This window comes from Salvia splendens, chromosome 17, assembly GCF_004379255.2.
Source record: "Salvia splendens isolate huo1 chromosome 17, SspV2, whole genome shotgun sequence".
Lineage (NCBI taxonomy): Eukaryota > Viridiplantae > Streptophyta > Magnoliopsida > Lamiales > Lamiaceae > Salvia > Salvia splendens.
In genome coordinates, this window is record NC_056048.1 from 28134859 (window position 1) to 28204439 (window position 69581).

A 69581-nucleotide genomic window follows, 5' to 3' on the forward strand; every position below is an offset into this window, starting at 1 on the left:
GATTATGAAGTAAAAACAATAATAAAGTAGAAAGCATAAAAAGCTAAAATATGTTATAAGAATGATTCAATTATGGGCGAATGGAAAGACTTCTTGTTCGTATTCTATATTAAGTAGTACTGTAATATTTGGTCTGTAGATTAATTTTTGGGCTTAAATGGGCCATTGGAAACAAAATGGCCCAACAAAGTGGGCCGAAGAAGGCCATGTGTGGCAAAAGGTCGTGGTTAGATGGGGCCCACCACTTTCCAATAGAGTCATTATTTCAATGAAGAACAAAAATATAAATATTAAATTATAAAAAGCTACAAACAAAAAGAATATAAATACAACCATGAAATATTTAAAAAACAAAACAAAAAAGAAGGCCATAGGCAGAGAGGAAAAAGCTTCAGCTGAAGTTTCACACTTTATCTCCGTAATCATTCAGCTCAACTTTCCCAAATTTCTCTAGGGTTTTCCCCCTTTTCTCCCCCTTTCCCTATTGTCAGTGAGGAACGGCTCGTTCAGCTAGCATAGATTCCTGGCGCGTGGTTTTGGAGCCATGAATTTGCTTCATTTATGACGAGTGATCTCGGGAATTTCTGCCGATTCGGAATCTCCAGGTACTTTGGGGGAGGCGCATTTTGTATTTCGGTGGTACACACAGTTTAAGGTGTTTGTGTGTGAGTTTGCATTGATTTGGTAGTTTTAGCTGGTTGAGGTATTTGTTGTGAGTGACTGAGGTTGGGGTTTAGGGCTGGATCTTGTGTGGTGTGTTTAAGCTGCAATTTTAGTTCTTAATCTCTGATTTGAGTTTGTTTCTGTGAGGAAATGCTTCAATTTTTGTGGTTTATCTGATTTTGTTTGGGAAGTGATGATTTTTAAGGTTAATGAGTGGTGCGAGAGAATAGACTGATGAACCTTTGTTTTTTTGTAATTTTTTCCCGAGATTCTCTTGTGCTGATTTTGAAGTTGATATTTTTCGATTTTACTCGTTGAATTCGGGTTTGATTTATATATATATATATATATTTGCGATTTAGCTTTCTTATTTTGGGGTTTCATGTGACTCGGAATGTATGGTTTAAGCTTTGTTGGCTCAATTTTGGATAAGACGAATCTTGAAAGAGTATTGATGCTAGTCTTTTTTATTAACGTGAGCTATGTTTGAAGAAGTGAATTTTAGTAAAGGTGTTAATGTTTATTAAAGGGATAAAAAAATAGATTATTATGGTACATTTAAGAGCAAGGATAATTAACTGAGAAGAGTAGCAGTGGCAATTTAAAATTATCATTTCGGATGACTGATTTTGGTCCATGTCTGATTTAGTGGTTTACTGTTAAATTGTTGTTTTTCTAAAAAATTTGTGCTTTTATGTTGGTTTTTTCGGTTGAACTTATTGTTGAGATTGAACTTGTTTTGCAGATATCTGTGTACTGATTTAGCTACCTCTTATTTATAACTGTGAACAGCCCTGGAGGTTATATCACAGTTCCCCATGTCGCCTGACGGTTAGGGGGTCTTATGGATGGTATTAAAACTGCTACGCGGCTCAAGGGTAAGTGTTATCGTCGTTAGCTGCATAATTTTGTTCTTAACCATCAATTTTGCACATCCTTTACAACTGGGATAAGAATGTTATTCATGTTTGTTACCCAGTATGCTACTTTGCTTCTTATAAAGTTTTTATGATGTGAACACTTGAATAATTCAAAGTAACTGTTGTTAAAAATATTGATAGTGGGATGGCTATTGAAAATGATGTAAATTTTTTGGCTGTTTCTTGTGCATACCTTTTAAGATCCATTTGAGCCTGACACTTTGCAATTTTGAATCATTAAATAATCAACAATTTACAATGTTTTGGTTGGTCATGCCTGTTTCTTCTGGTTGCAGGCTCTTGGTGTTATTGGTTACTACAGTTTGCTGTCTGGCTGTGTAGCATTAGTGATGTGCTGGCTCTGGAGACGGCAACCCCCAGTGACATCTCTTCAGTTTCTTTGCTAGCTAGCCCACCTAAAAGTGGTATCTTTAAACCCATAGACATATCACCAGCTGTTATTCCACATTATTCCTTTCAGGGTGGTTCATTGCCTCCCATGTATCCCACCTATCCAACCACCTACGAGCCAGTATTGACTGGGCGGTGCCCTGTAAATTTTTCTGCCATTTCAAGTATTATGGAGATAACAGCATCCGACTGTATCCAGCTGTTAGCAGGAGTAGTTGCAAACATTATATGCTGCCCACAGTTCAATAGCTTGCTTCACATATTCCAGGGATTCTATAGCACCACTTCTGATCATCTAGTTTTACAAAATGCAGTCGCAGATGATTGTTTTAAAGATATTGTCAGTATATTAGCCAGCAGAGGAGCAAACAATTCAGTACCGATCATATGCTCTGCGAAATCTACTAATCTGACCGGTGGCTCCTGTCCCGTGAAGGACGTGACCACTTTTGAAAAAACAGTGAATACAAGCAAATTGTTAGACGCCTGCAGCACAATTGATCCGCTCAAAGAATGCTGCCGGTCGATTTGTCAGCCAGCTATTATGGAGGCTGCACTCAAATTATCCGGAGTTCAATCGTTCATGAATGATAATAAAGATGCATTTGGACTTTCGAATAATGTTGACATGATTAATGATTGCAAAGGAGTAGTTGTTTCATGGATTTCAAGGAAACTTCCTCATGAAAATGCAAACAAAGCATTCAGAATATTGTCTGCTTGCAAGGTCAACAAAGGTGTGTATGTTATTTATTCCCTTGTATAATTCTTGATAATATTGCTTAAAGTAACCTTATTCGGTGATGATGCATATAATCTACCTGCTTATAGACACATGAACTTGATCAAATCTTTGATTTCTCATGGGTGGTTGTGCCCTTCATATTATATTCCCGAAATCGTGAACTTATATAAGAATTCATGACGTCTTCTGCTTTTCTTGTTCCCCTTTTGTGTTCGATGGCTACTTTATGATTCATGCTTGAGTAGGTAGCTTCATTTTATCCTTAGTAAAGCTAGATTTTTGTGAAGCAAAAATGCTTAGACTTAGTAATGCATCTATATTTGGCAAAATTATAAGTCATGCTGAACCAGAGACATAATTTCTCATATATGAAAACTGAGGAAAATGCAATGAGTCGTTTCCTTCTTGTATGCAGCTTGTCCGTTGGACATGAAACAACCAACGGAGGTAATTGCTGCATGCCGCAATGTTGCTGCACCGAGTCCATCATGTTGCAGCTCAGTAAATACTTATATCGCTGGGATACAGAGGCAAATGTTGATAACGAACAAGCAAGCAATTATATGTGCAACCATGTTTGGTGCAATGCTGCAGAAGGCTGGTGTGATGACAAATGTTTATGAGCTTTGTGATGTGGACTTAAAAGATTTCAGTCTCCAGGGTGAGAATCTGAATTGTTTTCACTACGCAGTTTCTTACAATGATGTTGCTGCTGATGCTAATAAGTTTTTCTTTTATCTGTTTCTGTTCTGGTGGAGCAGCGAATGGACAGGAAGGTACTCATACCCATCTCTTCTATGCTCTGTTTTGCTGAATGTTATATCTATAATCTTTTAGCATGATCTCAGATTCCCGATTTCAAAACTCACATAAGTTTCAGTTTCTGGACCACCTTAATTTCTTTATTGATGAATATTCTTTGAACCAAACAACGATAGATTTATGGAAATGGAAGATAGCAACAAGAATAGATAAAAGAAAGGGACGAATCCCTTACCCTGAAAGGACAACGTCCTAACCTTTGCAGCAACTTGCTGGACTGCAAACCAATAACTGTGGACACTTTAAAAGTAGGGAACAAAGCCTTATTTTTAACTCCGCTAATAATGGCACTCTTGCTATAAATGAAAAAATACTACCTCCGTCTCATTCTAAGTGAATAATTTTTTCAGTGAGATTTTATTCAATGTTGTTTTCAGAGTGAGTTTCCATTTTTGTAAATGCGTCAATTAGAGTGAGATATCCCAAAAGGGAAAATGTGTCACTTCAAATATGACGATAGGAGTAAATATAAACTACTCTATTGCACATCGATATCAATATATATTGAGAACAGACTTGTTGCTTGTACAGAAACCATTTTCCAAATAATAGACAATGTAGGCCATTTCTATCATCTCTCATGACCTTGTGGTCACAAAATTTGCAGGATGTTTGCTCGGGAGCCTTCCTGCAGACATGATATATTACAACTCGTCTGGGTTCAGCTTCACTTGTGATTTACGGGACAATATTGCAGCACCATGGCCTTCATCGTCGTCCATGACATCTTTGTCACTTTGCGCTCCCGGTAACCAATTTCGAGCAGCCATTGGATCACTCCTTCTGTTTACTTAGTTTGAACGAACATTCTCTAATAAGATCTGTTCTTTTATACAGAGATGTCATTGCCTGCACTACCTACATCGAAGAATTTGGGTGAGTATTTCTCTGCACGAATAGTTTCATGCTTCGTTCCACTTTTTGAAGATTTGAATGATTACATTGTTGAACACAGGATGGCGCGGAGTTGGGGCAGATGTCTTTGTTTCGATTCTTTCAATTTTTGTGTTTGGTTCCATACTGTTATGATGTTAGCCCTTGTCTGTGAAGAGGAGTTTAGATTTGTGATGGGAGCTGCCTTGGTGTATATGTTGAGCTGTTATCATGTATAGTAATAGCTTTCTTCTCTCTTTCTTCTCATTTTTCTTTTTCCTTTTTAATGGTATCGTTTTCACTTTTGTCTTTTCTTCACTTATTCCTTATCTGTTTTGTTTACATTACGTGCTTAATTGTGTGTGTTTTTTTTTAAATCGCAATTAATTGTTTTAGCGCTACTTTGGTTGACAATTTAGGTGTTAATTCATAGTCAATTGTATAGTGATATTTTCTGTTTTGTTTGGAAAATAACTAGAATTCAAAACATTTAAGTATATGCTTGAGATTAATTACTTAATTATGAGATGCGAAAATACCAATTTTTTTAATAATTCTAGAAATTTAATCATAATATAATAAAATTTATTAGTATTATTAATTTTGTTCCAATTAAGATGAGTGGATAGTTGAATAATTTTTTCATTTTTAACAAAAAATAAAATATATATTCACGTTTGTACTCATGTCTCTTATTTATTTATTTATCTTTATTTAATCCATTTAACATAATTTGTTAATTGTTCAAATTATCCTAACTTTATAATGAACGTTTAGCCTATGATTATAGATGACGCGTTATCATCTTATTTCGCTATCATGTTTTTGTTTATTCATTCCTTGTTGGGGGTTTCGAATTTCAATATATTAATTATATCAATGTATATAATATTTTATCGAAGGAGAAAACTAATTCCATTGCCTATTCACGAAGAAGAAGAAGAAAAGAAGTTGACAAGAACTGTTGGAAAGATCGTTATTGGGTAAAAGTAAGTACTTATATAATTTTCTGCTAAACTAATTGAGAATTACTTACATTTATATGACTAATCTAATCATCTTTGTCTTATAATATGCTTTCACTTGTTTCTGTAGAATTTCTTATCAAACAAGGTTATGTTAACTCGTATCTCTTGCATGACATATAACCTGAGAATCAAGAGATAAAAATCACATGGGATCCTTGTTTCGGAGTTTTTCCCAGAAAAATGTTGCAACAGAGCTATCTTATGAATCAATTGCTCATCTTCCTTAGAAATTGATATGATGCTGGGTGATGGAAAATTACAGATAACTCCTTTATACATTCCCGTCATGGAGGATGAATAATGTGAGCCCAAAAATCATGTCTTCATTTTTATTAATTCATAATAGTTGAAAGTGACCATGGAAACCTTTTTGCAGGTACCACATACAACTTTCCTTCTCACGCACGTCTGCTTCGCAGAATCCAGCATTCTGTCGCTCACTTGCCAGAAACAACACACTGGCTGCTTAAAGCTTCCTGGATTTTAATTCTTTCATATTTCGTAGCATATCTGGAGACTGTAGCCATTTCCAATGTAAGTAAAGACGCAAAAACACACACTGGTATTTGGTGTTTATCAATATGCCTTTCATGTATTGATATTTTCTAGTATTAATCTTCTTTTGACGATGTGCAGTTTCCCTATTATGAATTTGTCGATCGAGCTGTCATGTACAAAGTTGGCTGCCTGTTTTATGCAATTTATTTCTTTGTTAGTTTGCCAATGTTTTTCAGGTAATATTTGCTCCTCTCTCTGTATGTGTGTCTAAATTTTATTATGTGGGTGAAAATTTTTGGGTGGTTGAGATGGCGTTGCTTGTGTTTGGGTGTATTTGTGCTTGTGCGCCTACTCGTTTAGGAACCAAACTTTATAATACAGAGATCTACTTTATATATCATGAACGTATATGCATCTGATGTTAATGATAATTCATGATTATAACTGAAGTTTTAAATGATCGTTGTTCAGTGCAAAACTAAGGACCTAAGTTAGAACTCGGATCTCATGTTATTTGGTTGGAATCATATGCAACACAGGATCGATGAGGAACAAAGTGTTGCTTTGCTTGGGACTTGCCAAGAGTGGCTGTTGATGCTTTAGGTGCTGCAATGCTAGTCACCATCATACTCGACTTATGGCGGATCTTCCTCAGACCAATTGTGCCTATTCCAGAATCAAAACAATGCCATCGACCAGGGCTTCCGTGGTTCCCCTAAGCGCGTAAGCCTTGTTGATTTGCTTAGCACAGACCTTCCAACTGCCCTGATTAAATTCTAATACAACTTTCATTTTATAATCTCTTGGCTTCTTTGACACATTGAGTTTAAATAGTATAGCACAAACATGTGTATACAGATGTAGATACAAATTGATCATGTGACCACTTAGCAATATGAAAACATCAATTTCTTCGACCAGTTAATATCCATCAGTAACTTACTGTTTTGTGTATGCCTGGAATACCAAAAATGCTCAAAACTACTAAAGCTCAAATTTATTGCTTGTCAACTCGTTATGGAAATTGATCATGAATAGGTCAGATTTAACTTTATGAGTGGGTCAGAAGGTTCAGTACCTTTTGAACCTTTTCATTTGAACTTTCCCACACCTTCAACACAGATAAATCTCTCAAGATGAAGTGTTACGCAGTTGCAGTTGATAAACCGGTTATCCCTCATCCAATCAATAGAGAGTCGAGTTATATAAGGAATAAATGGGAAACCATTATTAATTACTCTTTTAAATAGTAATAGGCCTAATATTATGTAACTATTCAAAATACTCATGTTTTCCATAAACTTTAATGTTGGTATATACTCCCTCGTCTCAAATAAACAGTCTTTTTTTTTTCATTTTAGTCTATCCCATAAAATTAGTCCAATTTTATTTTTGGTAAATTTTTCACTCTTTTTAGATGAGTCTCATTCTCCACTAACAATATTTCAATCATTTTTTTATTCTCTCTCCTACGTTACTGATATCACATTAAGGTATTATCAATTACACACTCTTGGCGAGTTCATGCTTAAGTTAAATGATAATCAACCAGACGATTGTGTGATTAAATATTTTAATAGAAAGATAGAGAGAAAATTTTATTTGTAAATATAAAAAATTGACATTTTAAATAAAAAAATTTAAAAAGAAAAATGATTATAAAATATTATAATCATTAAAAAAGATAAGGTATATTCAAATCCTTTTTCCATATTTTCTCCTATTTCCTTCTTGATCTCAGCCCCACGATTTTGTCATTCGACGGTTAGATTGATGCCACGTGTCATTTAATTATGCAGATTTTCAGTTGAATAATGCACACCGACTAATAATGCACCATTATAGTGTAATAATGCAGATCATCTGGACCGTTGATGAATGAGATCTAATGGTCCAGATTAAGAAGGAACTTAAATCTAAGGGGAGAAAATGAGTTTAACACTACCATATATATATATATATATATATATATATATATATATAGGGTCCTGTTAGGTTGAGATTATTTAGCTAAATTGAGAAATGAGATGCAATATCAGCCACTAATCCACAAGATTAACTAAATGTCAACAACTATCACATTATGTCAACACGGGGGTATAAGTGTCATTTTGTGTTTTAATTGGGGGAAGAAGAACTGCAGCCCCAAAATCAGTTTCCAAAACCACGACTGATCCTTGGAACTTGTGGAGTGGGTCGTCGGGGAAGAATATCTCGGAGAGGCGGAGGCGGAGCTTCTGAGAGGTGGTTCTGGACGGTGGCGGGCAGACTCTGTGAACCTCTAGCGGTGGAAATGGCGGCATTGTTTCCCCTCTTAGCCGGCTGAGTCTCCGGCTGCCCGCTCCCCGCCGCTTCGCTTCTTTCACACTTCTCTTCCTCGAGAATGCCACGTCGGAGCCCTCCGCCGCCTCGCAACTCACTGCCGCCGTCGGATCTCCGCCTCAGCTGACCCTCTCTCACCGCCACATTCAATTTCTCAGCCTCACCGTCTGCGCCGTACTCTCTATTTCTCTCTCTCTCTCTCTACCTGAATTTGATATAATTGGGGAAGATCTACTCAACTTATGATTAATTCATTTCATATTGATTGGAGATTGCTCGCTGCGTTGCTCAGCTAAACTAATTGAACTGAGTGATGAATATCTCCACATTTTGAAAAATTAGGGTTCTTAGCTTCAGTTGTTTAATGTGTATTTCGTCGGTTTTACAAATTTAGGGTGAGCTAAGATCCCTAAATTTGTAAAACCGACGAAATACACATTAAACAACTGAAGCTAAGAACCCTAATTTTTCAAAATGTGGAGATATTCATCACTCAGTTCAATTAGTTTAGCTGAGCAACGCAGCGAGCAATCTCCAATCAATATGAAATGAATTAATCATAAGTTGAGTAGATCTTCCCCAATTATATCAAATTCAGGTAGAGAGAGAGAGAGAGAAATAGAGAGTACGGCGCAGACGGTGAGGCTGAGAAATTGAATGTGGCGGTGAGAGAGGGTCAGCTGAGGCGGAGATCCGACGGCGGCAGTGAGTTGCGAGGCGGCGGAGGGCTCCGACGTGGCATTCTCGAGGAAGAGAAGTGTGAAAGAAGCGAAGCGGCGGGGAGCGGGCAGCCGGAGACTCAGCCGGCTAAGAGGGGAAACAATGCCGCCATTTCCACCGCTAGAGGTTCACAGAGTCTGCCCGCCACCGTCCAGAACCACCTCTCAGAAGCTCCGCCTCCGCCTCTCCGAGATATTCTTCCCCGACGACCCACTCCACAAGTTCCAAGGATCAGTCGTGGTTTTGGAAACTGATTTTGGGGCTGCAGTTCTTCTTCCCCCAATTAAAACACAAAATGACACTTATACCCCCGTGTTGACATAATGTGATAGTTGTTGACATTTAGTTAATCTTGTGGATTAGTGGCTGATATTGCATCTCATTTCTCAATTTAGCTAAATAATCTCAACCTAACAGGACCCTATATATATATATATATATATGAATGTATACATTAAAAAAGATAAGGGTCCCTGTTCAAACGAGTTTAATCAATTTTTAAATGAAACAAAATTTGAATAGACTCTAGTAGTATGGTCATTTGGTCGGCAAACGACAAATAAAGTTCGTATAATTTAAAACAAAGAAGAGTGAACTACATAAAAAGTTTCTACGTTTTCATTTGTTACACTGCAGACCTCTGACAAAAAAATAAATTACCATAAGACTCTGATCTTAAACATAATCACATATCATGTTTTTTCTGACTAAAATACCCTTTAGCCCTAAAAGGGCATTATGGGCATATCAAATGGAAATCTGTAGTGGCGACCTGCAAGCTGCAGTGCATATGTACTGTAATTACCTTTGACTTAGTCTTCACGGACATCTAAACCATGTCCCTTCGATTTAACTATGGTTGGAATAATATTCCCTACTTTCAAAATAACATAATTAAAAATTGTAACCAAACCTTGCTCAGAATTATTGGGTGCTTTTAACTTCGCAACAATGATTTGGACTTAAACCCACGAGATTATTAAATAATTACGTATAGTCCTATATAAATATGTATAGTCGTATAGAATAAAAATCAGTATAGGGCTCGTGTAAGTTGTGGAGTAACAAACTCAGAAATTGATTTTATTTTAATAATCTCCAAAGAAAATATTATACTACTAAAAAAATAAATAATGTAAGAAGAAAAGGGGGTTTCGACGTATTGAGTAAGTCAGAATAATCATGGGGTCAAAGTAATGGTCTACGCATTAGCATGAAAACTTGTAAACATTTGTTAGAGTTATGGCACTAAAATTTTTCAGCGTTAGCGACAAAAATATAAAAAGGAAAATCCCCAAATATACAATTTACTTATTAAAACAGAAAAAGGCATTTACCTATTACTCCATAGAGATCACTTATTTAAATTCAAGAATATGATATCTAAGTTTAGATTTTTAATATATAATCAAGATTTACTGAATTATGATTACTCAAACTTTCTGTTTTGAAATACTCCATGTACTAAAATTTCTTACGACCAAATATGAGTTGATGATATCTTGGGCCTTAAGTCCTACAATGGTTCACCCTATCAATTTAATTTCAAACACTTAAAATATAGAGGACAGTACACACAGCCTTGGGAAATATCAATTTTGATTTGACAAAAGTGCAAAGCTAATGTCTGCACAAGTGCAGTTGTGTGCAGAGTAAGCCTGCAAGAAAGGATAATATGACTGAAATGCCCCGTAAGACATTTGGGTATTTTGGTCCAAAAATTGGCTAAAAAAACATGACATGTGATTATGTTTAAGGTCAGAGTCTTATAACAATTTTTTTTTGTAAAGGGTCTGCAGTGCAATAAGAGTGTCCACAATGGGGGACAGCGGCCCGCGGCTCAGTGCGCGTCCCCCCATTGCAGAGAGCCGAGAGGCGGGGCGCAGGGCCGAGAGCCGAGGGCGGGCCGCGGATTTTAATTTATTTTTTTTTTGTAAATTTCGAAAATTCTTTATAAAATACTACACTTCCATTCCATTTTTCCAACTCCATTTTACTTCCATTTTCCTCCAATCTTTCCAATATTTCCTTCTAATTTCAATTCAACCTTGCAACTATGGATTCCGACGATGAACAATTCCAACAAGCGGTAGATCTGGAGTTCCAAAACCTTGTTGCAGCGGTGCAACGTGAAGCCGACGAGGCGGAAGATGCGGCGGCTTAGGCGGCGGCTTAGGCGGCGGCGGCGGTGGTAGTCCCTCGGCCATTCTATCATCGGCGGTATTTCGACCGTGATCATGCCGGGGCTGATCGCCGGTTGATGGAAGACTACTTCAACGAGAACGCCCGTTATCCGCCAGAGGTTTTCCGTAGGCGTTTCAGAATGTCGCAAAATCTCTTCGTCCATATAGCGACGTGTTTGGCGCAGCGGTTCAAGTGCTTCAACTTGCGATATGATGCCACCGGCCGACCCGGCTTGTCGACATACCAGAAGTGTACGATGGCAATTAGGCAGCTTGCCTATGCCGGGCCCGCTGACATGTTCGACGAATACCTACAGATGGGCGAAACGACTGCCCTACAGACGTTGAGGCAGTTTTGGAGGGGCATTAAGGATATTTTCAAAGGGGAGTATCTACGGAAGCCATCGGCCGATGATTGCCAGAGATTGATTGATATGCACGGGACTGCACATCATTTTCCAGGGATGTTGGGGAGCATCGATTGCATGCACTGGGAGTGGAGGAACTGTCCGGTGGCTTGGAAGGGGCAGTTCACTTCTGGTTTCAAAGGCAGACATCCCACGATGATTCTGGAAGCCATTATTGATTACCGATTGCGAATCTGGCATGCGTATTTTGGGGTCGCTGGATCGAACAACGACATCAACGTTCTACGATCGTCACACCTGTTCAATGACGAAAGCCGGGGTGAGGGTCCGCAAGTTAGATTCATGGCCAACGGCACTCAGTACAACATGGGGTACTATTTGGCCGATGGGATATACCCTCGCTGGCCCGTGTTTGTGAAGACGATCCGACAACCCGTTGGGCCGAAGCAAACCTACTTCGCGAAAAAACAAGAGGGTGCTAGGAAGGATGTTGAGCGAGCTTTTGGTGTACTCCAAGCGCGATGGGCCATTATACGGTGCCCGGCTCGACAATCGCACGAAAACGATGTCGCAGACATCATGACTGCATGTATCATATTGCACAATATGATAATAGATGACGAAGGAGTTGCTGCAGAGCGATGGACACCGGAAGATGGTGCTAGTTCGAGCTCGGGTATTGCCATGGAGCCCCTGCAGATGGGTGTACCACGTAGTAATGAATACTTGATCCAGCGGTACACCGATATGCGGAGCCAAATATTGCATACATCACTGCAGGCTGATATGGTTGAAGAGGTCTGGAACCATAGAAGGGGCGCCGCAGAGTGATATGGGTTTTCGGGTTGTTGTTTTTAAATTAGAAAACTTTCGTTGTATAATTTTCCTATTTTAATATAATACAACGAAGTTCTTGCTACATTTTGTTTTTAGGTTGTGAATTTTTTTATTTACAATCCAAATTATTTTATTTTAATTAAATTTATAAATATCATAAATTTAAAGTCTAATAAAATTTAATATAGTTAAATTAAAAATAACATTAAAAAAAGAGAACAAATTTATTTTTTTGAGAGGGCCCTGATTGTTTTTGTTAAATTTTGTTAATTACCATTGCAGAGGACCATAAGAGAGCCACGAATGGTGGCCTTCAAGGGCCACCATTGTGGACACTCTAAATGGAAACGTTAGCGTGTAGTTCACTGAACAAAAAAACTCGTTGGCAATATAAAATACTACTCGGATGAAATACTCCACTTAACATCTTATCCTTTTCCTAAGATCTCACTTTCTCTCACTCCACCGATTATTCATTTCCCTTCACGAACCTTAACCCTTCTCTCTGAAACTGTTATCAGCTTAAAGAATGGAGGGAGCAGCTGCCTCCGCCGTTATTGATGTTCTTGTTCAAAACCTGATCGACTACAAGAAAAAGTTCATACTTGTTCAAGGTCTCAACAAAGAAGCAGCAAAACTAACTGAGCGTATGGATGCTCTCCAGAAATTCTTGGAAAACGCCGAGATGAGTACCATTCCCAGTGATGGTGTCAAAAGATGGCTCGACATGCTTAAAGAGGTGACCATCGAAGCTGACAATGTTTTGGATGAGTTCAACTATGATCTCCTTTCCAAAGCAAACAAGCCCATCAAACCCATGAAACAAAAGGTACTATCATGCTTCTCATCATGCCCTAATATATTACGTTCCCGAAATATGGCTCTTAGAATCCGAGAAATCGATGAGAATTTGGAGTATATTTACAATAAGGGAGAGGAGCTTGTCCTCAATTACATGGTTGCCACCTATGAGCCCACTTTGCCTGATGCTACTTTAGAAACTGACCCATTCACTCTTGATCCAATTTTTATTGGAAGAGATGATGTCGTGTTAGAAATAGTTGATATTCTTACCACTTGTATGACAACTGATGAACGTGTTGTTATCCTTGCCATTGTGGGAATGGGAGGATTGGGGAAAACGACCTTGACCAAAAAAGTCTTCAGTCATCTAAAGAAAGAGGCTCACTTTGGATCATATATCTGGGTTTGTGTTTCTCAAAATTTTGATCCAAACGTTCTTTTAAGGGAAATCCTCAAAGGATTGCCTTCCTCTTCCTATTCTGAAGTTGAAACTGAGAGTAGGCAAGATATGCTGAAAAGGCTTCAAGAAGCTTTAAAAGATAAAACTTATCTCCTTATTCTTGATAATGTTTGGAATCAAGATCGTCCCAAGTGGGAAGATTTTATTAATTCCTTATTGGACGTTACTTCTATCAAGGGAAATGCTATTGTTGTTACCACTAGAATTACAGAGTTTGCTACAATTGTGAGGCCACATCATACACATGAGCTGAAAGGGCTGTTAGAAAATGATTTTTGGACAATTATTAAAGAAAAAAGCTTAGGAAAACAAGATTTTCCATCGGAATTAGAGGCTATTGGGAAAAGGATTGCAACAAGATGTCAAGGTTTGCCATTAGCTGCCAGCGTATTTGGTGGAATAATGCGCGATAAATCTGAAGAAGAATGGCTTTCAGTCGAAGAGAATTGGCTTTCACACATTGTAGATATCACAAAGATATTGAGTTTGAGCTATGATAACTTGTCTTCACTGTCACTGAAAAAGTGCTTCACATACTGTTCGATTTTTCCAAAAGGTCACAAAATAGTGAGGCAAGAGTTGATTGACCTATGGATATTAGAAGGTTTTCTTCAACATGACGAAAGAAATGACATGGAGACTGTGGGCAACAATGTATTCAATATTCTTCTACACAACTCTTTATTGGTAGTTGAAGAGAGAGATGTGTATGGAAATGTTGAAAGTTGTGTGATGCACAATCTTATGCATGATCTCGCAAGTTCTCTTTTAAGTGGAACCGATCAAGTTCGATATTTGTATCACGGAGATGGTGACGCTGATATAAATGAAAGAACAGAAGAAGCAAACAAATATGTGCGTACGTTGATCTTCCAAGGTGAAATTATTGAAACCACAGTCTTCTCGGGTTTCAAGTATTTGCAATTCCTCACTCTCGATTGTGATAAAGTTACAGAGTTACCGAGTTCCATTCGTATGTTGATATGTTTGAGGAATCTTAATATTTCAAGAACACGAATTGAAAATTTGCCAGATTGGATTTGTGAACTCGGTGGTTTGCAAAAATTGTATGCATTGACATGGTCTTTGAAGGAACTGCCAAGTACGTTTGAGTACTTGATTAGTTTACAGTATTTTTATATTCAGAGTGGTGTAAAGTTGCCTCCTAGGATTGGGAGATTAACTAATCTGCAAGCTCTCAAGTTTAGAGTGGGAGAGCTGAAAGGATACACGATTGAAGAGTTGGGGAGTTTGGACAATCTCGAACGACTGTCTATTGAGAATCTGGAAAAGGTAGCTGACACTGAGGAAGCGAAGAAAGCAAAGTTATCTAAGAAGCGAAAACTAAGCGCCTTGGAGTTAGAATGGGGTGAAAATGGGAAATGTGGAAGAAATGATGGGCCTCTCAAAAAGGAAGAAAGGAATGATGAGGCTGTGTTGGAAGGACTCAAACCTCACCAAGAGCTAAAGGTGTTAAAGATTGCAGGATTCAAAGGCGAAAGATTACCATCATGGATTGTTGAAAGGAGGCTTGACTGGCTGATCGAGATAACACTGAGTAGCTGCCAAGAATTTGATGAAATTCCGACATTGGGGGACTTGCCAAATCTCAAATTTCTTAGTTTGAGCAAATTGAGCAATGTGAGGTCTATAAATTCTTTATTCTGTTGGACTGGCAATAGCGACGAAGTCATCTTTCCATCACTTGAAAGTATGTCATTGTTAAATATGGCTGAGCTGAGCGAGAAGAGACGAACAGAATTTGCCAATGAAGTGAAGGTATTTCCTCATCTTAAATCCTTGAAGATACACCACTGCTATAGATTGGAATATCTCCCAAACTGGTTATTCCGTAAAACTCATAGTCTCTCTGAATTGGATATAAAGCATTGCCCCATGTTGAGAATATTACCAGATGGTTTACACGCTCTAGATTCTCTGGAGCAGTTGACTATAAGAGGCTGTCGAAGTCTGAGGTCCATAGCGTATCCAAGTGGTGGGAGGAGCTTTACATCCCTCCGTAGTTTGGAGATTCATGATTGCCATGAGCTGGTGGAAATGGTGGAGCCATTGGCGCCTTTGCTCAAGAAAGTGTCTATGGTGGAGCTAAAGAGCCTTCAGAATCTACCTAGGTTTCTTCGTTGCTTGGAAAAATCACAATTTCTTGAACAACTGACCGTTGTTGCTGTCCCTATATTCATGTTCAATTCTAGTGGCTATGTCTGGCCTTTTCGCAGGTTGAAAAAATTGGAGATCGATATTAGCAGGCTATGGTCAGAAGAGAATAGAGTGGCCATTAATGCGAGAGTCGACTACATATTGCTAGACTGTCACTTTTCACTTGGTGAACTAACTTTGACAGGGCTAGATATATGGAAGTGTTTGCCAAAATCAATTCAACATCTCAAGGTTCTTCATAGTTTAGAGTTGGAGGGTTTTGGAGAAGAAGCATTGCCTGAATGGTTTGGACATCTCTCATCTCTAACAAAGTTGTGCCTATCTGATTTTACAAACTTGAGGAGTCTTCCCTCAATGCAGAGACTCACCAAATTACAGGAGTTTCACATTCGCGATTGTCCAAAATTACGGATGGCCTCTGAGAGGCACCAGTTGCTGAGTCGCACCATCATCTACGTCAATGGTCACAAGCTTTAGATCTGCTGCTCAATTGTAAGTCTAATCTTCCTTTGTTTATCTACATCCTTAGTGGAGTACAAGAAAGTGAATCAGCATAAAATTTCAATCCAAAATATAAGTCGTTTCTACTTTAATAGGATTCTCATTCTTCATTAGGATTCAAAGTGCTTTTTTGGAAGTCTTTTGTAGTAGATAAATGATACACGAAAGACTAAGAAAAGAGGGAAATCTTAGCTAACTATACTTGTGGTAATAGTTGTGTTGAAAAATGTGAGTGAAGTCTTACAAAGATACTAAACTCTTATTATCTCTGTTCCAGCTTCGTTCCTTCTTGTGTTTCTATAAGAAAGCTTAGGGGACTCTGGAGGAGGATGAGGGAGGATTTGTGTTGGAGTTTGAGGTGAAGATGGAATTATTGTCCATTAACATTTCTTCAAATCCACACTGGTAAGATACAGCTTCACCAACAATTAATCTCATTTTCTTTGAATCATATTTTTCTTACAATTTATTTGAGACATCATCTCCAATTCTAGCCATGTTTTTACATATGTTTTCCTCTACTTGTTTGGACTGTAAATTGCATATTAAAATTTCCCAATAGGTTTGGAGAAGAAGATGAAGCAGAGACTTGTGTAATTTGCATACCAATATTTGACGGCTGTACTCATTTTATCCATGACTATTGCATGACAATTGTAAAATGTAATGTATTTAAGAAGTTCTGATTGCTTTTATTGTTGTTGCATTTTATGCAACAAGCTCTTATATTTTGTAGTTATGTCTTGGTCTTTTGTCTGTCTATTAGACTACGGTCACTTCACTTATATTTAGTGATGGATGCATGTGTTTGTGTTGCAAATTGCAAATAAAAAATTTCCCAACAGGTTTGGCATGTGTTTGTGTTGTGTGTACGTATTTCTTGTACCTCAAAATGGTGGCAAAAGAAGATGAAGCAGAGACTTGTTTCCAAACAATGTCGAAATTTGTATACCAAGAGATATTGACGGTTGTACTCATTTTTATCCGTGGTGTTATTGCATGAAAATTGTAAAATGTATGGTATTTAAGAAGTTCGGATTGATTTTGTTGTTGAACTTTTATGTAGTTATGGATGTGCCGGACACATCATGTCAGAGCAATTGGCGCTGCATAGCTGCTGAGTCACCTCTGGCAAGCAGGCAACAACGACTCGACAGCTACGCAGCGCAGTTCAACAAACCAGTTTTTCCATCACATCATCATCATCATCAGTAACCAATTTTGAGCAGCCATCGGATCAATCCTTCTGTTCACTCTGTTTGAACCAACATTCTCTAATAAGTAGTAACTAATAAGATCTGTTGTGTTACACTGAGATGTTGTTTCCTGCACTACCTACATCGCATACTTTGGGCAATCCTGGTGAGTATTTCTCTGCACGAATCGTTTCATATGGCTTCTTTTCGTTCTGTTTTTCGAAGATTTGAACAAGTATGTTGTCAAACACAGGGTGCCATGGTCATGGAGTTGGGGCGGATATCTTTGTTTCCATTCTTTCTATTTTTGTGTTGTTTTGGGCACATTGTTAGCCCTTTTGTGTGAAGAGGGGTTTAGATTTGTGATGGGAGCTTGTTTAATGTGTATAATAATAGCTTTGTTTCTCTATCTTATCTTGTGTTTTTCTTTTTTAAATGTCATCTTTTTGTCCTTTTTGTTACATAATGTGATAATGGTGTGCATAACTATTTTTTAAATTATCAATAATTTTTCTCTATTATAAGGTGTGGATTATAAATAGCTAGCGCGAGAATCAAGTTTAATAACATGACATGAGGCCCATATAGATACAAAAATTAGGCCCAGCCCTTATAATTCACAATTTAACTCACCCACAAAATTTTATAATTTAATTATGTAATTAACATTTATTAATCAAAATTCAGATTTTGTATTTTTTTGTATAAAATTTATTTGAACTCAAAAAGAAATTTCTTAAACTTTATGATACGTCGTACAAATTTTGAAAGAAGCAAATAAACTAGAAACAATTATTTTTCATGATTTTATAAGCAATTAACCAAAAAAGAAGCAAGACAACTAAATACGTATGTATCATTTTTTTCAAAATAAAAATAAATAATATTAAAAGTTATATATACCCTGAAGTCCATTTTTTTCTCATGACAAACACGTTTAAGAAATAAAGATGGTTTAGTTTTTATATCACCGATTAACTAATATAAGTACTTATATTTATCTTTTATTTTAATTCAACTCACCATATTATTTAATCTGATACACGACCCTGTTAACAAAATTTGACTAGTATGGTCATTTCTCATTTGCCTGCCAAACGACAATTAAATTAAAATATAAAACAAAAAAGAAGTTGCGGCAGGACCGAAAGATGAGAACATGAAAAAGAAAAGCATATGTAGAAGAATGAAAGGCTGTGAGCTCTTATCCATTTCTTTACCTAATATCTCTCTTTCTCTTAGTGCACCAATAATACATTTCCATTCCTAAACTCTAGACTAGACCTGCCCACGGTTCATGAACCGGCGGTTTCAGTTCGGAACCGCCAGTTCCGATTTTGAGAAATATGGAACCAGAACTGAACCGTGAGGCTGTTTCACGATTTCGGTTCTGCGGTTTCGTAGCGGTTTAGGTTCGGTTTCGCGGTTTCGCAGTTATTTTCCTTAATTTTTTTTTGCCATGTAGTTTGAAATTATAAAATAAATTGGAACAAGGAAATGATAGTTTAAATTGAATTAAGACGAGTAAAGTGAAAATGATATCAAATTTACAATTTACATATACAGATTACAATGTGATAAAATTTATAAACCAATTACAATGTGATATAATTTACAAACAAATTACAAAGTGATATAAATAGGGGGAAATGAGGTCCAATTTGAATTTAAAATTAGCATTTAAATATATAAATAAATAAATAAAAATAAAAGAAATGGTGTTTTGTGCAATCAATTTTGAATAGTGCAACCATCACCCACTGCCAACCAATCAATTTTGAAGACTCAACTAATCAATTTTGAAGACTACAAATTCATTAATCAATGTTAATTAGAGTATTATGCTTTATTTAAAGTAATCAATTTTTTCTAAGTTTTATTAAACAATGTTCAATAAATATTTATTAATAATGATCCATACTCCATGGACTCCATACGTAAAAAAACTATGTTAATTAATAAAATCAGAAATAGTATTATAAAGTTATTACCATAATCAATGGTCCATACTCCATAGACTCCATCTTGTAATCTAGTCTATTTTTTTTATTATCTTTTCTCTTATGTTTACCAAATTACCATCCAATTTTACCAAATAGTATTATAAAGTTATTTTTGCTACAAAATTTTGTCTCACATTATTGTTTTCACAGATATTACCAAATCCAAAAATGAAATTTACTTATAAAAGTATAAAACTCAAAAACCGGTTCATTCAACAATGTTTTATTTAATGGAGTATAGTTTTAATATAAGGATTAACTATGTTTAAATTTATCAATTGCATTGGCGGTTCGGAATCGTGAAACCGTCAGTTGACCGACGGATCGGTCCCGGTTTCGGTTCGAAAAATTTGGAACCTGAACCGAACCACGGTTCTAAAATTCACGGTTTCGGTTCTAAAACCGGCGGTTACGGTTTTGGTTTTAACCGCCGGTTCGGTAAACCTTGGGCAGCTCTACTCTAAACCTTCTCCCTGAAACAGTTATCATCAGCTGAAAGAATGGAGGGACAAGCTGCCGCCGCCGTCCTTCAAGTTGTAGTTCAAAACCTCATCGACCACTCCAAGAAAGAGTTCTCACTTGTCCGAGGCCTCGAAAAAGAAGCAAAAAAGTTAAGTGGGAGTCTGGACACGATCCAGAAATTCTTGAATGATGCAGAGAAGCGTACTATTCCCGGTGAGGGTGAGGCTGTCAAAAGCTGGCTCAAGAAGCTTGAAAACGTGGCGTTCGATGCTGACAACGTTTTGGATGAGTTCAACTATCATCACCTCTGCAAACAAATCAAGCCCATCAAACCTATGAAACATAAGGTACTCTCATGCTTCTCCTCACCATGCGTTAGCATTTCACGCTCCCGAAATATGGCTCTTAGAATCCAGGAAATCAATGAGAATTTGGAGGTCATTAACAAAGAGGCTGCCGACCTTGACCTTGACCTTGGCCTCAAAGAGATGCTTGCCACCAATGTGCCCACTTTTCCTCATGTGTCTCGTGAAACTGACTCATTCACTCTTGATCCAATTTTTATTGGAAGAGATAAGGTGATGTCAGAAATAGTTGAGATTCTTACGACTAGTATCAGATCTGATGAACGTTTAATTTCTATCCTTGCCATTGTGGGAATGGGAAGACAACTTTGACTAGGAAAGTCTTTCATCTTCTAAAACAAAACAAACTCTTTGGATCACATATTTGGGTGCATGTTTCCCAAATTTTTGATCCAATCATTCTTTTCAAGAAAATCCTCAAGGAGTTGACTTCTTCTGATCAAGTTGAAGTTGAGAGTAGGCAAGAAATTCTCAAAAAGATTCAAGAAGCTTTGAAAGATAGGCCTTATCTTCTTATTCCTGATGATGTTTGGAATGAAGTTCGTCCCACATGGGATGGTTTTATCAATTCCTTGTTGGGCATTAGTTCTGTTAAGGGAAATGTCATTGTTGTTCGATTTTTTGCATATTGTTCGATTTTTCCTAAAGGTCATAGAATCGAAAGGCATAAATTGATTGAGTATTGGATGGGAGAAGGATTTCTTGTAGTTGAAGGAAGCAATGACATGGGATCTATCGGAGACAAATTTATCAATGTTCTTCTACACAACTCTTTACTCCAAATTGCCAAAAGAGAAAATTATGGAAATGTGACAAGTTGTGTGATGCACGATCTTGTGCATGATCTTGCATCTCCTGTTTTAGCCGGTTCTCATAATGCAGATGGCATAACCCCTATTCGATACATGCTTCTCAAAAGTAATGTTCTAAAAGAAAATGCAAAATATTTGCGGACTCTATTAATGGATTATAACATCTATGTTACCATGTTCTCTGACTTCGAAAGTCTTCGTGTTTTAACTGTTGGAAGGTGTCCAATTGAGGAGTTGCCAAGTTCAATCATGAAGTTGATATTAACTTAACAAGAATTGAATATCTTCCGGATTGGATTGGTAAACTGGTTCACTTGCAAACATTAAGGGCACACAATGATTGTTTAAGAAGTACTTAACTAACTTATGTCATCTTTATATTGATTACCGTGGGATGAAGAAAGCGAAGGTGAATGTAAATATGATGAGGATGTGTTGGAAGGCCTTCAACCTCACTCAAATTTGAAGAAGACGTTAACGATTATGGGATTCCAGGGAGAAAGATTTCCATCATGGACGCAACCTCTTGTTATATGCACCCCCAGTTTGAAGGAGTTGATCATATATTATTGCCCCATATTGAAAGGATTACCAAATGGTATATGGATCAATTTGAAGGAGTTGATTATACAGGATTGTGATGATTTGGAAGATATTGGCGTACAACAATCACAAGGAAGCCTCGAAGATTATTAATTGCGATGGTTTGCAGTATTTGCCATGTGAAATGATAAGAGTTGAGAATTATTAGAGTTCTTCAATCCAAGATTGGGAAAATCTGCCAGATTCACCTAAACATCTTACTGCTCTTAAATGGTTAGATTTGGAGACTATTGGAAATGGAAAGTTACCTCTATGGTTACGTCACAAATGTCACGCCCTGCAACTATATCCAGATTAACGGAAAAAAAATTAAGTGATTATGAATATCTTCGAATTCTTGTTTGTTTTTATAGTATTTTTGTCACAATTTACACTGAAATAATACAACCGTTTTGCTGGATACTATATTCATCATGTCTAATGTTTTATAAATATTGCATCTCATTAGTCTCATCTATTGCACTGTTTGTTATACAGGGATGCCGTTGGCAGAGCTACGTATATTTATGTTATTATTATCATGCTGTTATATTTTAAGGTGTGGTGATTTTTCTTATCTTTTTTTTTTCTGGCGTTAGTTGTTCTATATGATTTTTGGTAGATGCTACACTTGGATAGGAATTTTGGATGTAAAATCTTGGTCCAGATATTATTTAGGACTCATTAGGCTTGCGATGATATTTAGGATTGTGATTATGGAGAAATAAATATACAGGTTTTTTGTGTTGTGATTGGAAATACCAAAGAAAATGTAAGAAATATAATTTTATGTTGAATTCAAATAGATATGGATGGAGGTAGTCCTTTTTAGTAGATCAACTTGCAAAACTAAGTTGCACACACTTATTCCAAAATGTTTAATTGAACGCTACTTTTCCTCTCAATGAGATTATGTATTTATGATGACAATATTTTCGTGTTTTATTTTGATTAATCATTAAACATTTCTTCAAATTCACACAAGTAAGATTGTAGAGAATGTGGATATATATTATATACAATTTGTTTGAGACATCATCTCCAATTCTAGCAGTGTCGAATTTGCATTCCATGAAAGTTTGACGGTTATACTCATTTTATCCCTGTTTTTATTGCATGAAAATCGTAAAATGTATGGTAACAAGTTTGGATTCATTTTATTGTTGTATTTTATCAAACACGATCCTAGCGTGGATGAGTATGAGCTATAGATTACAGATGTTGGATAATCTATAAAAAAAACTATATTTTGTACCTCAGTTCCTCGACCCGACTTACACGAAACTTCACCGTACGAGTGTGAAGCAACTCCAACACCTCAACACATTCAACCAGATCCGAATCACTTACCAGCAACACCCATTCCTCGTCGTCGTCAAGATACCTGAGCTGGAACTCCCCCGTCCCAAGTTCGAACCTCTTCGCCACCTCCGAATACAGTTCAAAGCACCCTGCCGACGGCTCGAACTTGAATCTCACCGTGTTTTCTCCATCAGTAGCTTTCACCGTGATTATGGCAGAATCTCTCCTCACATTTGTAGTTTCATCAAGACTACCAGAGCTTGATGAACTGACGTTCATCATCGGCACAGATTCAGAGACGTACAGCGAGTTAGTCACGTCCGACGATGCCTGCTTCTTGTTAATCTCATCACTGGAGCATGCTTTCCAGCCACTGTTCCGAGCTTGGGGAAGGAACGGATCGTGTGGATCCATTGATGGAGTCATCCAAGGCATCGTGTTCAAACTAGCCGGCCATGACGGACTCATGTCTAATACAGCCAACTTGGATCCATCGCAGTTTAATACATCTTCCATATCTACAAGACATTCTTCTTCCCTTTCCACATCAATGACTACACAGCCTGCTGTGGTTTCGACGACGACATCTGATTGTGCGGACAAACTAGTTCGACCGGTCAGCAAAAGATTTCTACCACAGTCGAGATCTACACCTGGAACAGATTCAAGCATGCCTCGTATCTTCTTCAAAGACCGATCGACCTTTTTTATTTTGCGGAAAGGCCACCGAGCGATTCCATGTTGCCTACATATCCTTTTGAGAGTTGTAGGACACACTGCAAAGATTTACGACTAAAACAATTAAGGTTTCATCAAGACATTCCGTATATGGAACGCATATTTAACAATTTCTCTACTTGTTTCGATTATGCAGCAATGATATCAATTGATACGCAAATAAAATAAACAATCACTCACCACCAAGGCTACTTGCAGCATGTTTAAGGTTTTCAGAGAAGTATTTCTGAAGAACATTCAAGCTGATGTTCTTCTCACTCGTATTTCGTTTCTTCTCCGTCTAGACAAGAAACGAAACAACGCAATTCATCACATTATCATTGAAAGGAACTCTGCAGATTAAAAACTTGATGACAGTATTTGCTTATGAAGTATTACCTGTTTAGAATATCTTTTGGTGGAGTGTAACTCGTCGTTTATAACCAGCTGCTCAGGCTTCGTTTCCTCGACTAATTCTGAAACTTTACTTAGACTAGTGCAGATCGTCTCGACATTAGCCAAGAGGCTTCTAACCAAGAGAAGCTTCTCATTATCCCCTTTTGTGTCTACCGGAAGAAAGAACTCTACGACATAGTCGTCTTCAGCGGTGTAACTACTTCTTAGCCTGATAGCAACAGCAGCACTAAGGCCTAGTTTTCGAGCGTGATGAACTAGCGGATATTCACTTACATGAAACTCCTTCACATCGGGGTAGAAAAATGGTCTGTTCGATTTGAGAGCTTTTCCAACTAGACCTTTTCCTTCTTCGAGGAAGTGATTCGTGCAAGCATGCACGAATCCCTCCATACGCTCGTCGGTCGAGTAGCAGGTTGATTCCTCGAGGAAGAGCACTTGAGCTGTCTCATTAGGGATCCATGTTAAGGCGAGTGGCAAGCGATGAGAACGACAAATGGCAAACAAGATGTCCTTGATTTCAGCCAATGCCGCCCTTTGATTACTCGAAAGACTCTGCAGAGATAAAACATAGTATTCATGAAGTGAATCGAGATTATGACATTAAACTTCGAGCAATTGATACCTGCGGAGAAAGACGTGACGATTGTCTGCTGCTTAAATCCACGGCCTATTACGAAAACAGAGGATTAAGGAGTTATCTCTATAGCTCTTAGAATATACGGTAGAATTTTAGTTGAACGAACGCAATTCTCTCAAAGGGGAACGGAACAAACCTGTAAAGCACGAGATACATATTCCATCTCAGAATCAAAATTGGATTTCTCCTCAGTAGTAACGATTTCAAGAACGGCACAACAAGATCTTTCATCTGAACAATCCTCAAACACGGGTAAAGCAATAGATCCACGAACTTTGTGATGAACCGCGTGTTGCACCCTCAAGTACTCAGCTTTATTGTAGTACATCAGATTCGAAGTCCACTCCGGCGCCTTTGAGGTGAAGACACGGCCGGGAAGCCCGAGAAGAGAGCTCGCTCCAGGCTCAGCAGCAAAAGAAAAGAGTCTGGATATCTCGCGATACTCAGACAGTCGCCCATCGTGTAAATATGGCTGTCCAGCCGTGCTCAGGATGCATTCGTCGCCATTTCTCAGTGGGACCCACACCTGGGCCAGAGCACCCCCTCTGAACGAACGTATGCAGAGATGCAATGCTTTCAGCAGCTTCTCATCCAGAGATGGCCCAAGAGGCCTTGATATCACACTTCTCTCCACATAACGTTTCTTCCCGTTCGGATAATTGACGCCATCCATGTCCATCTCTTGCAACGCCATCGCATCACCTTCAAACGACACCTTGTCATCGTAGCCTCTTTCCATCGAGTTCACTTCATCGAAGGGTGATAAATTTGTGGAGGGAAATATATGATCTGATAAGTTACTAAAGCTGATTGACCATTCATCGCGTTCCTCGTAGTTCATCAGCTCGACATTGCAGCTCGAGGGGTAGTCGGAATCCAGTTCCACGGTACCTTCCATCTATGAAACAAAGATTTCTAAGCAATATTCACAATTTCTTCACGAAATGGCCTAGCAACCATACTCACACAGTAAATCTCCCATTTCCCCCAATTTCTAGCTTTAATATCCTAATATCGTAGATATCATATATACAGATTAAATCTCCCATCCATTTCCCCCAATTTCTAGCCCTAATTTATTAAATCTCCCATCCATTTCCCCCGAATTTGGCCTAAATTTACACGTATACTCTAACACAATTAAATAAAATAAATAAAGACTACAAATTCGAATTTTTACTCCAAAAAGAGAAGGGATTTCAATTTCTCCGATACCTGTTTCCTGTTCGACGAAATTCCAACAAGAAATGTTACTAACTCTCTATGAATGAACTCATCTTCTTCGAGTGGGAGCTATATACCTCCATTCTCTAGTAAACTATTTGCAGAAATACAAAAGGACTCGATTTTTTCTGCTACTTTTTTCAATAACTGCTGTAAATCCGGAAACCAAAAGGTATAATACTCGAATCAGTGCGCCGATTATTTCTCTTTTCTTTTTCAAAAACGAAACAAACAAACGAGAATGTTCCTCGGACTAATAGATACTGCAAATCACTGAGAGATATAAAAACAATCGAAATAAAAAACGTACAGTGATTAGGAGTTCGTACAATAACGAGGAGCTGGAGTAGACCTTTTGTCGAATATATGGAGTGCATTAATGGCTGATTCTCTCTGCTTGGAGATTCATACCAGTGTTTGATTGATCTGGGTTTGGGATTAATAATTTGGAGGTACTTCGTAAAGTCAGATTTGCCGTCACTATCGCACAGCAATGACGGGATCTTTCCTCGATTCTTGGAAATTGGAATCCAGCGGGTTTTAGATTCCAACCACGCGTTACACTGATTGGAATCTTGGGCTGAGCTGTCACGTCATGTCTGAATGATTAATTATTTTATCATTTTACTAATTAGGTGATTAGAGTTGTTTAGTGGTCTCAAACTAAGTAATATCAGGCGCTAAAAAATAATGCGGCAACGTGGCGTCTTGCTTGCGCATTGATGTCGACAATTAGCAATTGTGATTTTTAGGTTAGGTTCATTATTGGTATTAGAAAATTAGCAGTCATTTTGGCTAGTATACAAGATAAGACAGATAACTAATGAATTACATAATTTTTAAAAAAGAGTATTTTAAGTTAAAATTATAATTTTTATATATTACTTATTTAATTAGTTAAATTTGGTAATTATGAATTTTTTGTATCTCGGGGCATTAAAGCATATGTCTTCATTTCTATATTTATGCTATTGCTATTTATTAAGAAATTATAATGAAAATATGATTTCTAATTATAGTAAAAATATGACTTCTAAAGATTTGTTAAATTCTTGTAAATTAATTTTTAGTTTTAATTTAAGAATTGCTAACATTCTTAAGTGAAGTATTGGCTATGCTATTATATTAATTTAAAGTACCCATTTTTATTGACTTGATTAGTCCAATAGTTTTGGAACTGAGATATAAAATTAATTGTAATTTTTAATATTTGCAATTAGCTCATGATGGTCAAAACTAATACTGATGTGATACAAAATCACCTTATTCAGATGGCATTAGCCCCATAAGGGCATTAGCAATGGGGCGTCCTATAAGCCGCTCTAAGCATTTTCTTTATTTGAATATTTTAATAACTACAAAAATTGGAAAAAACCTTCATTTCATTTAAAATTAATACATTACAATACGAATTAAAAAAAATACGCATCCTCAACGACGGCAGTTACGGTCCCAAACTTCTTCAATCATGTCGTTCACGAGCTGAGCATGGTCTTGTTGGTTGCGCATTGATGCATGTCTAGATAGAACCCCATTGAAGCCCGTTGGTAATCCTCGAGCGTGGGGCGCGGTCGCCGTGCTGGAGCTTGATCCACCTTCATCATCGGCATCATCTGCCCAACCGGTGACACTTCCACCTTCGTGTTCGACTATCATGTTGTGTAAGATTATGCACGCATACATGACATCGGCGATTACTTCCTTGAACCAGGGACGCGCGGGCCCTTTCACTATTGTCCACCGTGATTGGAGCACACCGAATGCCCACTCCACATCCTTCCGTTCCGCATCCTGCTTTTGCGCAAATAAAACTCTTTTCTCACCCATTGGGCAACTGATCGTCTTCAGAAAAACAGGCCACCTTGGGTATATGCCATCGGCCAAGTAGTACCCTATGTGATATGGGCGCCTGTTGGCAGTGAACTTGATGGTCGGGCCGTTGCCATTGCGTTGCTCGGTGAAGAGGGTGGATGAGTTGAGGACGTTGATGTTGTTGTTCGACCCCGCTACACCGAAGTAAGCATGCCAGATCCAGAGCCGATGGTCAGCGACGGCTTCGAGGATCATCGTCGGGTGGCTGCCCTTGTATCCTCTAGTAAATTGGCCTCTCCACGCCGTCGGACAATTCTTCCACTCCCAGTGCATACAGTCGATGTTCCCTAGCATCCCAGGAAATCTGTGCGCCATCTCGTGCATCTTCATCAGGCCCTAGCAATCCACAGCAGTCGGCTTTCGCAAATATGTGTCGATGTAAGCCTCCACAACTCTCCTACAAAATCTCTTCAGGCACTCGCGGCCAGTTGTCTCCCTGACGTGAAGGTACTCATCGAACATGCCCGTCGTGGTGCTGTAGGCCAACTGTCGAAGTGCAATCGTGCACTTCTGTAGCGGCGTAAGTCCGGGTCTACCGATGCCATCTTCTCGATACTAGAAGTATTCATCACGTGACTCCAACGTCTAGACAATGTTGAGAAAAAGATAACGATGCATTCTAAACCGGCGATGAAAAACAGTCAGGCCCCACTGTGGTTGTTCGGCAAAATAGTCTGCAAATAGACGTTCGTGAGCTACCGCGTGGTCGCGGCGGACAAATGTCCGACGTCTAATACGCCTGGGAATTTGCTCAGCCGCCGCCTCCTACTCCTCGCGCTGCATTTCAGCTAAGCAATCTGCCATTGCGTCATTAACGGCATCGAATAAGGCTCGAGTCAAGGTCCGACTAACGACCTCCGAGGTACTCCAGTCGTCGTCGTGGTTCATTTTTATTTATGAGTGATGATCGAAATATTCGTATGGAAAGTGAGAGATCAGAGAAATGTTCGTATGAAAAATAGAATGAGAAACGAGGTTTAAATATACAAAAATTTTAAAAAAAATGAAAACGCGTTGCATCGTCCGCGTCGCCCACAGTGGGCGGACGATGGCGCGGACGATGCCCTATCATCCGCGTATCGTCCGCCGACGATCTATAGGGCGCGGACGATGCATCGGGCATCGTCCGCACACCCACAGTGGCGGACGATGGCGCGCCCGAGGCATCGGGCGGCCTATCGCCCGCCCCATTGCAGATGCCCTAAAGGTGCTATTTAATCAACACTTAAAATAGAATGATATTTTTTTGGTATATAATATTTGTTTTGATATATTACTAGTAGTAGTATTAGTCAAATAATTATGCATACATCAATAGCTTAGTACGCAACTAAAAAAAGACATCATCTATAGTTTACTATGTGATAAATGACATAAAATGTCGATGCAATAACAACCTTAATCATTCTAAATATCTCGGGCATTGTTAAAGTTACCTATAATAAATATACTAGTCTTCCATATGACTGTCTGTTAAGGATAAGTTTTGTCATTCACCATCACACATGATGACCCAATATAAAAACAAATAAAATACTAGTGTGATTGCAACTCATATACCCCCTTCATCCCAAAATAAGCGATGTACTTCTTTTTCGCCCTCTATTTAGAAAAATAATACTCATTTCGTTTCATAATAGATATCACATTTAGGAATTAACATGAGATATTAGGAGATATTATTTTATGTATTAAGTGGAAAGAGAAAATAATATATTTATATTAATGTGAGAGATAACTTTTTTCAAAAAAGGAAATGTGTCATCTTTTGTGGAACAAACTAAAAAGAAAAGTATGACATCTATTATGAGATGGAGGAAGTATAAAATAGTTGAAGTGAAGAAAAAAATAAAGTAAGAGAAAGAATTGTGTAGAGAAGACTCTCCTCTACATAATTCTCTCTCTTACCTTTTTCTCTCTACACTCTAACTATTTTATACTCCTTCCGTCCCATAATAGATGTCACACTTTCCTTTTAAGTTTGTCCCATAAAAGATGTCACATTTCCTTTTCTAGAAAAAGTTTTCTCTCATATTAATATGAATATACTATTTTCTCTTTTCACTTAACACACAAAATAAAATCTCCTAAAATCATGTATCAATCCCCTAGTATGTCATCTATTATGGGACGAAAGGAGTATTATTTTTTTAAAATGAGTGTGAAAAAGAAATGTTCACTTGTCTTGGGACGGAGGGAGTATAACCATTCTTTGAGTTATCTTGTGTGATAGACGGTGCGTGTGTGACACAATTATGCTAGATATTGAAGTCATACGTGACGCCATTTACTAATTATAAAAAGCCATTTACTAATTATAAAAAGCTTAACTATTGTAGGATTCATATATGACAATTCACTATTACTAATAAATTATTACCTAAGTCATAGATTCTTATGCAAGCTGATGGAGCCATACAATCCACCTAATCGATATATCACTATCGTATAAAAATACTACTAATAGGAAAGGATTCTTAGAATCTATTCAAATGTTTATATAATTATGGGTCTTAATTTGTAGAATTTTCTAGGAATTGGATATTGCATATTTATCTCTTTGGGAAAAGAAGAAATTACTTATTTAATTAAAGGATAAATTGCCTAAAATGTTACAAACTCTAGGGAGAGTTTAGTTTTTTCCACAAACTATAAAAATTGCGCCTAAAGTCACGAACTTTATCGGACCGTACAAATTTCCCAAACTACCCGACTCGACGACATATTTCCGTTAAAAACTTATCCCACGTAGTATGCCGGAGGCGTGACTTGGAAAATTTTCTGGCTTAACCCTAAACTCAGGTAATATAACCTCTTTTTGGCTGATTTCGAAAGCGCAACCCCAATTCAATAGACGGAAAACGTAATCGACAAGAGTGAAATCGTCGACAAACGGTTTAGGGATGAAATCGGCGACGTGTAAAGAAGATTCAATAAAAAAGCATAAAACGACGTTTAGGGATGAAATCGGCGATGTGTAAAGAAGATTCAATAAAAAAAAGCATAAAACGACGTCGTTTTGTGCCCAATCAGAAATTTTGTCAAGTCTCGCCTCCGGCATGCCACGTGAGATAAGTTTTTAACGAAAATATGTCGTCAGGTCGGATAGTTTGGGAAATTTGCACGAGCCGATAAAGTTCGTGACTTTAGGCGCAACTTTTATAGTTTATGGGAAAAACAATACTTTCTCCAAAGTTTGTGACTTTTTTGGGCAATATACCCTTAATTAAATATTCAACTTTATGTGATGCATCTGGAATTAATGTTGCAATATGTGGAACAAATAATTGGCATGTAATTTTTAATCAACAAGTTGTTGTCTTCAATAAGTTTATACATTAATTTTCCTAGTCACTAAATATAGATAAATTATTTGAAATAATTGAAAGTGCTCGTTCGGTTCTGATAAAACTTTCGATTGATAAGACCATTTTTACATAAAATTGTAGGACTTGTACATTCTATTTACATATTTGGATAACTATATGCGAAATAGTTATATAGGCGTATGACTTCATATCTCAAAATATCTATTGTTCCTAACAACCTCACATCTTAATCAAAGTTTAAGTAGTTTAAAACTTTTAAAAGCATGTTTGGTAGGGGTGATAACTCATCTAGGGATGTAATTCTACAAACAAAAATGACCATTTTTGTTCATAGAATTCCATCCCTAGATAAGTTATCACCCTACAAAACATGTAATATAATAATACAAATCGTACTACACACTAAGTGTCATAATAATACCAATATTTAAAGTTTTTCTACGTGAGATTTGAAAATGACTTCCAATATGTATATTTTGAAGAATACTTTTTCTAAAGTTCAAATCCGAAGATGCTCAAAACAATTTTGCAACGATATACTAAAACATTGGCCAAATATTTACAATTTTAAAAATACGATATTATTTTTTTAAAAAATTGCAAAATTTGTCAACCCCTTTATTTCATACTACTATATTCTATCCCGATTATTTTTCTAAACCAAATTTGCAATTATGTCAATTTTTTGCAACTCTACTTAACAGTCAGGCTATATATAAAATATATAGTTATATGGAATTATGTCAATTTTTTGCAACTCTACTTAACCGTAAAAAGTGAAGTCAGAGCGAAAGAAGTTATTTGGCCCACATCCACTAAATGACCCTATACTATAGTTATATGGAATTAAATTTTATGACTGAAGCGCAAATTTAAAAGCCCATTTTTTAACATTTCAAAAAAAATTGTCACATTCAAATAATGAAAGAAATAATGATACCAAATAAATATTGTTGTTGAAGCAGATAAAGATAAGATTTTGAACAATTATTTTCATCCCTAACGACAATTTATTATCAGAAGGACAAATAGTAGTTAATTTAGAATCTTGACCCCATTATGTGAGAATAGAAAGACTCAATAGTATAATTAAAATTAAAATTAAAATTAATTACACTAATAGTTTGTGTTTGACTAAATCAAATTTTGACCCCATGATAATTTGATGCAAAATAATTGTATTTTGTTTTGCCTCCTGTGTATCGTATTCGAGTACCATCATTTTATATATTAAACAATTAAATATATCAGTCTGATATATCACTAAATTCACTTGTATTTCTGGATTTTGTAATTCAACGCACATTAAAAATAAAAGAGAATGCTTTATTTTGATGAATAATAGATACCCTAAAAATTATATCGCCTATTTGAAATTTATTGTATTTATTTATTTGGACCAGTTAACAAGATCTAATAACACAGAGTAGGAGTATAAAAAATTTCATTTTAATAGAATCACAGAAATGCGAGAAAAAGGAAAACAACAATAATTTTAGATTAAAATTATAGATTGTCACTTCATATTGACTTTTGTGTATGCAAAATTGGAAAAATATACAGCATTCAACTCACATTTTCATAATTTGCTTAGAGCATCTACAATGGCTGTGAGCGGACCGGCTAGCCGATTCCCGATGCTGGTCGGTCCGCTCACCAAATCATTAAAGCCGGCGAGCGGCAAATCGGCGAGAAAAACGGCGAGCACACGCCGATTTTCAGGCGCTGGCCGATGCGCTCGCCGATCGGCTGGCCGCCATTGCAGGCTCCCGATCGGCGAGCGATCGGCCAGCCGATTTTTTATTTTTTTATTTAATTTTCGAAACACTATATATACGCGATTTGCACGTCATTTTCAGTCGCACCACTTGTTTTAACGAGTTTTCTCTCTATCTTAATTTCTGTATAAGAGCAACAACGCGAAATGGAGCACAACAACGAGTCTACTCCAGTAACGAGCGGGTCTCAAACTCCCACGGTACCCGTGGGAAGTGGATGGGGACCGATGGTCGGGTACTACAACATGTACCATTGGCAGCAGATGATGCCCGAGATGGCATCTGGGGGTAGTATGCCGGGATGGCATGGGATGCAGAGCGGGGCGGCGGGCTGGCGATGCAGGGCGGGCAGGAGGTACCAGGGATGCAACCCGGGATGCAGATGATGCCGGGGTGGCAGCCGGGGATGCAGGGGACGTCGGGGGGGGGACAAAGTCTATCGCCCCAGTTTTGATTTTTTGACTACTTCTTTGCACACATCGACCCCATCGGAGACGCAGTTCACTGGGTTTGAGACTTTCTCCTTAGAGGAGTTGGGGATAGCTCGCGGGGATGCGGACACTCCCGTTCAAACGGGGGAAGTAGGGCGGGGTCGGGGCGCGCCAAAGAAGAAGAAGAGCAAGGGGAAGGGCAAGAGGGTGGCCGGCGAGTCGTCGCAGCCGGCTGATGACGACAGCCCGACACGGAGGGAGTGGACAGATGCGGAGAACTTCGCGCTGTCCAAGGCGTGGGTGGGTGTTTGCGATGATCCCCTCGATTCGAATAATCAGACGATCATCAACTTGTGGGCTAAAATATCAGCAGCCTATAAGGCATTTTGCCCGGAGGGGAGGCCACATAGCGGGGAGGAGTGCCGGAAGGGGTGGGATCGAATCAGGGCTGCGGTCTCCCGATTTTCGGGCTTGTACACCAACGCCATCCGCATGCAGACCAGTGGCCAAACTGACGAGGACTGGAGGAGGATAGCGGAGAAAGCCTTCCCCGTGCCCGGGCTTTATAAGGAGTTCACCTACTGGAACTGCTATGAGGTGCTGATGGACTCCGAGAAGTTTCGGACAGGTGTCGATGCTGGCTGGCCGAAGAAGCAGCGACTGAACTATACCGATGATTACAGCGGCAGCAGCGGCGGTTCCCACCACCTCCCCGAGGATGTTTAGGAGTTCCCGTCCCCTCCCGCGTTTACTCGCCGCACTCGCCAGGGGTCCCAGGAGGTCCAGTCGACATCCCTCCTATTGGCAAGTCGACAGCCGAGCTCGCCTTCTTCGCGCGTTAACAAACGCTGGCTCAGATGTACAAGATCTTAGCTGACTGGAAGGCGGCAACTGACCCGTGGAGAAGAGGTTTCTTCACTCAATGCTCGAGAGTATGTGGGTCGATTTGGATGCCTCCGCGGCACAGTTGGGGGGCTCAGACGCGGGCAGCGACGACGGCCACGACGAGTGAGGCGGAGGCGGGGGCTCGTGCGTGGAAGAGGGGGTTAGTTTTTAAAATTAATGTAGATTTTTTTTAATTAATGTACTTTTTTTAATTTAAATGTTATTATTGAATTTTCTCGTATCTGTGTCGTAAATTTAATTCCGTATTATGTGTGATCGGTAATTATTTGTTTTTTATAATTTTGTTTATTGTGACTAGCCTATTGCTTGTCCAGTTACTTATTCTGATGATATGGCAGGGGAAGTTTTTAAGTGGTGATGATATGGCATGAGGAGTTGTAGCTAGTATATGGCTGACCAATGGCTTGTTCAGAACTAGTGGAGATAATCTTAGACTTTCTACTTACAAATGCTTGATATATAAAATTATTTAATATATAAAATTATCATTAAAATTTAGAAAAATAGTGGGAAAAAAGGAAAGAGAAGAAAAGAAAGAAAGAAAAAAGAAACGATCTTTGCGTGTTAATGGCGCCTGAGGTCGTAAACGCCATTCTTCAATCTCTGTTAGTTAGAGATTTTTCAATTTTCGCGTTCGGCAGGTGCATTTCTATTTGTTGCATTTCTCCGATTTAGGTGTTCACATCCATTCCCCCAAAATATTTGAGTTTTTGTGATTGCAATTCATCTTAGAACGATCATTTCTGGGAAGGAGTACGATTTAGGGTTTTTTAAAACCTTATTAAGATTGTTTGTAGTGATGTTTCAGTTTCGTAGCTAATTTTATTGGATATCTTATTGAAATTAGATCTGATTTTTGTGACCGATTGTAGTTATTTCTGATCGGGTAGGATCGAGTCTAAAATTGCGATTGAGTAATAATGTAAGAATTATCTCCTGCTTTTGTGCTGATTTGTGATGTTTTTTTGGTTTTCATGAAAATTATGATTAATGAATATGCTGACGAACAGTTGATGATACAGTTGGAGGAGAGTGATAAGCTGAGGAGTTATTATTTTGTACGTGAGAATAGAGGGGAGTGGGGTTTAGGTGATGTCTTTCGACGGAGGCGAGAGGCAATGGAAATGTGTAGCTCCAGTGAGTTTTCAGAGAGTCAGTTCGATTGTGCGCGATATTGGGGAACCTTGTCTCTATCAATCACCACTAAAGGTTGTGTCGACTGTAAGAATCTCAGCACTTTTCTTCATGTTGCAAGAAATGCTTTTACTTGATCTGAATTAGTGGATGGTCATGCTGAAGACTCGGGCAGGGTGATCATGACGAATATATTTGAGTTGTTGTATCTTAGCTATGATATTGGCTTTGTATGATCCTTTTCCTTCTGTCAGTTATGTCTTCAGGTGAAAATTGTCCACATTTGTATGAGTTATATCATGTTGCATGTTGATCACTGGCTAAGTTATTACCGGTGTTAACCTGGAAAATCTCGTAACTTTAACTGGCCGATAAGTTCTAGATATGCTTAATCTTAAGCAGTTTCAAAAACACAATTGTTCTATCATGTTGTGACTTCAGCAGGTACATGTTGATGGGGTGTATCTTTTTGGTATTGTAGATTTAGGATTATATATTGGGATTGGTGTTATTCTTACAATCAACTTTTCCTTTCTTTTGATTTTTGGACTATACAGGCAGGAAAGATGCTTAAGCCAGATAAGTGGCAGTCAACCTTTGACAGCAATGGAAAAATTTCTGGTTTCCGGAAAGTGCTGAAGCTAATCATTTTGGGGGTAAGTCAAATATGCTTTTGCAGGTTCCCATCTCCTATTTCTGCTGTCTTATTATAGATATCCTTGCCAGAGTTTAGACCCATGGCTAATTTTGTATTGGGTAGTTTTTCCTATGAATAATTTAAATACCAATACTATGCTCTCTATAGTTTTTTTTCCATCTCTTTTAACTTACCATGATTTTTCTCTTTCACTGAATTTTCAGGCTTGGCTTTCTTTTACCTTTTTACTCTTGGAGTGCCTTGTTATATTTATGGCTAAATAAGCTCTAAAAATGTCTATAGCCACTTTTAGTGAGATTGATTGCAGTGATCCATCCCAAAACCTATATATTAAGTAATCAAGTGTGTCTTTGTGTTTTAATGTCAGGGTGTTGATCCCTCAATACGGGCTGAAGTCTGGGAATTTCTTTTGGGTTGTTATTCATTGAGCAGCACTGCTGAACATAGGAAGCAATTAAGAGCTGCTAGGAGGTAATGACTACTTTTAACACCAGTTTAGTGCTAAGCTAGTGACATCACTCTTTTGTTCCTTTTATAGTTTAAAGTAATTGAGCACTTTTGATGTGTCTTATTCTTCTGTGCTGAGTGCTCAGGTCCTGCGCTGACTACTTGCATTCAATAGGTTTTAAAGAGTTTTTTCTAGCAGTCTAATTTAGGATGTACTGTCTCTGTTTCCAGTCACTTCTGAAGTCATTTTGAATTAACCGCAAACCTTTCGCAGAGAACGTTACAGAGACCTTGTTAAGGAATGTCAAGTGATGCACTCTAGCATAGGAACTGGTTCCTTGGCTTATGTCGTAGGGTCTAAAGTCATGGATATGAGGCTGAGTTCTCAAGAAGAAAGAAGGGATGCTGAAGATCAAACTGAACGAATTTCGAAAACCAAAGATGTTAGTTGTGCTTTAGATGGAAGCTGTACAGATAAATTTGATACATGTTTGAAGGAAAGCTCTAATGATTATGGTGACCTTGTATCTGTCCGAAGAAGCACAATGGGAGGAGCATATGATTCCTCTAGTTATCCACCTTCTCCTGATCCATGCAATTACAGTTCCCCAACTGCGTATGGACCACATGACTCGGATTATGGATCTGAAAGTGATTTGGACTTCCCAGCTTTACCCTTTACTAATTTGTTTGAAGACAAAAATAACAAAGACGGTGATGCAGTTAGGTTTCAGGATCACACAAACTCAACTAGGCGTAAATTGAGATATGAAGATGATCATATGCACAGTTTTCAGATTGAAAATAATGCAGATCTTATAGAGGAATTAAATAGTTTGTCATCTAATGATGTCTCTCCACACGCTAATTCTAATGGTGAAACTATTCTCCCTGACACGCGTGAGTCTCCTCGGTCAAATGATGTGGAATGCAAAGGACCAAAGCACAAAATTAGGATATCAGATGTACCAGATATACCAGCCAAATATGTAAACACAGCCCAGGGAGGATCTGCTAATGGAGATAAAGTCTCTGAATGGCTTTGGACACTGCACCGAATAGGTAAAAAAAAGTACCTTGATTTTCATTATCCTTTTTGAATTATGTTAACCACCCTATGTTACCATTTCCTGGGGCTAAATAAAACTTCTTCCCCCCAGTTGTTGATGTTGTCAGAACAGATAGCCATCTTGAGTTTTATGAGGACCCAAAAAATTTAGCTAGAATGTCGGATATTCTTGCTGTTTATGCATGGGTTGATCCTGGAACCGGATATTGCCAAGGTCACATGTTATTTCTTTTTTTGTTTCACCATATCATCCATTTTAGTTATGGACATAGCATTAACATAAGAATATTTCTGATCTGCAGGGATGAGTGATTTATTATCCCCTTTTGTGGTTCTTTTTGATGATGACGCCGATGCTTTTTGGTGCTTTGAGATGCTCATAAGGAGAATGGTACATATATGTCAAGATTTTCTTAAACTCACCTTTGCCTTTTATGAATTTCTACTCCTTTTGTTTGCTAAATATCAATGTTCTTCAGCGTGAAAACTTCACAATGGAAGGGCCAACCGGTGTCATGAAGCAGTTGCAAGCACTCTGGCATATTTTAGAACTTACAGACCGGGAAATTTTTTCTCACTTGTCTCACATAGGTGCTGAAAGCCTTCACTTTGCTTTCCGCATGCTGCTGGTACTCTTCCGCCGGGAGTTATCCTTCAATGAAGCTCTTTGTATGTGGGAGGTCTGTGCCTAAATTTCTGCATCTTTACCATCTTGTATCATCTGATAACGAACATGCTGTTGAGACAGTGATGATTTTTTTTGTTATTGCAAAAGATAATGCTGCAAGAGAGGTGGGGTGGTTACATTATAGAGTAAGTCTGAAAGAGATAACTCACAAAAAATTTATCACACTTGTTGTTTTTCCCTCTCAGATGATATGGGCTGCTGATTTTGATCTGTCCCTGACCTGTCTTCTGGATGACAACCACCTGGATGTATTGTCCATACACTTACCTAAAGAAACCGAGGCTGAATCAGGAGAAGATAGCTCTGATAGTAACAATGTTGGTCCGAAGGCTGGGATACAAGAAAAACATGGGACAGCAGAGTGTCCCATGCCTGACAACACAGGGATTGGATCTGGATCTACCACACCTTTTTGTGGATTGGGAAAGCCGTTCTGGTCGAGGAATGAACAATTCCATATCCGTACCCTTTTATCAACAAAAAATGGTGATGATGAACTGCCTGTTTTCTGTGTAGCGGCTATTCTCGTTATGAACCGTAACAAAATAATCAGAGAAACTCATTCAATTGATGATCTAATAAAGGCACGTGACTTAAAATTCTTTAGTCTGTGTAATAATGCCTCTTCCAGCTCTTCATATTTATCTTTTTGGCATATTAGTACAATTTGTGATATCTGGTTTAGGCCTTCATTGATGATACAATTTTTTTAGGAAGCTTAGCTAGAATGCGGTGTACATTATTCGTGGCTGACCTCACACATAGTTTTATGCCTCTGCATTTTCTCATTTATTTCCTTTGCCTTTGGGAGTTGAACGCATTTGTTTTCCTTGTCAATTTCAATTTCTTTTTTGCAGTTGGCCTTATATAGAATTTTGTGGCCTGCATTTTCTCATTCGTTTGTTTTTCTTCTGGATGCATAGAGCATTTGTTTCCTTGTTAATTACCCTTCCTTTTCCATATGATGTCCCTCCTCGGCATAATAGGGTTCATTTTTTGCTGATAACTTATAGGGTGCTTCAATAGGTTGTGTATAATTGAATATTTGCATAGGGCAAATCAGTCTCTAGACATGTTGACTCTGTTCTCTTTCTTGATCTTCAATCTTATTCAATACATTTTGCAGATATTTAAGAATAATATATTTATATGTTGGAAATCAGAATCCTGTTCTCACTCTTGTCTCACATCCATCCTACTTGAAACATTTTACAGATATTTAATGATAATATATTGAAGATCAGAATCAAGAGATGTGTACAAACTGCCATCAAACTACGGAAAAAGTACTTTTACAAGGTTGGTACTTTTTCCAGTTAGTTGTCTGTGCTATTTTTCTCATCTATCTGCACAGTCACTCGGGTTTCATGGTTTCTTATATCTTGTTTACTGTTTTGTTTGAAAATTGAATTTCTCTGAAATCGATCCATTCTACCTTACCCATTTCGGACATTATTTAAAATGATGTAGGTGGATTTTGATCTTCACTTTTACATTTAGTCCTTTGAGTTCACTATCTTAAAATCAACCTCTTCAATCTAAATGCAACCTTGGTACTCTTCTTTTTGTTTATTGCAATTTATTTTGTTTTAAATAACTGCATTTCAGCACTGGTAAGTCGAGACAAAAATGGCTTAGAGTCCTGATTTTGCAGCATCGCATAGTTACCCTCCAAATTCAAAGCATTAATGTTTGCCTTCCCTCATTTGTAAAGCTATATATTTTCTATGGATATATCTTCTGATGTATAAAAGCACCCATGATTAACTACGTCAGAGGCTTAATTTAAGTGTCAAGCATCTTTAGCTTGTTTCCGTTCTTCCACTCATCCCTACCGTGCTAATCTTTCTGTCTTCCTTGAAACAGCTTATCAAAAGTAGGAGTCCAGCAGCTCAGAATGAGAGTTAAATTCTGATCTTTGGTACATTAGAGATACTTTACCCCGGACGGAGCCTTGAGGACTTGCAGAATATTTGAGAATTAATGTTTTGGGTAGCAACTATTTCTCTTCATAGACCCTTGGAGAAACTCTTAGCCAACAAAAAATAAATAAAAATCATGCCTGTTTGTGTGCCTCCAAGGAGCATTCCCCGTCTTTCTGAAGGTATCGTAATCTTTCATCTGTGTTCAAGTGTTCGTACGTGTTCTATATCTGCTGTATTACCATTCCCTTATGAAGATGACTGAATTTGGATTTTGGCATGATCTCGTTATAACATAGTAACATTGATATTTGCATTCACCACCATCTCATTTCATGCTGATGCTTACTGTTGATTTCAGCTCTAAAGGTGGCTTCGTTTTTGTTTTCGTTGAAGGACTACGAAGTGATGCAGGCTAGAACACTTGAAAAAAGGTTTCCTCAAAATGGTGATGCAGGTTAGGACAATAGACACTGGAAAAAATGTTTCTGATATTCGAAAAGAGTGGTTTATATCTCCAATTTTGATTTTTGATGATGTCAAAACTATCCCAGTTATTAAAGAAATATATATACTAATAGAATCATGTGTAGTCCATTTTCTTAGACGAAGTAATTACATGTAGAAAGTTTCCCACTCTTTATTAATTCTACTTTTCTAATATTGTATTCCCTCTTCTTTTAGTAGCAAATATATTTCATGTAGCTATCCTTACATCACTTTCATTTGGAGTAAATTATTGTGCCTAACTATAGAAAGGTGCCCATTACTCTTTTAATTATTTATGATGTGACTCATCCACTTACATGGACATGCACTCACAATAAATCTAGATATTTATTAAACATGTTTATTCTCTCTTTATATAAAATATTTTTGTGAGACCATAAAAGATGTCTCTATCCTCTGTGTGTATAATATGTCACGAAAGGGTCTTTCTAGCATACTAGATCATGGCTAGGATTGTGACCAAAATTCTAAATAGTATATAATCTAAGAACATATGATATGATTGGTCTATTTTTATTTTTATTATTTGCTTTCTAGAAAGTAGACCACATATAATGGACATATGTCACTTCATCGCTTAGTAAGTAAATTTATTTAATATTTTTCGTCGTGTGATAACATTCAAACTCCATATCCTATGATTCGATTCGTATCTTAAACATGTTGAAGTGAAAACCCCAAATACAATTTCAAAATACTTCTATATGCTAAAGTGAAAGGGACTTGACAAAGTACTCATATGTTTTGTTCGTCATTATCTTCTTTCTTCTTTACAAAAATATCTCTTCGTTTTAATGGAAAAATTAATCAATAAAAGGGTAATATTAAACTCTAGTGTCATTCATTGTTCCATATCTCACCTACGTCAATTATGATTATATATAAATTTCTTATAAATACATCATATGACTCATACCAAATAATGCATTAAAATTCATATAGATCGTGATATTTTCAAATTAAGTATGATAACTACACATTTTAGAAAAAAATATATTACAATCTCACATATAAACAATACTAAAAATAGAAAGTGACAGAATTTTATGTGTAAATTATGTCTTTCGAGAACTAAAACGATTGAAATTATTTTACGTTTTTTCTCTATACTTATTAAGTTGGAGCACTATTTTTCATAGTATTTCCCAATAGCAAAAAATGACTTTCACTATACCACAACAATACCACCTTTGATTTAATAAGAAAAAGTCGAGATCCACTATTTTTCAATGTAAAAACAAAAAGAAATTATTTTCTAAAAAGGTTATGTATAGAAAAAATATGATGACATTATTAAAATGTTTTTAGATATCTCAAATTTCAAACTATAGCAAAAATTATATCCTATTCAGTTTTCCCAATTGAAGTAGGAGTAGTAGAATTTCTCAAGCTAACCCGCTTTCGTCAAATGGGGCGGGCCTATTGAATCCACTTTCCAGACCGGCCCGTACTTGTGCCCATACCCGTATCCGTACCCATACCCGACATATATAAACACAGTAAATATAAAGATAATCCCCCGTCTATTCAACCGGAAATCCCTAAACCTTGCCACAATCCGCCGCCGCCGATACCCACACCACCACCGTGCCGCCGGTCACAGACCAGCTACTCGCTCCCTAGCAAACTATCCCCGTCGGTCGCGTAAGGGTTCGAGTTCCCCTAAAATTAATTAAGGTTTTGATCCTCACAAAGCGATTTTGAACCAAATAGGACAGGTTTTTTCTTTATTGTTTTCTAAATTGGAATATCTAATGTATGTTTCGTTTGTAATTTCACTTATTCTGCTTAATTTTTGCTGTTATCTGGAGTTGGTTTATTAGAACTTTGATTTTTTGATGCTTTCATTAGAATGAAAATACAGCTCATATGCCCTAGTTTTACTTTTTAGAGATGGAAAAAAATCTGTGCCTATGTCCTTTTAGTTTGTGATGTATCGGTGAAAAGCTACAGTGGTCTAGATTTTGAGGTAGAAAGACAAATATTATCTTTGTAGAAAAAATATGGATGTTTGGCATAATATTAAGGGTTCTAGGGTTTTTAAGATGTGGCTTGGTTGGAATATATTGTGTTATTCAGCTCATAGAAAGTGGATGTGCTGACTAGTGATGAAATGTTAAGAAAGAGTGTCTCGTTGGGTAGTCTTTCGTGGTGTCCCAGTTAATTGGTGAGCTGCACATCAATTTGTAACCAGGATTTTATATGTTGCTTTATGTTACTGGGAAATTATGCTGTGCTCGTCTTTTATTTCAGCTCGAACTCAATCTTCCATCCTTATATTTGAATCATTTGATGCAATAATGACACTAATTTGATTGCCATGAATTGATTCTATAATTGGGGGAGCTGGCTGTTTCTCTGTTAGCAATTTTACCTTGAAATACCAATGTGTATCTTGTTGTTGTTGTTGTTGTTGTTGTTGTTGTTGTTGTCAACCATGTGAACCCTAGAATTCATTCTTGCAGTTGCAAACAAAAGGTTTCCACTGAAAAGCATGACTGACTCTGAGAGTAAGGCAGCTGTAGGGCTTTCGTGGCAACCTAAACTCAATTTATTTTCGTCAACCAAAAAGGGAAAAAGTCTGGCTGAAGAAGGTGCCCTTTACAAACCTGAATCGCAGCTTGTTGATGGCCTTTTCGTTCCTCCCAATGATCCCAGAAAGCTGAACAAAATGGCTAGGAAACAAGTAAAGGACACTGCTGGAAAGAATTGGTTCTCAACGCTTCTATTTCCTTCTTAAACTCCATTAGCATATTTTGTGAATGTAGGGCCTAAATGCTTCATTTTGTAATATGAACCTGCCATCTGTTTGTGACAGGTTTGATATGCCCGCACAAACTATAACTCCGGAGCTTAAAAAAGATCTCCAGCTATTGAAGGTTCTGATACCTATCTATTTTCTATGTATTCTCACAGATTTTATTCTTTATCAGCCAATTCCTATCATGTTCTTTATCAGCCAATTCCTATCATGTGAAGCTGGGGTAGTCGCTCGATGAGTTTCTGTTGTTACTTGCTAGTGTAATTGTTTTTGTGTGTATGATCTTTTATGCATGCAAAGTCTTGGTTCATGTGCAGCTTTATGAATCTATTGCAATCAATTTAGAATGGTACTTTCTTGATCAAAATTGAGACGTTGATTGTTGCAGTTAAGAAATGTGATAGATCCAAAGAGGCACTATAAGAAGGGAGAATCCAAAACACTTCCCAAGTATTTCCAGGCAAGCCAAACCCCAATAATATCAACAGTGCTATATTCCATTTCTTCCGAATACTCTAAAGGTGGTTGACCTAGTTATTTGCTAATTTATCAGGTGGGTACTGTGATAGAGTCGGCATCCGAGTTCTTCTCTGGTAGACTTACTAAAAAGGAGAGAAAAGCAACTCTTGCTGATGAGCTTCTTGCTGACAGCACTTTCCACCAATATAGGTATGTGATGTTTGTTATCCAGTGCACTTCACCAGTCCTGTTAGTCCTAAAATGCGTAAAAAGCAAAAGTGATGCATACATATTGCCTTTTTTCATCAAGAAAGCTTGTACTCATTCATGTGAAGTTCAGGACATGTCATGCCTATTGCCTGTCAGTCTACATATGCTACTTAAAAGATGTAAACAAAATCAAGCCAGCCTTAATCGACTAGACTGTTAATTTGTCTTGCTATCCGCCATTATGATGCAGGAAACGCAAAGTTAGGGAGATTGAGGAGAAAAACCGGCCAGCTGGAGTGGACAAGTGGAAGAGGAATAAGTTCAAGAAGCATGGAAGGAGCAATGGAAAGAAAAGCAGACACTGATACAGAAGCAGATCGACAAACAACGGACGTTCCTTGTCAAATTTTGCAGCTTTTGGTAGCAAGTTTGGTCTCTAATTGGAAGTATGTGCATCAAATTTTGTGGTTGAGATCTTCCGCTTTTGGATTAAGATATTGTGTTATGTTTGATTTTACTCTCTGTGTGAGGATTTTCCATAAAGGAGAAGATTATGTACTAACTGTATTTAATCAATTTCAGTTCGTTGATACATGAAAAAGAGAAGAAAAAGTTACTCCCTCCGTGACTCGTTTCTTTTAGCACAAGAATTTAGGAGGTGTTGTTTAGTGGTGTAAGTGGAGTTGGTAATAAAGTAAATTTTTATCATAAATAGAAAATGCTCAAATATGTTGGGACACCTTAAAAGTGGTATACGAGTCTAATATTTTGAGACGGAGTTATTATCTTGGGACGGAGGGAGTATAATCTTTAGCGTTAGACAAATGAGGATGTTCGATCTAAATTTCAATAGACATTTCCGGTAACTTGATGAATTATACGAAAATTTTATAAATAATTGGACTTGAGCATGCTCTTTATGGATGAAAATATATAACAAGAAAATTAAAAGAACATTTTTTAAGGATGCGAAATACTTCACACTTTACTCAATTTTTGTTAACATGACTCTGGTTTGAACACATCATCTTCTATTTTGGGCAAAAAATTATGAAGATTTACGTATAGTTGGGTAACAACAAATTCACTCAACTATTTATCATTTCAACAATTATTACATCACATGACTTTGTTTCTAACGTTACATGTTTTATTCTGACCAAAAAGTTCGTTAACACTTGAAACATATCGGGCTAATAATTAATTCACTCAATAAACAGTTATTGATTTCTTAATAATTATATTCAATAAACATTTATTGTTTTTAAAAACAACATGTTTTATTTGTAATACAAACTTTTTAGAATCATTAACACATAATCACAAATAAACATTTCGATATTACGAGGCTGAGGCAGGCAAAAAAATGGTAAAAGAAGAAAAATGATTTTTACGACTTGGGTAGCAATATTATATAGTAGGAGTAGAAGTTAATTAGTGCTACAAATCCTATGACCGATTGTGATTTGATACCGAATCTAGCTAGTGTTATGGATGAATTAATTAATTTATACATGACAGAGAAAGATTGTGACAATACATATCACTTATTAAGATTTTGCTTTGAGCTCCGGCAATCCTAATTAAGAATACTTGCTTTTAACCTATGTTTTCCCTAGTAGTTAAGACAAAATTAAATAAAATGATTAATATATTTTATTGCCTGATTATTGGCCTAGTTTTCAAAGGGCTAATAGCCAAAAAAAATACACTAACTATAGAGACCCATTCATATTTTTACCACAAACTTTAAATATAGTGAAAAATAATATGTGTATCTAATTTCGCACGTTCAAATAATATGACATAATTAAATCATCCACTAACAATTTTAAATGATGTGGCGATGAAATGAAAAAACAGGTTTAAAATGACAAATTGACGCCGTTTTGATAATTAATTAAGTAGATTTTTTATTTGTATTTTGAATTTTTATGTATTTTTCAATGAAACGATGTCGTTTTGGTCTAGTTAGACATTTTGACATGCCACATCAAATCAAGTTGGCATCATTTCAGACATTCCAACGTGTTATCTTCGATTTAAATTTAATTTTGAAGAAAACTGACTTAATGCTAAAAGTTGGTGTATTTTTTCACCATATTCAAAGTTGGTGAAAAAAAACTTGAATATGCCTATAGTTGATGTAATTTTTGGCTATTAACACTTTTCAAAATAACGTGATCTTTAAAAAATATTTAATTCACTTAAAAATATACATTCATTGGAGTCAAATTATCGGCTCTCTTGACTATGCATAATTTGATTATAATGTACTACTAAGATTTGAGTGTTAAATAAGACTCTTAAATTATTACTATTATTTATGTTTTATTTTTCTAGAATGATAGACGAGAACGATCATAATTTCCCGACATTTTATACTCCTGTTTGATTTCAAAGTTAGATTATATTTATCCATTTTGTACCATGCCATATTGCCATAGAAGTATTGAAAGAAAAGTTGAAAAAGTACATAATGATTTTATATCAATCTAAAACCAATAGTGACTATCTGTCTCTAAGTGGGACAAAATATGAAGATGAGACAACTTATGTAGATACGAGACATAGACATATGAAAAAACAATCATTTAGAATATATCATGACCAACTCTTGCATATAATAATAATAATAATATATCTAAAAGTAAAAGCACAAAAAATGTCAATTAAATTAATTAATTAATTAAATAAATGAATAAACTATCTCCATGTAAAATATCATAATATTACAAGCTCTACACTGATTTACTCAATTATATTTGAAATAAAGATGATGGTGAATGTTTATACTAGCTCCAATACCAAATTACTATAACTATTAAACGGAAAAATATAGTAATAGCAATGATTGTTACTTGTATATTTTCTCATACGGAGATCACACAATATGTGTGATAAAATGAATTAATGGAGATATTAAGTAGGTTTATATATACACTTCAAAAATGGAAAAATGACATAAATAATAATGTGTGTTAATATATTCATCATTGATATATTGTCCTCATTTAATGTTGCAAAGCATCACCTTGAGTTTTCTTTGAATAAATAAAAGGACATACTGTAGTATTTTATAGACAATGAATTACAGAATTTAAAATCCACCACCAATTGAGCTGCATTTTGCAGATTGTATTCTTTCAACAGTTGGTCATTCCCAATGAATTTTAATAATATTAACTGTAAATTTAGATCTAGACATTTGCTGTCTTTAATATTGATGGTCAATGTACGTATATATACATGTCAATGCATGATCATTTTAAGGAATTTAAGATTTCAAGAGTCACATGCTTGCAAAATCAATTTCACATAAATATTCTTAATTAATATACCCCCATATGTTTAACTATTCAACCAGTATACAACCTTATCTTGCAGTTGTAATGAATAAATAAATAATTTTAATTCTTCGGGTTCTTCTAGGAATATAAAATACAAAAAGAATATTTAGTTTAACCATTCACAAATCTCGAGGAGTTTATATTACCCATTGCAAATTAAATTAAAATGGAAAAAATGGATTCTTTTTGCTTAGATAAATAATTCAAGCATGGGTTTGCGTAATTAATTAATTTGTAAATCAGAATACCATTTGAGATCAAAGAATGTTTTAAAATTAATTTACTTTCGATTAGCCTCTAGTTGGAAATATAATACTATAGGCTAAATTGGAACTATAATCTGACATATTTTTATTGCACTGTTGGTGCAGGTTGGAGCTAATATATTATTATGTTTAAAAAATGAATGGACGAAATACAAATATAATCTAAATATAAGAAAATATTTATTTTGTGTTTAATAGTATTATAATCAAAACCATACATAATAAAAACATGAAATATTGTCTCTTGAAAGGGTCTATTATTTTATGTCTAAAGCAAGTAAGCATTTTTAATAACGTTTCAATATAACATATTAAGTAAGCATGATGTATTAATTAGCATTCTGTTAGTCACTTTAATAGTAGCATTGAGTATAACATTATTCTTGGGGTGTTTGAAAGCATCAAAATTCAAAATATTCCATTCGGTAAAACAAAGAAAAAGCTGGTGCTTATCCCATCAATCTACAAGATAAACAATGAATTAATGCACCATTGCATCTTTTTATTTATTTCAAGAATCTTACTTTAAAATACGTATACTTTGGAAAATAGTTATTATTCTTTTGTAAAATCGATGATTCAAAAATAACTAGCAATATTTTTTATTTATAAATTCGACGATTCTGCACAATATTACATGTAAAGACTTGCTTTCAACAAAACTGTCAATATGAGAATCGATTCAAATTCCTTAATACTATAAACGGCTCCCAATATTTTGATTTATGTTTTTATATTTATTCTCAACAAAACGATTGTCACCACTTCAGCAAGTGTTACATAGACATTTAGCATCTTTTTTACCTTGAATATTGAAAACGTTATTTTGTAATATACCCTAAATTTTAATTTTCAAGTGTGAAAACTCGATAATCAAAAGTAATCGATTCATTCTCATAGTATAATAATTAAAATAACAGTATGTCATTTTTGTGTGTGAAAATTATCATATTCAAGTTAACTATAGGAACAACTGTTTCAGAATTTCCATTCCATGAGATGCCTATAAATTAATGTGAGGAATAGTCAATGAGTCTTAACTATAGTAAAACCACCATGTCAAACCAAAATAGTTTTCTTTTTCTTTTTCTTCAAATTGTCAAAGTTAGAAGATTAGTTCCAATTAAACGACTAAAACCCCACGAAAAATATATGATTACTTCTTGAAAAACTAAAATAAAAATATAAATGAAAGTCCAATGATGTTCATATCATTACAAAGTGAGTGAAAATGTCAGTTTTTCCACCACATAAATATTAAAAGTACATTGCACCAGACTTTAAAGTGTGACACTTTTCCCCTGGCCAATAATAACTACGCAGGACAAAGTATAAAGAATACTCCAAATCTATCATCTTTTTTAAAGGAAATAAATTTATATCAAATTAAAAAAAAATTAAATAAAATCCCATAGATGCTATGCTGTCGTTGCGTCAGCCCCCACTTTCCCATTTTCTCAAAAGGAAAAATCTTTTTCCTCTTCTCTCAAAACCCATAAATTCTTTCCTATCCCACTGTCAAATTCCATTTTGGAAAACAACAAAAGGCACATGCATTATGTCAAGAGTAAACCTTAATTCATTCGTTCACTCACAAAATAAGACTAATTATTCATTTATTCGGTTGGTTTTGATAAAAAAAAATTTAAGTCAATCAATTTTTAAAAAGATAATCAATCATACTACAAAATTTAATTTTATCACTAAAATACTCATATAACTTACAAATATTAGGGTCTTAGATCGCATTAATCATCTCGTGTATTTAGTTTTTTTATAGTACATGTGAACATCTTATGTGATCACCAAAAACATTTAATCCGGATTAATATATTAGTATAAGATCTTACGAATATGATTCATCTATTCAAAAAATGCGAACGTAGACTAAATGATAGCACACTAGTAGCGAATGTAGACTAAATGATAGCACACTAGTAGTGAGCAAGATATGTTTCTCTCTATGTGTATACACACATATATATGTATATGTGCATATGTGTCATGTGCATACATATATGAAGAGATGTTCTCTATTCACACGCGTGCTACCAAAATATATAAATAGCCACACAAAAAGTAGCTTCCATTTGTATTTCCATACTTAATTTTCTTTCCTTTTCTTTTTTTTTTCTACGTGCACTTCATAATTCAGATTCCATCTTACTTTTATTTCCCCTCTTCAGTCTTCACCTTCCCACCACTTCCAATTTCTCCCAGCAAGAATCTTTGAGCTGCAAGAAAAAACCAATCTTGTTCTATGTTCTTCCTCTTTTCTTGAGCCCCTCGGGCACACCAACAATCTTGATCAGAAAGAAAATCGATTTTAATCCAAAAAAAGCAAAACAAAAATTGATCTTTATTGGTGCATGTTTCTGTTATGATGGCTAGCTCAAGTGGGACCTACAAAGAAGGAGTTAACAAGCAAGCTCACAACTCTGTTTCTTCCTCCTACAATGGAAGCTCTGTGCATGGAGAGTGGGGTGTGCCAACTTTTCAGCATCAGCAGACCATTTCCATGGATTGGACTCCAGAAGAGCAAGCTCTTTTGGAGGAGGGTTTGTCCAAGTAAGACCCTTTTTGTGTTTTTTTTATTTTGATTTGGTTGAAGATTTGTGGGGAACTTTGCATCTTTGTTGAAGATTTGTGGGAAAGATTGCATCTTTGTTGATGATTTGTAGGAAAGGTTGCATCTTTGTTGAAGATTTATAGGAAAGTTTGCATCTTTGTTGCTGTGGATATGGGATTTGGGATTTTTCTGCTGATTTTCTTGTGTTTGTGTGTGTGTGTTTGGTTTTAGTAAATCTTGATTTGTTTTGTTGTGATAAGGGTTGGTGTGGTTCAAAGGGATGAAGGCGATATAATGTTTTTAAAAAATGTTGCGTTTGATTTGCTGTGTTTTGTTAAGAGGAGATTTGTATGTTGTGTTGTGTGTTGTACTGGGTGTGGTTTGGGATCTTCTTCTTCTTCTTTTTTTCATTTTTTTTTTGGGTTTTTAGGTTTGTTTTCCTAATAAGACAGAAATAGTGAAATAGATGTTTCTAGGTCAGCCTTGGAGAACTTTGTGGTGATTTTTTTATCTTTTTCTTTGGAATTAAGTTTCCCTGTTTGCTTTTGAACATTTTATTGGCTTTCTATTCTTTTTTTTTTCTTTTACTTTTCAACTTTTGGTTGATGTTTGCTTTATCTTCTTCTGATAGTGTGATCTGATGTGTAGGATGTGTATCCAAATTGCCTGTGAGAGTTAAACACGTGCTGAAATGTTTATTTCATTGCTTCTTTGAGCTATAGAATTTCACCTATTTTGAAGATATTTGCATCTAGGTGATATTTACATGGTTTCTTGATTTCTTGAGAGATTGAGATACGGAGATTCGATGTTCTGATGCAGGTTTTGTTTCGCGGTTATGGAGTTTCTTTGTTATGAAGTTTTCCCAATTTGAAAATCATACATATAGAGATCATGTTTTGTTGTTATCGTGTTGTTTCAGCTGTTAGTACTAACGTCATCCTGCTCCTCGGATCCTGCATAATCTACGCTGAGCCTCTCTGCATATTTGGCAGCATTTTCTGGGATTTTGTACATTAACTATTAGTAATCAAAGGGTAGAAACAATTTGCAATCAATTTCCACATTTTGTAGCAAAATCAAGAAACATAGTGCTATTAAATTGAAATTTTGCTTTCTAGAATATTATTTTCTGTCTCAAGGACACATTCTGATTCTTTTGATTTCCTATAGTTATGCCACAGAGTCGAACATCATCCGTTATGCAAAGATCGCTGTGCAACTAAAGAACAAGACCGTTCGAGATGTGGCTTTGAGGTGCAGATGGATGACTGTGAGTATTATTCGTCTTCTCAAAGTGGCATAGTTGTATTTCATTTTTATGTTATCAAAGAAAATTTCCGTATTTATAATTAAAAATTCGGAAGCTTAGAAATCGAACCTGCTCGTAGCTAGAAAGAACAAAACCTGTCAAAATGGCAATCCAGTATGTGTAGCTATCTTGATTGATTCGTTTGACTCTGCAGAAGAAGGAAATAAGTAAGAGACGGAAAGACGATTTCAATGCAAGGAAGAGCAAAGATCGAAAGGTATACTACTTCCCTCGAGTCCATTCTCTCATCTGCTGCTGCCAACTGAAGTAGCAGAGAATCGATTTTTTCCTTTTTCACGGGCGCCTTTCAAATTCTCGTTTATGCATATCTCCAACTTCTTAAAATGGAAAACTCTCAGTGATTTAGAGCTTATTTAGCTCCTATCTAACAACCATTTTACTTCCTCTAATATACTTTATAAGTAGACTTTTGAGGCTTGATGAATATATTGCGTTCTATCAGGAAAAGTACATCGACACTACTGCAAAGCCTTCTCGACTATCCATCCAATCGGGTCCATCTCAACCTTCAGGAATGATTTCCAATTGCAATGAAGACAGCATCTCATACAATGGTTAGCCTCTCCAAGAGATCAGTTTTACTTGGTTTCCATGCGTGCGTACATGTTTAATTCAGCGGCTCAAACTTATCTATGCTTCGATTCTGCTTTATTTCCACTGTTTTTCTTTCATATTACTCTGTACTGTATTTTGGTGGTTGTGTGTTTTGCAAAGTATTAGCCAAATTCCAATCTTTTTTCCTCCAAAGTTATCACAATACGCATGAAATGTCGAAGATTCAAAATCTGCTCTTAAAGATCTTCCTCGTATACTACTATTGTCTTGACAGATGTAACTGGAGCCACTCGACAGCTTCTTCAGCATAACGTGTGGACTTTCAAACAGATATCAGCAAATATTTCAACTCATCAGGTAAAATCTTGATGTTTAATCAACCTTAATAGAGTATGATGATTATCTTGGGATTATATACTAAACTTCCTGTCTTTATACATCAATTACTACTTGTTTACGCGGTTAATGTATGCTCTCTCACTGTCGTGTTTTGCAGATACATGACAACATCGGGCTTCTGAGCCAAGCTCGGGATAACATCTTTAAAATTTTAAACAAGTAGGCCATCATTCTCTTGATTCACACTACTTTCTTGATTGTAAGTATGGTTCTTGACTTTCATTTGATGCATTTTTTTCTGACTTTTGTCAATGTATGCATCGACTGCAGCTTGAACGGCATGGGGCCAGTGATGAAGAGAATGCCTCAGCTCCCGAAGCTGAACGAAGAGCTAGCAAACTCCATCCTTCCTTTGACAAACTTCCCTATCCAACTATGATCAAGCCACTGATCATCGAGAAGCTGCAGATTGTACGCGCGGCCTGACTTTGCTGATGCTCGTGATGACAAAAAGATGGATGGCTCGACGTGTTTCTTGCTATCTTGTTTGACAGTAGAGGTAATTAACATCTGAATGTATTGAAAATGGTTGAATCAAATCTCTTGGAGTATACTTTGTACCTTGAAACGTTGAATTTTTGAGTTGATTCATAATAGAGTGACTTGGTATGGATGAATTGGATTTGTATAACATAACACCATGAAAAAGAATCCAATTCTGTATTTGGATTTGCAACTTTTTACATAATTTTGATGCTTGTTAATTGGAGATGAGTGTTTATTACTAGTATTTGTATGTAAATAATTCAACTTGTCAAAAATAGGCTGATCTTTTGGTAAATTGGGCCATGATTTCATGGGCTTGAAGGCCGACCCGACTCAATTCGACGAGCAAAGCACATTCCGGGCGGGCCTGATTGGTATTCGGGTCGGGTTGGTCACATGACCATGCATGCAAGGCATTGAAGTGGAATAAACTATACTACTTAATCTTTACACATGCTTTATTAAATCGCAGAATATATTGGAATAAAACTAGATTTAATTAATTTGATTACCTAATAATCTTTGCACATGCTTCGTTAATACATGTGTTATTGTACATTTTATTATTGTTGTTCTACATTATTGTTAAATTTTTTTCAGTTGTAATATTCATTAGGAGTAATATATATTTCTGATATAATTAACTACGAAATTAAATCACATTGTGTTCATTATTATTTTTCAAATTCCATAAACAAAATGTTAGCCTATTTATATAAACCCAAACAAAAATTGAACTACCTCTCTACCATTCAAATTTCAAACTTTTCACCCTTTAATTTTTTGGTTTTTCTTTTCCTATTGTTGTTGACAAAGGGATGGGAACAACATGCAGATTCTCAATCAAGAAGCCAGGGAAGATAATTCCTTTGTTTCAGAGAATCTGCATAAAACAATCCAATACACTATGAGCTGGTATGATTATCTTCTCATTTTAATGAAAATATAATTTTTAAATTTTTAATTATTTTCTATCATATGCACGAAGCTTTTAGATGTAGATATAACCAATCGTTAATGTGTTGAAAATGGTGGATTATTACTTTCCTCGTTTATTTAAATTATCTGTATAAGGTACATTTGTTAAGGATGGTGTTCTTGAATTGGTATACAGCAACTATTTTCGTCGACATTATTGTTAGGATGATATGCTGCGTTGAATGTTTTTCACATCTATTTCTGAAATTGGTCACTTCTATAAGAATTTATGGTTTTGATAGTTTTGATATAGTAAATCTTTGTTTGTGCATTTTTCTTTTCTCATTGTATTACGATTATTATACTATACTTATATGATCATGGATTAAACTTTTAATCTTGTTTCGTGAAAAACCTTTTTTATTTATCAACTTTTTTTTTCAAAAAAACTTGGTGTGTATGTGTGTGTATTATTTTAATACAGAATATTTGAATACTTAAAAGAATTATGGAAACAATTGACATAATTACAATACAATCCAACAAATTCAAGTACTGAATATATTACAAAATCCTTAAAAATCGAAAGATGTTTTAACCAGTTTTTAACACATTTTCCGGTCGGAAACATAGAAAACATTTTAACTGACTTACTTTTAAAAGTCAAAACTGAGAAAAGGACACACAGAGCAAATGCGACGCAAATTACACACTAAATTACAATAATAACAATAATATTTAGTTGTTAATAATTCTATTTGTAGCTTTTCTTCATCATGCATAAACCTCTCCCCTAAAAAAATATAAGGAATGGCCAGTGATAATATTTGTCCCTTTTCTTTTTTCATTTTTTATGAAAAATGAAGATCTTCTATCGATTCCAGTTTAACTGGATCGATGGAATACATTGATCAATTCCTACCCATTTTATTCTATTCGAAGGTACTCACATCAGCTTCCCTGAGCAAAACTTCATAATCAACGACAAGAAACGCGAGCTCAGAGGAAAAAGGAGTAGCAGTTCTTTTCCGAGTGAGTTTTTTGACTGCTTCCTTCTTTCAATATCTATACACGTGGCATGCATTGATGACGTATAATGCAAATTAAACACCATTTATTATAGCATCTATGTACCAACATGGCAACATACCATTAATAGATTGCATCAACTACCAAAATACCATTAATAGGCATATCTACGGATTCGTTCCTACTCACTTCATACTCCCAATTTTCTGCACCTAAGCTTGAACACGAGAAAAATGTTCAATCACCTAAATCGACGACCATCAACTCCTATCAATTTCTTTCTAAGTAGAAGCATAAATGAAGCACGTTACAAGCACCTCGTATTGGTGAATTATCTACAATATGCCATACTACCTAATTCCATAAAGCTATAAGCTGTTTTCCTTAACATTTTTTTTTCTTTCTAAGTCGGGCTTTCACCTAGTATGGCTCAGTCTCTGTATCTCACATTAAAAGTACACTTTGTCTTCATCTATATATAAATCATATCCCACAGAGTAAACGCCCCCTAAATAGAGTTAGCTTGTCTCCAATTTACTCTGAGTGATGGAAAACTCTGAGCACGCATTTCTATATTTCTCATGGTCTAAGTTGGGGAGGAAAAGATCCTCTAAATTTCCTATCCAAACAATTAAATATAGGCAGAAAATCAGTGATAGGTAGAAGAAATGGGAACCTTTCGCGGAACAAGAATGGCAAAGCATGTGATTCTAGGAATGCTTGCGTTGAGCTTCACAGGAGTTTCCAGCTCCGAAGCAGGTGACTGATTCATCTCTTCCTTTGCTTCTCTACTTTAGGAGCTTTTAACCTCTGCAAAAACTCTTTTATAAACTTTGCATGAAAGCTTTCAACCTTTCAGGACGAATTTTAACAGGATCGAACATGACCTCAGTAGGGACGACATATATGAAAGAAACCGTTAGAGCAGACCCTTTAAATTTATTGAAGAAATACAGAGGAGGATATAACGTTACAAATGACCATTACTGGAGTGTAAGTATTGGTATATAGATATTGCTCCCACCCCTTTCATCTTAACAGAAAATGAGAGGTGACGTCATTTTACAGCATATGTTCTGTTGTGCAGTCAACGGCATTTACAGGCATACCCGGGTATGCTGTTGCACTAATATGGCTCCTATGCGGTCTAGGATATGGAATTCTTCTTTTAGTAAGAACTGATTGCTTCAAAACGAGCAGAAAGCGCAAGAACAAATCATCGTGTTATGAGCAGTACCATTTACAACCTATTATATTGGCTAGTTTCTGTACGCTCCTTGCAGTGTAAGTAATAGGCACATCAGGTTACTCTTTATTACTCCCTCCGTCCCGGACTACTTGCACTTATTTCCTTTCTGGGCGTCCCAAGTTATTTGCACTCTTTCCATTTTTAGTAAAAATTATCACCTACAGCCGCAATTGTTGACTTTGCTATACACTCATTCCTTAATCTCCGTGCCGAAAAGGAAATGTGCGAGTAGTCCGGGACGGAGGGAGTACATGGCAACAACAGTCATTAGAAGCGAAGCAGCTGTAGAAGTTGTGTTTCAAAACGAGAAGTCCTAATTACACAAAAAAACATCATACCTGCTGCTATCATTTCAGAGCGGCCTCTGGCTTGGCTTTTGGAGGTAATTCAAAGTCCCATTCCAGAGCAAAGATAGTGGTAGAAATTCTTCTTGACACAGCAGATGGCGCATCTGACACAATATTCAAAATAACTGGAGCCATGAAGGAAATAAGCCAGAATTTGCAACAACAAATGGATGAAAAGAACAAGCAATTAATGAATTCAACAACCATCAAGCTCGAAACTCAGGGTTCTGCTATAAAAACACATGCTTCCAAGAACAGGGACTTAATACAAAAGGGCCTGAAAACATCGTATATATTCTCATTGCTCCCTCTGTTTTATGTTAATTCAAAGTCAATGTAGATCTATGATTACTACTTTCTGGTATTGGCAGATACGCAATGACAACAGTGACGATAACACTTACACTACTTGTCGTAATCTCTCTCTTAGGTAAGGCCAAATGAGCACCCTGCTTCCAAAGATGAGTTGTGTTAAAACAAATCAATCTTCTGTTAAAAAAATTTGTCAATAGTCATAACAATCGAGCTTTCTTTCCTGCATTTTCCTTTTCTTCACAAAATGCTCTTGTTATTACAGCTCTTGGAGTTTCAAGCTTTCAGAGGCCCTTTCAAGTGTAAGCTCAAGGAATTAATATATAGAATACTCATTTGATTAAAATGAAATAATTTCTAACAGATTTACCCCATTGCAGATTAATAGCAGTTAGCTGGATGTTAACTTTCTTCTGTTGGTTGCTTTTTGGGATAAGCTTCTTCCTACAAACGTAAGTTTTCATCTCCAAGCTCCAAAACAATTGATGTGAACCAAAAAATGTATGGATATATCTAGGTAAAAATAAATTCTAGTACAATATTTGACTTGCATATACAACATGTCCATCGGATCAAATAAAGGGATAAAAACTTTCAGCTTGATGGGAGACACATGCAGAGCACTTGAAGGCTTCCAGAGGAATCCTTATAACAACAGCTTGAGTCCCATTCTACCCTGTGAACAGTTGATTTCTGCAAAACCAATGCTTAATAATGTTACTGCAGGGATACACAACTTAGTGAATAAGGTAAGCTGATAAGCAGTTAGATGAAATGTATTCTGTATGAATAGAAATGTTTCTTGGTTCATTTATTTGTCATGGTAATTTATTAGGTGGTATAAACTATAAACTATTGCAGGTTAACGAAAATATATCTATATCATATGGAGGAATTATTCAGATTTGCAATCCTTTCTCCCCAACACCTGCACATGACTACCAGCCATGGAACTGTCCAAACACATCTGTGCGAATAGGAGATATTCCTAAGGTAAGGGGACCTATGAAAACTGAATCTACTTTACTCACTCACATCAAAGCTCCCAACTTCTTTTATGTGTGTGTGTGAGAGAGAGAGAGAGGCTCACCGAGACCAACAATTTCTCTTGAGGGCGATGTTAAACTAAGAACAGATCTCTTGCCTCTGAAGGTTATAAAACAGATAGCCTGTCCTGATACCCAGACCACATGTAATGGAGGAATTCTGGTTCCTGCAGATTACTACAACGCAATAGGAGCATACTGCACTTCTATACAAATTTTACTCGATCAATTTCCTAGCATAGAAGGCCTTGTTGAGTGTCGGCCAGTCAAGGATGCCTTGTCCGAAATTCTTAACAAACATTGCAAGCCACTAAGGAGATACATACGATTGCTATGGTCAGCATTGTTGTTCCTGTCAGTGGTGCTAGTGATCTTGGTTCCCATTTGGACAATCAAAGAACACCACGACCAAACTCATCACTCATCGGGTGGATCAATCAACCCTCATAACGGTGGTACCATAGAAAGTGGAGCAACAAATCATACAGGTGATGACTCAGAAGATGGTCCAGAACAATAAGTAGAAATCAAAGAAAACTATAGGAGATGCTAACAACCTAATGACTGTACACATAGAGAAACCCCTTGTATGGCAAGTTGTAAAAATTTCCCCTGCCGATGAAATATAACTGTTTGGATCATGTGAATGACAATGTATCGGAGAGATAGATAGAAAATTTCACAGCAGCTATATAGGCACTAACACTCTGTAGCACATAGTAGGACTTTTGACTTATGTAGGAATTTCAATTAAAATAGTTAAATTAATTTGTTCTCAGTCATAGTATTCAGATACTTGGCAGTTGGCACAATAGCCATATAATGCAGCAGCTGAATATCTTATGCTGCCTTGTGTTGTTTTGAGTGGGCAGCCAAATTTCTGTGCACTCGAGAATGATCCAAATAGTCTAAATCTTTTTTCTTTTCTTAAATCAGTTATATTATGCTGGAATTTGATATCATTCCAGATCCTTAGAATCTGGATGCAACATGTCACTTATGTGCTATGAGGGACTAAATTTCCAAACAACATCATTATCATTAACAGATATGCTACTGCAACATGGGAGAGCAATTAATGATTCAAGTTAATGAATTACATATCGAATTATAACATACTACTAGATGACATTGAAAGCATCATGTCTGTGACAAAGTCAAGATGGATATGAGTAGATCACTGCCATTCAAAAGTCTCAAAAGTAATGTAAATACATGCAATCTTCAGAAAGAACAGTAGAACAGCTGTAGGATCATATGCATATGCTGCAAAACATCAGAACCTTCATCCAAGATTCCCTTCATCCTACAAGAAATATAATAGCTGTAAGTTTTCATGCAGATAAACCAAAGTACCCGAGGAAAACTAAAATCTGTATGGTTATGGCATGAGAAACCATGGTATGCGAAATCACAATCTATTTGAATCAAACATCAGAATTCAGAAAGCATATATTCCATAACATGATGGTTTATATTATAGAAAACATAGATTGGTGCCGAATATTGAATTTTGCTCGACCACTGAGGGTTCAACTGTAATTAAGGTCAGGCACATAGCAGTACACCACATCCTTAAAGTTGATGAATATCTATCCCTGTTATCCACACACATCTCTCTCTTTGTTTCCTCCACTTATATTCAAACTGCCTCCACTTACTTTGTGATTTCTACTTCTACATGCATAATTCTGACTCACTGAGGACATAACATATGAACAACCACAATTACAGTTCAAGAAGAACTGTCCCTCCCTAATGCCATTCACTCGAGTCACTAAGACTTTATCACTTCTTCAATACATAATTTGCACAACATTACAAAAAAATCTGCAATCCATAGCTTCGCTTAGAAACCAACTTTTTACGTTTTAATATGCAGATATGTGATAAACACTAGAACCAACCAACACATAACAGAGAGCCGAATCAAGATATATATTTGCTTTCAAGCTTCAACATACAATAAGCTATACTTAAAATTGTACTAATCCCTACACATTAGCTCCAGTTAGCTTCTCCTATAACTATTGCAATGCAGTTTCATTCTAGAAAAACAGTAAATAAAATTTCAATTAAAAAATATAACCTTGAACAACAACTACAGCAACAAACAACCAAACCTGAGGTGAAGTATGTTTGCTGGAAATCACAGACTCCAGATTAAACACTCGCGCATCCAACGAATCGAACTTTTCCGTCACCTGCACATACATTAACAGCTGATTACTTTAAGAAATTTATATAATCATCTATCATATTCGATAAATTCGAATTAAATGATAAATAACAATACTTGAGCATGAAATTCTCACCTGAGAAGTAAGGGAAGTGCGATCCGTCCACAGATCCTTGAGCACAAACTGCGCAATTGCTCCAGAAGCAGAGGCGAAACCCAGACCAAACCACAAAATCCTTGTTCGCATCATTGATACGCTTCTTCTTTTGATTTCTTTTAGAAGAGTAGAGACGACTGTTCTGCACTACTTCGTCGGAGTCAAACTCAAATACCCGTTTTGCAAATTTTCTTTTTTTTGGGTTAGTTAGCTAATTTATTCAATTAAAAAGGATAAATATATAAATTACAATTTGGTATTTTCATGCGATTTTAAAAATTCATATTGGCATGTAATTTGGTCGGAGGAAAATTTGGGTTGCTTATAGTATGCAAGTATTATTGATGATTTTCAACTAAGTAATGTGTTTTTTTATTTACAGTCTATATAAGAGTGTCCATAATAACGAGGACACTTTCGTGGACAAGCCACTTTTTTAAGTGTCCACAGCAATAGTGGACACTCCCAAGCCACTTTGTTTTGTTTTATCAATTGATTGTATATATTTTAATTTAATTAGAATTAAAATTATGGGATTGAAAATAATTAGAAAATAACTGCTAATTTAATAAATAAAAATAATAAACTAAATTTTCATTGTATTACATGAATGGGAAAATTATACAACGAAAATTTTCGACATCACACAATTTCTTCACACTTCCCCCCTCCCTAACGTGCCCAGACCTCTTCAATCAAATCGGCCTGGAGTTGGTTATGTGTTGTGTCCCTGCGCATATCAATGAAACGTTGGAGCAGATATTCATTACTACGCGGTACAAAAAATCCCGGGTTTTATTTATAGGCAAAAAATAAAATAAAATAAAATAAAATAAAAAAAGAGTGGGCAGGCGCCGCGGCACACGGGCCTCACTATAACCCGCCGTGGCTCGTCCACCCCCGCCCCGTCCACGCCGAATACTCGGCGGAGGGCTGTTCGCCCCTGTCCTCCACTATAGGGAGGCGCGGCGCCGCCGACTCCACGGCTGCCGCCATGTCCTCCCTATTGTGGACACTCAAACTCAATAGCGGTGAGTTCACATATGATTTCTTCTTTGTTAGATACAAATTAATCAAAAAAATTATCATGAAATAATCCCACGTCGCTCGCGTTCTCTTTCTGTCATCGTTTTTTACACAAATCTGTCCCATATTTGCCTCAAATTTCTGGAGGTTGAAAGTAGTCGAAGCTTTTTCTTTAGCATCGTTCATATTTATGATTGTATATCAATTGATGCTTTCATTGATTTTGATCGATTCGGAAAAAAGTACTCACTCGTTGAATGCTTTGAGCCAATCTATACTTGGGATGCAACGGGATTTTGCGGTCCCAATGGAAGTCTGAATTGCCTAGTTGAGGCTTTGCTCGTCGACTTAGCTTGTAGGATGTATGCGACGTAGGCTCTCCCAGCTACTACGAATATACTCCATAGTCCTTACGTCCCAAGATAAGTGAAGCATTTCTTTTGGGCACTAGATTTAAGAAATTGATATTTAAAGAGTTAAAGTAGAGAGAGGAAAGTATGAGAGAGAAAAATAGAGAAGTAAATATAGAATAAAGTAGATGGAGAACAAAGTAAGAGAGATTATTTTTTTGCTAAAAAGAGAAATGACTCATTTACAGTGAAACATCCAAAAATGAATATGACTTGCTTATCTTGAGACGGAGAGAGTACAAAACCAAACTCTTTAAAGAGTGTAAATGTGATGGGACCGAATCATTATCTTAAGGTATGCAAGCATTTCATGTTTTATGAAACGTCTCCCGGTGATCGATTGCATTGCAAGGCGTTGATGTTAATTGGCAAATGCCTAATGACTTGATCAATGACTAGGTTTTTCATAAAAAATGATTTAAAAATAAAATACTTACTACCTCATTCTTCTTAAAAGGGTCGCCCATCGATTGGAAGGCAAGACAAAAAGAAAACACGAATTGAAACATGGAGTATAAAACAATGGTTGTTTGAAATTCTTCATATTGAAAAACTGAAACAGATGAAACAGCTAAGTCTCAAGGTGAAAACAAGCTACCTCTGTACTCAACAACTCCAGCAACTGTGGGTTCCAAGTAAAACCACCCGATGTGTTGGCAATTGAAACTAAAAATATAACATATAACTGTTCCACATCGGTGTCAAGATAAAACTGAAACTAATATATAAGTCTCATGGGCCCCTCCTCCTATAACCAATTGGTTTTAGGATGGAACCCATGGATTTCTATCCTGGTATCAGAGCGGGTCGCCGACTGTGGGTCATATTTAACTGACCCAGCAGTATATCTGGGCTGAAACCGAAAAAAAAAATGACTGACCTAGCAGTATAACTGGGCTGAAAATTTAGGCCAAGTGGTCCCAACCGATCGAAAAAAAATTGGACCGATTGTCCAATCGATTAGAAAAAAGTCCAACCCCTCCAAGGTTCACCTTGAAGGGTTTGAGGGAGGGTGTTGGCAATTGAAACTAAAAATATAACATATAACTGTCCCACATCGGTGTCAAGATAAAACTGAAACTAATATATAAGTCTCATGGGCCCCTCCTCCTATAACCAATTGGTTTTAGGATGGAACCCATGGATTTCTATCACGATGAATTTGCGCGCACGATAATCATACACGACACTGTGTCATCCGCAAATCATCTGGGTTGACCAAAAACACATGACAACCCGCCCTCAACTGAGGAACGTTTTGAGAGAAGGGTACTTCAACATCCATCACTGCATCACATGATTCCAACTCACTTCGCTCCCTTCACATCTCGATTCATAAAAACACATGACAACCCGCCCTCAACTGAGGAACGTTTTGAGAGAAGGGTACTTCAACATCCATCACTGCATCACATGATTCCAACTCACTTCGCTCCCTTCACATCTCGATTCATAAATCTTCGCTGATATATTACCTTGCAAACCAGTAAATATATTAGATAAGACAATGCGGACAAACGAGTGGTCATCTTCTGCAAAAATCTCTTCCCAGTTTGTACGAATCCGGCAATAAAATTGTCCGAAACACTTCATTCTTCATGTCCAAACTCAATATAATCCTCTTCTTCTTCTTCTAAACATAACCTCCAAACTCAATATAATCCTCTTCTTCTTCTAAACATAACCCGCCCACCAGTACAGAGTGTGGCCATCCTTGCACCGCGACTTTATAGGGTCAGCCCATTTTAGATCAACAGAAAATCCGCTGTCCGCGGCCAACTCTCTCCAAGAATTTGTCTTTTTGCAATAGAGCTGAGCATGGGACAAAACTACACCACAACATCTGCACAACTTTGTAATCTTGGTCGAAACCAATTGAAACCTCGTGCCAGTATATGTCACGTGAGGAGTTGGAAGAGGACGGAAGAAGTTTGACTTGACCTAGAAAAGGGTTGCATATGGCTATGGGCGCATCGGGATGACTTTCATAGATGCAGATAAGACCCTTAACTGGCCCCGATAGCACAACTTGATCATTCATATGCGAGTAAGATAACCCGGAGCTGTCCAAGTGGTCGGATTCATACGACATTAATGACCTCCCGTTGTGTTAAGCTCTATCAACAGTTCCTTCCGATTTTGATCATTGGGCAAACGAAATTGTAGATATACCGAATCCGGTGGAGAATCGATAACATCACGCCAGAACTTGGAAACAGCTCGGGATCTCAAGAGAGATTGTGTAGGCAGATACGAGAAAATCTCTGTCAACACATCCCTGTTCATTGCTTGGTGTTTGATTGTGTAATTATACAATTATTCAGAGAGGGATAGTATTATTGATAATGTGAGATACATGTATATTAGTCTATAGGTACGTTTTTCTTTAGAGAACCCTAGAATTAAATATTTTGGTATGTATATCTCGTGTGCATATGGCAGCACAACTTGGCCTTCCGACTCCCCTCCACCTCGACCGCATTCGGGGATGATTCGCCGGCGGAGTAGTTTTTTTATTTTCTTTAAATTTGTATTTTAAATTATGCAACGTTTAATTTTTTAGGATTTTAATTGTGTGTTTTTTATTTTTTAGAATTTTAAGTTGTAATTTTTTTATATGTTGTGTGTTTTTTAATGAAGTGTGTTTGTTTTAATTGAATTGGGTTGGAAATAAAAATAAAAAATGAAATTGAATGAATAGTAATTTAAGGAACGGTTAAGAAACGGATAAGGAACTGAGGGTTGCAGGTTCCGTTCCTTAGTTAAGGAATTGAGTAAAAATGTACAGTGGGGCCCGTAAATAGTAGTTTAAGGAACGGTATAGCAACAATGTTGTGGATGGCCTTACTTAATCTAATTTTCTCCTCGAATTTAGGATATCTTATTTACTTTCATTTGGACATTCACAATAGCAATAGCCCAGCAATAGCCCAGCCATAGCCTAGCCACAAACTCCTCCTGCCACATCATCAACACTAAAAATCCTTCTGCCACATCATCAAGGCAAGCAAATAGCCCAGCCATAGCCCAGCCATAGCCTAACCACATCACTCAAAATTATATAAAACAAATAATTAACAATCACACAACATACGGAATTAAATTTAAGACACAGATACGGGAAAATTTAATAATACTATTAAAATTTTAAAAAGTACAATAATTAAAAAAATTATATTAATTTAAAAAAATTACATTAATTAAAAACAAATTAAAAACCTCCGCCTCACTCCTCGTCTCCGTCGCCTCCATCGCCGCCGGTACCCCCCCGTGCTGAGTTGGCAGTCAAATCGTCACGCATGCTCACGAGCAATGCGTGAAGAAAACTCTTCTCCTCGGGGTCCTCTGCCGCCTTCCAATCGGCGAGAGTCTTGAACATCTGAGCGCGCGTTTGTTGACGCGCGAAGAATTTGAGATCCTCTGTCGACTGGCCAAGGGGGGATGTCGACTGGACCTCATGGGACCCCCCGGCGCCCCCCTCGACTCCCATTGCGCCCGCCTTTGACCAATCGGGCGAGTTCGGCGAGCGAACGATGGAGGGGACGGGATCACCTGAGCACCTTCGGGGAGGTCGTGGGAACCGCCGCTGCTGCCGCTGTAATCACCGGTATAGTTCACCCGTTGCTTCTTCGGCCAGCCAGCGTCGACACCTGACCGGAACTTCTCGGAGTAGTTCAGCACCTCATAGCAGTTCCAGTAGGTGAACTTTTTATACAACCCGGCCTGGGGGAAGGCTTTCTCCGCTATCCTCCTGCAGTCATCCTCCGTTTGGCCACTGCTCTGCATACGGAGGGCGTTGGCGTACAAGCCCTGATTCGATCCCACGCCTTCCGGCACTCCTCCCCGGTGCGCGGCCTCCCCTCCGGGCAAAATGCCTTGTAGGATGCTGCTATTTTAGCCCACAAGTTGACGATCATCTGATTGTTCGAAGTGAGGGGATCATCGCATACACTCACCCATGCCTTGGACAGCGCGACGTTCTCCGCGTCCGTCCACTTCCTCCATACCGGACCCACGTCCTCACCCGGCTGCTACGACTCACCGATCCTCTTCCCCTTGCCCTTCTTCTTTGGGGGCCCCGACCCCGCCCTACTCCCCCGTTTGAACGGGAGTTTTCGGAACCGCGATAAAATCAAACCAAGTCTCAAATTACGTGAAGTGCGCTTCCGTTGGGGTCGATGTGTGCGAAGAAGCAGTCGAAAAATCAAAACTGGGGCGATAGACGTTCCCCCCCCGACGTCCCCTGCATCGTCGGTACCCCCTGCGTCCCCTGCATCCCGGGTGCCCACCCCGGCATCATCTGCATCCCGGGTGCCTACCCCGGCATCATCTGCATACCGGGTGCCCCACCCCGCCATCGCCGGTACCCCCCGCCGTACTCCCCCGGCTGCCATCCCGGGCATCATATGCTGCCACAGGTATATGTTGTAGTACCCGGGCATCGGACCCCATCCACCCCCACGTGTACCGGGGGAGTTTGAGACCCGCTCGTCACTGGAGTACCTTCGTTGTTGTTCTCCATTTCGCGTTGTTGATCTTGTATAGAAATTAAGATAGAGAGAGTATTCGTTAAAACAAGTGGTGCGAATGAAAATGACGTGCAAATCACGTATATATTATGTTTCGAAAAAAAATAATAAAAAAAATTCGCTCGCCGATCCGGGGCCTGCAATGGCGGCGAGCGCATCGGCCAGCGCTCGCGGATCGGCAAGCTCTCGCCGATTTTTTCGCCGTTTTGCCGCTCGCCGGCTGCAATGGTTCGGCGAGCGCCGCGGATCGGCTAGCCGGTCCGCTCGCCGCCATTGTGGATGCTCTTAGCTATATCTTTTGCATAGGGTTTAATTTGATTTGTTTAGTCATTATTTCCATATATTGTTACGGATTTGATATTTCAGTTTGTTAGCATTTGATTTGTTATATACTATTGTAAAGAAGAATGAGGAATTAATTAATTTTATATTATGAGATAGAAACTGCCCCTCTCTACAAAAACACAGCCGTGCTCTCTTCTTTAATAATTTCTACCATTAGTAGAAATTAGAGATTAAGCGCAGATTTGGTAGGATAAATAATTCATTTAGGGATGAAATTCTATAAATAAAAATGTTATTCATAGAGTTTTATCCGATTAGTTATTTACCATACTAATACGTATAAGAAAAAGAAACTCACTACCAAAGACTATTTTTTCTGCACGGATGTAGTATTTCATTAAATATACTCTAATTCTATTAGCTCATTATCACCATCATGAAAATTACTATGAAAATTAAATAAGTACATAAGAAAATTCTAACTATATAAGAAAATTCACCACCATCTCCAGTAATACACTAAAATGCAAAATAAGTGAAGAAAACTTACGTGCAGAAACAATGGTAGATGGCAGAATCAGGAAAAACAATAGTTATTCAGAGAAGAGAATGAGATCATTGATTGAGTCCAGACACAAATATATAGACAGCTCCCCCCCCCCCAACAATTTCATAGTATTATACAGTACTATATATTTTTTATTATTCATATATTTACGTATTCACTTGCCATATTTCTTGAAAAAGCCTTATACTGCTATATGAATCAAATAGGGTTGAATATGAATACGTTGAAAAGGAAAGAATAATCACTAACCAATTAGGCTTTAATTATATTGATTGCTTTCCATATGTATTACGATTGAGAAAATCGGGTAATTTTCTCTCAAATAGTGAAATGAACTGATTCAGTAATTTCAGAGTTAACCCAACAAGGTCTACTCGATAAAAATACTTCTCCAAATAAATTCTTTGGAAAGACTAGCGGGGATATTGTCTCTCTTAAATACCAGATTCCTAACAGAATTTATCAGTCTGTGTATTTATCACAATATAAAAACACCCAAAAGAACCGTACAAAATACTACTACCAAACCCGCAAATAATATTGAATACAATATCACAACAGAAAATAAACCTAGAAATAAATGCGGAACAAAATAAATAATAAAGAAAGAACACACCCGAGACTTTGATAACGGAGTTTGACCAAATTGCCTACGTCTCCGAGCACCCTCTGCAGAGTCCACTTATATATAGATGGAGAAGAGAATACAAATGTTTGAGGATGTTTACAAATGAGGGAGGAGTGCTCCTTTTATAGGCCGCCACTCCCCCTAACTCACTAATACCCACCGATGTGGGACAAACAAATTTTGACAAAAAGTCAAATATTGTAGGCAATATTCAACAAATCTCCACCTTGGTAAAATTTCAAATCCCACCGAACACGAATCTTCTCCACCCAAATAAATGACTCACGGCGCTTTCATATTGGAGCAGTCAAGCACCAGCTCCAAATCGCAGAATATTAACTAAGTCCAAACAATGTTCAAACTTGGCTCTTGTCACCACCTTGGTCAACATATCTGCAGGATTCTCCAAAGTTGGAACCTTTCTGATGACAATTTCCTCTTCTTCGAGAATTTTTCGCACAAAATGATAGCGAACATCAATGTGCTTCGTCCTTGCATGAAAGACCTGATTCTTTGCTAAATGAATAGCACTCTAGTTGTCAGAATATACTTCAAGTTGTTTCTAACCAACCCCTAATTCTTTCAGCAACCCATGAAGCAAAATTGCCTCCTTCACAACTTCAGTAATGGCCATGTACTCTGCCTCTGTCGTAGACAAAGCTACTGTTGACTGCAAGGTAGACTTCCAACTAACTGACGTACTCGCTAAAGTGAACAAATAGCCCGTAGTAGATCTTCGCTTATCCAAATCACCAGCATAGTCAGAATCACAATATCCAACTGCAAAATGACCAAGTGATTTATCCTGCTCAAACAACAAACCAATATCTACAGTATCTTTGATATACCGCAGAATCCATTTCACAACGTGCCAATGACCCTTTCCTGGATCATGCATGTATCTGCTCACAATACCAACAGGCTGTGAAATGTCTGGTCTTGTACACACCATTGCATACATCAAGCTTCCAACTGCGTTAGCATAGGGAACTTTCATCATATATTCTCGCTCATCTTCCGTTTTTGGAGATAACTGAGAACTAAGTTTCAAATGAGAAGCAAGTGGGGTACTTACAGATTTGGAATCATCATTTACACCAAAGCGCTATAGTACTTTGATCAAATACTGCTTCTATGTCAGCCAAAGCTTGCCTCCCTCTCTATCCCTTGTAATCTCCATACCGAGAATCTTCTTGGCTTCCCCCAAATCCTTCATCTCGAACTCTTTACTCAACTGAGCCTTCAATCTGTCAATTTCAACTTGGCTCTTTGATGCTATCAGCATATCATCAACTTATAAGAATAGGTAGATGTAGGAACACTCTTGAAGTCTGCGCAAATACACACAATGGTCATATTTGCTTCTTGTGTACATCTGATCCTTCATAAATTTGTCAAACCGTTTGTACCACTGTCTTGAAGACTGCTTCAATCCATACAACGATTTCTACAATTTGCAAACCTAATTTTCTTTACCAGCAACCTTGAATCCCTCCAGTTGGGTCATATCGATTTCCTCCTTCAGATCACCGTGTAAAAATGCGGTCTTCACATCAAGTTGAGCTAGCTCCAAATTCAACTGCGCTACCAAAGCCAACAAAATTCTAATTGAGGAATGTTTAACAACATGAGAAAATACCTCATTGTAATCAATTCCCTCATTCTGGGCGTAGCCTTTAGCTACCAATCTTGCTTTGTAGCGAACATTATCTTTGT

At 37.1% G+C, this 69581-nt stretch overlaps 7 protein-coding genes, 1 long non-coding RNA gene and 1 pseudogene across 25 annotated transcripts; 7 read left to right on the forward strand and 2 right to left on the reverse strand.

Annotated features, from left to right (window-relative positions):
- The first annotated feature begins 343 nt into the window (after positions 1-343).
- LOC121775576 (uncharacterized GPI-anchored protein At1g61900-like) lies at positions 344-4752 on the forward strand. Of its 2 annotated transcripts, none has more exons than XM_042172669.1 (8): positions 344-605; positions 1409-1541; positions 1880-2731; positions 3155-3400; positions 3501-3515; positions 4169-4309; positions 4399-4437; positions 4517-4752. In XM_042172669.1, the coding sequence occupies exons 2-8, from the start codon at positions 1508-1510 to the stop codon at positions 4588-4590; spliced, it is 1401 nt and encodes a 466-aa protein (XP_042028603.1). In that variant the 5' UTR covers positions 344-605; positions 1409-1507; the 3' UTR covers positions 4591-4752. The 2 variants fall into 2 exon arrangements, with proteins under 2 accessions (XP_042028603.1, XP_042028604.1); XM_042172670.1 differs by having other exon boundaries at positions 1456-1541.
- Positions 4753-5737: 985 nt separating this feature from the next.
- Positions 5738-6870, forward strand: LOC121774583 (annotated as a pseudogene).
- Positions 6871-12829: 5959 nt separating this feature from the next.
- On the forward strand, positions 12830-17938 carry LOC121774836 (putative disease resistance protein RGA4). 4 transcript variants are annotated; one of them, XM_042171698.1, is made up of 4 exons: positions 12830-16324; positions 16611-16738; positions 17179-17695; positions 17783-17938. In XM_042171698.1, the coding sequence occupies exon 1, from the start codon at positions 12920-12922 to the stop codon at positions 16307-16309; it is 3390 nt and encodes a 1129-aa protein (XP_042027632.1). In that variant the 5' UTR covers positions 12830-12919; the 3' UTR covers positions 16310-16324; positions 16611-16738; positions 17179-17695; positions 17783-17938. The 4 variants fall into 4 exon arrangements, with proteins under 4 accessions (XP_042027632.1, XP_042027631.1, XP_042027633.1 ...); XM_042171697.1 differs by having other exon boundaries at positions 17400-17695; XM_042171699.1 differs by lacking the exons at positions 17179-17695; positions 17783-17938 and adding an exon at positions 16896-17083.
- A 4948-nt stretch (positions 17939-22886) lies between these two features.
- LOC121773274 (protein NLP9-like) lies at positions 22887-26649 on the reverse strand. Of its 6 annotated transcripts, none has more exons than XM_042170093.1 (6): positions 26403-26649; positions 24963-25724; positions 24812-24856; positions 24172-24741; positions 23974-24073; positions 22887-23831 (listed from the first exon to the last, which is right to left on the reverse strand). In XM_042170093.1, the coding sequence occupies exons 2-6, from the start codon at positions 25722-25724 to the stop codon at positions 22996-22998; spliced, it is 2313 nt and encodes a 770-aa protein (XP_042026027.1). In that variant the 5' UTR covers positions 26403-26649; the 3' UTR covers positions 22887-22995. The 6 variants fall into 6 exon arrangements, with proteins under 6 accessions (XP_042026027.1, XP_042026021.1, XP_042026022.1 ...); XM_042170087.1 differs by having other exon boundaries at positions 26380-26649; XM_042170088.1 differs by having other exon boundaries at positions 26361-26649.
- An 8227-nt stretch (positions 26650-34876) lies between these two features.
- LOC121775272 (small G protein signaling modulator 1-like) lies at positions 34877-40955 on the forward strand. Of its 6 annotated transcripts, none has more exons than XM_042172327.1 (13): positions 34877-35007; positions 35239-35288; positions 35377-35587; positions 36058-36156; positions 36526-36629; positions 36880-37667; positions 37766-37888; positions 37977-38065; positions 38154-38354; positions 38548-38946; positions 39578-39661; positions 40229-40466; positions 40646-40955. In XM_042172327.1, exons 3-12 carry the CDS (start codon positions 35459-35461, stop codon positions 40268-40270), a joined length of 2058 nt encoding a protein of 685 aa, XP_042028261.1. In that variant the 5' UTR covers positions 34877-35007; positions 35239-35288; positions 35377-35458; the 3' UTR covers positions 40271-40466; positions 40646-40955. The 6 variants fall into 6 exon arrangements, with proteins under 6 accessions (XP_042028261.1, XP_042028259.1, XP_042028262.1 ...); XM_042172325.1 differs by having other exon boundaries at positions 35389-35587; XM_042172328.1 differs by having other exon boundaries at positions 35389-35587; positions 40681-40955.
- A 1329-nt stretch (positions 40956-42284) lies between these two features.
- LOC121775160 (rRNA-processing protein fcf2-like) lies at positions 42285-44847 on the forward strand. Of its 3 annotated transcripts, none has more exons than XM_042172164.1 (6): positions 42285-42438; positions 43260-43506; positions 43613-43673; positions 43944-44015; positions 44109-44224; positions 44475-44847. In XM_042172164.1, the coding sequence occupies exons 2-6, from the start codon at positions 43289-43291 to the stop codon at positions 44587-44589; spliced, it is 582 nt and encodes a 193-aa protein (XP_042028098.1). In that variant the 5' UTR covers positions 42285-42438; positions 43260-43288; the 3' UTR covers positions 44590-44847. The 3 variants fall into 3 exon arrangements, with proteins under 3 accessions (XP_042028098.1, XP_042028096.1, XP_042028097.1); XM_042172162.1 differs by having other exon boundaries at positions 42310-42512; XM_042172163.1 differs by having other exon boundaries at positions 42315-42471.
- A 5068-nt stretch (positions 44848-49915) lies between these two features.
- On the forward strand, positions 49916-53313 carry LOC121775282. Its single transcript, XM_042172340.1, has 7 exons — positions 49916-50408; positions 51583-51682; positions 51876-51938; positions 52185-52296; positions 52572-52654; positions 52794-52855; positions 52967-53313. Exons 1-7 carry the CDS (start codon positions 50221-50223, stop codon positions 53073-53075), a joined length of 717 nt encoding a protein of 238 aa, XP_042028274.1. The 5' UTR covers positions 49916-50220; the 3' UTR covers positions 53076-53313.
- A 727-nt stretch (positions 53314-54040) lies between these two features.
- LOC121773581 lies at positions 54041-58861 on the forward strand. 2 transcript variants are annotated; one of them, XM_042170470.1, is made up of 12 exons: positions 54041-54097; positions 55043-55132; positions 55783-55888; positions 55989-56122; positions 56217-56413; positions 56735-57013; positions 57097-57155; positions 57303-57339; positions 57418-57489; positions 57636-57786; positions 57899-58030; positions 58190-58861. In XM_042170470.1, the coding sequence occupies exons 3-12, from the start codon at positions 55798-55800 to the stop codon at positions 58601-58603; spliced, it is 1566 nt and encodes a 521-aa protein (XP_042026404.1). In that variant the 5' UTR covers positions 54041-54097; positions 55043-55132; positions 55783-55797; the 3' UTR covers positions 58604-58861. The 2 variants fall into 2 exon arrangements, with proteins under 2 accessions (XP_042026404.1, XP_042026405.1); XM_042170471.1 differs by lacking the exons at positions 54041-54097; positions 55043-55132 and having other exon boundaries at positions 55789-55888; positions 58257-58404.
- LOC121773582 lies at positions 54628-58212 on the reverse strand. Its single transcript, XR_006044770.1, has 4 exons — positions 58128-58212; positions 57408-57730; positions 57130-57330; positions 54628-56829 (listed from the first exon to the last, which is right to left on the reverse strand). It is a non-coding gene; the product is annotated as an uncharacterized LOC121773582 (long non-coding RNA).
- Positions 58862-69581: the final 10720 nt, after the last annotated feature.

Excerpts from the sequence above, each read along its gene's own strand:
- LOC121775576 (XM_042172669.1), top strand. The coding sequence starts at position 1,508 with ATGGATGGTATTAAAACTGCTACGCGGCTCAAGG. Across the intron at positions 1,542-1,879 it reads AACTGCTACGCGGCTCAAGG|GCTCTTGGTGTTATTGGTTA; the intron begins GTAAGTGTTATC and ends TTCTGGTTGCAG. Across the intron at positions 4,438-4,516 it reads ACCTACATCGAAGAATTTGG|GATGGCGCGGAGTTGGGGCA; the intron begins GTGAGTATTTCT and ends TGTTGAACACAG.
- LOC121774836 (XM_042171698.1), top strand. The coding sequence starts at position 12,920 with ATGGAGGGAGCAGCTGCCTCCGCCGTTATTGATGTTCTTGTTCAAAAC.
- LOC121773274 (XM_042170087.1), bottom strand. The coding sequence starts at position 26,427 with ATGCACTCCATATATTCGACAAAAGGTCTACTCCAGCTCCTCGTTATT. Across the intron at positions 25,725-26,379 it reads TACTCCAGCTCCTCGTTATT|ATGGAAGGTACCGTGGAACT; the intron begins GTACGAACTCCT and ends TTTGTTTCATAG. Across the intron at positions 24,742-24,811 it reads CGTCACGTCTTTCTCCGCAG|AGTCTTTCGAGTAATCAAAG; the intron begins GTATCAATTGCT and ends TTATCTCTGCAG.
- LOC121775272 (XM_042172327.1), top strand. The coding sequence starts at position 35,459 with ATGTCTTTCGACGGAGGCGAGAGGCAATGGAAATGTGTAGCTCCAGTG. Across the intron at positions 36,630-36,879 it reads CAATTAAGAGCTGCTAGGAG|AGAACGTTACAGAGACCTTG; the intron begins GTAATGACTACT and ends AACCTTTCGCAG. Across the intron at positions 38,355-38,547 it reads AAGCTCTTTGTATGTGGGAG|ATGATATGGGCTGCTGATTT; the intron begins GTCTGTGCCTAA and ends TTTCCCTCTCAG.
- LOC121775160 (XM_042172164.1), top strand. The coding sequence starts at position 43,289 with ATGACTGACTCTGAGAGTAAGGCAGCTGTAGGGCTTTCGTGGCAACCT. Across the intron at positions 43,674-43,943 it reads AAGATCTCCAGCTATTGAAG|TTAAGAAATGTGATAGATCC; the intron begins GTTCTGATACCT and ends TGATTGTTGCAG. Across the intron at positions 44,225-44,474 it reads AGCACTTTCCACCAATATAG|GAAACGCAAAGTTAGGGAGA; the intron begins GTATGTGATGTT and ends ATTATGATGCAG.
- LOC121775282 (XM_042172340.1), top strand. The coding sequence starts at position 50,221 with ATGATGGCTAGCTCAAGTGGGACCTACAAAGAAGGAGTTAACAAGCAA. Across the intron at positions 51,939-52,184 it reads GGAAGAGCAAAGATCGAAAG|GAAAAGTACATCGACACTAC; the intron begins GTATACTACTTC and ends GCGTTCTATCAG. Across the intron at positions 52,297-52,571 it reads AGACAGCATCTCATACAATG|ATGTAACTGGAGCCACTCGA; the intron begins GTTAGCCTCTCC and ends TTGTCTTGACAG.
- LOC121773581 (XM_042170470.1), top strand. The coding sequence starts at position 55,798 with ATGGGAACCTTTCGCGGAACAAGAATGGCAAAGCATGTGATTCTAGGA. Across the intron at positions 55,889-55,988 it reads AGTTTCCAGCTCCGAAGCAG|GACGAATTTTAACAGGATCG; the intron begins GTGACTGATTCA and ends TCAACCTTTCAG. Across the intron at positions 57,156-57,302 it reads TGTCGTAATCTCTCTCTTAG|CTCTTGGAGTTTCAAGCTTT; the intron begins GTAAGGCCAAAT and ends TTGTTATTACAG.